Raw genomic sequence first — 72,089 nt, 5'->3', positions numbered from 1 at the left:
TATTAGGATGATGAGTTAGGATCAAGGTGCATAGTTCTTGTACCTAGATGAGCCTAATTCGAAATTGAGGATCATAGGGAAAACTTGTATACAAGTCATGTAGCCCTAAGATTGTGGTCCTAAATTGAATGGTTTAAGATCATTTCAAAATTGATTTAAAAAACCTTGATGAAGCTTTTCTAGTGATAGCATTCATCATTAAGCAAGTTGATACAAAGATGGATTAACCTTGAGCTATTTCAAAGTCTTTCGAACTTTGTATCAAGATTAAAAAATGGGAGTTATTTTCATAGAAAATTATTTTTCCATGATAATATATGTTATGAGGAATGTATCCTCAAAATTTTACAATTTTTGAAATTTTCTGTAATTTTTTAGGGGTTTCTGAATTTTTGGAGAAAAATCAGAAATTCTTATCAGAGAATTGTGGACCGATCAGAGAAGATTCTGATCGGTCCAGGGAAGTCTGGATCGGTCACTGGATCGATCAAGGGCAGTGTGGATCGGTCTGGTGACCGATCCAGTGGAGTCCTGATCGGTCTGGTGACCGATCAGAGCGTGCCAAAATGCTGATTCTCGACTATTGTCTGAAATTTCAGCTATGGAAGTTGGTGCTTTAGATTTCTAAAGAGTTGAAACTCTCCAAGACATTGTTGGTGTAATTGTCAAGGAGGAGTTGAATTTTAGGGGGAGTTTTACCTAATGGTCAAGGGGGAGTTGACTTTTAGGGGAAATTTTTGATCGTCAAGTTTTTTTTTAATAAGTGATTATCACTAAGTTGATTGTTGATTTTAGTATCAAGGGGGAAATTAAGGGTTTCAATGAAAGGTATGGGACTTTCATTAGGAAGAAACTCTTGACCTTGATTCACTCCTTTTGATGTGTGTCAAAAAGGGGGAGAATGTCCAGAGAATGTTCAAGGAAGAACATTGGAGTTTGGGGAGAATGTTCAGAGAATGTTCAAGGAAGAACATTGGAGAACTATTGGAAAACCTAAGTTAGGTTATCAGGTTAACCTAACTTGATTATGGTTTTTATCAAACATCAAAAAGGGGAAGATTGTTGGTGCAACCTTAGGTCAAGGTTAACCTGGGTGACCCGACTCGAGTTGACCTGACTCGAGGTATATTTTGATGTTTGACAAGAATGGAGAAGTTATATTTTGATGTTTGACAAGAATAGGAACTTGGGGGATTGTGGGTGCAACCTTTGGTCAAGGTTGACCTGGTTGACTTGACTTGAGTTGACCTGATTCGGGAAAAGTCCAAGTATGGAGACTTGGCACGGAAAAGTCCAAGCAGGGAGCTTGGCACAGGAAAAGTCCAAGCAGGGAGCTGGGCACGGGGAAAAGTCCAAGTATGGAAGCTTGGCATGGGAGGTCGGAGAGGGCTCGGTAGCTCGTTCTCCGGACTAGGTCAGAGAGGGCTCGGTAGCTCGTTCTCTGGACCGGATGTGGAAGTCGGAGAGGGCTCGGTAGCTCGTTCTCCAGACTAGGTCAGAGAGGGCTCGGTAGCTCGTTCTCTAGATCAGGAAGGCTTTAGGGTTTAAGGCTGGGAAATTGGATCGGTCTGCTGACCGATCCAGTGATACTATGGGTATCTGGATCGGTCTGCTGACCGATCCAGTGATACACTGATTCTCACTGTGGGTCATCTGATCGGTCTGGTGACCGATCAGTAACCAAACAGATTGGGAGAAGGAATAGGAGGGATCGGTCGGTGGACCGATCCACCTATGGCCTGATCGGTCCACAGACCGATCAGGGCTCTGCAACCAACTCTCTGTGAGAGTTGGGATCGGTCTGGGGACCGATCAGCCTAGGGCCTGATCGGTCCCCTGACCGATCAGATCCGTCCTGGATCGATCAGGGTGGAGCCTGATCGGTCCAGGTCTAGCCGTTGAGTCACAACGGCTAGATTTTTGTGTCTGTGTCTTCTTCTTCGCAGGTTCATATAAATCAAGAGGTGGAGGGCCTCTAGATAATAAGGGTGTGGTGGACTTCTTCTTGCTCCTGCGATCTGAGCTTTGTTGAGCTTTCCACTGCTGAAGCTTCGTGTGAGCTTCCCTCGGCTGGACTCCAACTGATCAGTTGCTGTTGTTGTTGGCATTCGTGAAGTGGTTGCTTCATCACCAGTCGACGAGAAGGCAAGCAAACTAGTGTTTTTACATTCATATTATTCTTGGCTTCTTGCTTTATCTTTGTACTCCGATCTTGCTGTTGCAAGAGATATTGTGGCGAGGTTTCTCCACCCAGAAGGAGTTTTTATTAGCCGGTTTTCCGGGGTCTCATCCACCGACGGATTGATAGGATTCGTCCACCTTACGGACACGCCGAGGAGTAGGAGTATCATCTCCGAACCTCGTTATATCGTCGCGTTTGAGGTTTGATATTCTCCCGTTTCATTTCTATCTTTTATTTCCGCTGCGCTAACTAAAATTATAGGAAGAAACATGAATTTGGGGTCGGCTATTCACACCCCCCCCCTCTCTAGCCGCGTCTGAAGGTCCTAACATTGTATACTCGGGGAGGAGGAACCGCCGAGCTGCGCCGGTTAGGGCACGGAGGAGAAGGCGCGGCGTGCGGGGGAAAGGGGAAACAATACAGTATCGAGGGAGAAAAAGAAATAAGAGAAAGGATTTAGGAAAAGGAAATAAACAAATAAAACTTTTCCTCATTTAATTGGGTAGCCTAAAGAGGCCTTTTCGGATCTCACTTTTATCCCCGTAAACTCGTCCATACGAGTTTCGAAAAATTCCCAAAAAATTTCCAAAAATTCCAGAAAATTCCCCTTATTATTATCCTCTATTTTCAGTATTTTACATAAATTGAGTTAATAACAAATTATTACATTTAACTTGAAACTTAAATGAACAATTATACAAAGTATATAGAGATAATTATGTGAATAATAAACTTTATAAACATAAGTATTACTAAATCCCCCAAAACACTTAGAAAAATGTGTTAAGGCTTTAAAATGTAACATACCCAAACCTTAGTGTTAACTTAAGGGAGAGAGATAAATTATGGGAAGTGGTAAATTTAGGAGGAGTATCAAATACAGGGAGAGATCAAAGTTTTTCTTACTTAAAAAATTATTTCCTTAAGATTTTTATTAAAAATTCCTTAATTTTTTTTCCCTATCTCTTTTGAAAATACTACCTCAATTTTAAAAAAAATACTTTGAAAATCTTACGTTAAATATTAATGTCAGGTTCAGGGAGAGGATTAATTGTTTTCATACTTATTATTTGAAAATATTTTTGTAAAATTACTTTACTTTTGCATATTTATTTTTGAAAATTATTTTGCAACTTGCTTTAATTTTGCAAACTTAATTTCTGAAAATAACTTTAAAAAAATTAAAAATAACTTTCAAAACCTTATTTCAAAACCTTATTTTTTTTAAAATAGATTTCAAAAACTTATTTTTGAAAAGAACTTTCATAAATTTATTTCTAAAAATTGGTTTAATTTTACAAACTTATTTTTGAAAATTGATTTTAAAACTTATTCTTGAAAATGACTTTCAAAAACTTAGTTTTGAAAATTGACTTGTCTTTGAAAATTAGTTTTAAAACTGCCTTCTACAAACTTATTTCTAAAAGTAAAATTTTACAAATTCATTTTTAAAATTGGCTTTTATAAACTTATGTTTGAAAACTATTTTTGAAAAATTACCTTAAGAAAATCACTTCAAATTTTTTCAAACTTAAAAACTACATTATTTTGGCAATTATACAATATTAGTTTTTGAATATATGGTACTTTTCAAAAACTTAGCTATTTTGAAAAAGTTAGACAATGTTGAAAATTTAAAAATCTTTTAAAAATGACTTTTTCAAAAGCTTTAACTCCTCCAAGTCAATCTGACTTTAGTTCGGATTCTCAATTTCATTTTTTTTATCTCTAACTTAACCATTCTATATTCTTTTTTGATGAATGTCAAAGGAGGAGGGTTAGGTGGGTTTAAGTTAGTTAACAAACAAAATACAAAATATCAAACCCTAAACCTTAACCTAAAAACCATCTTAAGTGATTGCTTACTTTTTGCATATGTTTTCACTAACTTAACTCAGGTTGCCATTGCATCAAAAAGGAGAAGATTGTTGGTGCGATTAGCACTAACGGTCTAACCCAGATTTTGATGAATGACAAAGCAGGTTAAGTTAGTTTCATTGTGATCTAACACTTTAACTAAGTGTGCAGGAGAAGCCCAGACTGGTCGACAGGCTGACCGGATGTCTACATGAAGTCCAGCTAGGTCAACAAGTCGACCTGATAGCTAGCACGAAGCTCAGACCGATCGACGGGATGACCAGATGTCTGGCACAAAGTCCAGCTAGGTCGACGGGCTGACCTGATAGCTGGCACGAAGTCCAGACGGGTCGACGGACTGACCGGACATCTGGCGACTAAGTTAAGGTAAGTCACTGGAGAGGAGTGACTTGGTGAGGACGCATTCTCTGTTAGGGAACTTAGGTGTCATCCAACTTAGAACTATTTAGGAACTCTAAGTTAAAATCTTGACTAGATTTCGGTATCGGTGAGACGGAATCTAATTACTATCCTTTTTCTATTGTGCTAACTTCTGTTTTGCAGGGTAGTTTAAACTATTATTTTTACCTTGGACTAACTCTTTCTTGCAGGAGAAGGACATTATGGAGAAAGGTGGTCCGGGCGCCCGGAAGGGATCCAGGCGCCCGGAATCGGTCCGGGCGCCCGGAGGTAAAAATTCTATCCTGTCGTCACGGGGAGCGCGCTGATTGGTCGGACCTACGTCACGATCCGGGCGCCCGAAAGGGATCCAGGCGCCCGGAGCCTCCTATATAAGGAGCTCTCGCCCCGAACCAAAATACAACTCACAACTTCGTCTTCCAACGCTTGCTATACAGTGATGTGCTCCTGCCACACTGTGAAGCTTCTCCGACATTGTGTTGCTTTCTTTTTCTTTAATTGTTGTCGGTATTTCATTTATTTAGCATTCTTGTACTTTAATTTTGTAATCATCTTTTCAAACTGCTAGTGGATTGTCCAATGAAAGCACTCGACGAGTGCGGGCCTTGGAGTAGGAGTCGACCAAGGCTCCGAATCAAGTAAATTGGTTCTTGTTATCATTGCTTTTATTCTTTTCCGCTGCATACTCTCTACGAACATTTTCGATCGATATTCACCCCCCCCCCCCTCTATCGACTTTCACGATCCAACAGAATCCATTTTTGCTACTTGATCCATCCACTTCGTTCCATTCTTTTTCTTCCTTTCTATTGTGTATTTTTTATCGACAGAATCCTTGTGATAGCATTAGAGTACACACTCAGTTCGTCAGGAACTACCAATGTTTGGTTGTATGCATAGTCTTAAGGAAATTACGTCAAACACATTCCATGATATCTCACTTCCAAACTTGACATCACTTTCCCAACTGGGTGTAGCGACCCACTTAGGCTTGGGAGAAACTCGACAATTAGGTACGCGACTTCCCCAACTCAGTAACGCTCTCTCGACTTGATGCACAAGTAGCGACCCACTCGAACTCGGCTGACTCGGTAGTCAGGCGATAGGTCCACTCGCAGGCATCACTTGGGACCGACTCAATAACTCAGCAAGCTCAACTCTCTATTGCTTGGCCAACTCGACTTCCTGACTTAGCAACCCACTCGGGCGTTACTTAGCAACCCAACTTGGATTCACGTCAAATCTATACGCCAAGCCTTCTTTAGTGTTCTCTCATGACTAACTCGATATTTATATATCCTATGTGTGTGGGCAAACCATATATATTAGACTAAATATAATTATTTGATATAATAATAATATAGAATAATTATATTCTTAGCAATCACCAGTGGCATTTTATTTATTTTGTTATATTACATAGAATTGAATATTGCCATAAAGTGAGTGAAGATGAAAATTATACCCCCCCCCCCCCCCCCCGGGGAGATAATGTGATGATAAAAGACAGGACAATAGACCAACACATCCAGGATTTGATTCCCAAATAGGCCAATATTACATCTATCATGCTCGAACTACTTAGATTATTAGGCTGCCACATTAGGAGTCATTGTGCTTTTGGATTTATTAGTGGGTGAATCATGGGGGAGGTCACCCACTTCCATGATTGACTAGACCAAAGTTCCGAATACTGGGTGGCAAAAGGGTGACTATGTTCGCCCCCAGCGCCCCTGTCAACCTGTCCCAGAGCCAACACAGAGGAGGTAAATCACGGGTTGCTACTAGCCTTTGGAATAGTGACTAGCTCATGAGGGAGACATTTACCTTATCTATGTCAAGATTTGAACTCCAGATCTAATGGTGGCAACACCTCATGTGCTAGCCACTAGACCGTCCCGAGGAGACCTTATCATTACTATCAAGTACCTTGCAATGTGTACAATACACATGTTCCAATATATTTTATTTTTTTATTATAATTTTGATAAAAAAAATATAAATCTTATAAGTTATCTAAATCTCACTTGAGCCAACCAACAAGAGGGATCCTCTGGTCCACACTTTGTGGACTAGAGGATGGACCACAAATGATAATTAGTCCATTTGAATGGACCTCACTTGTTAAACAAATGGAGTCCATTCAAATGGACCAATGAATGGAGTGGTCCATCCTCTGAACCACAAAATGGATCTCCAGAAGCTTCGCCAAATACAGCAAAGGTTATGTAAAATTTGAATAGTGATCATCTAATCAATTTTGATTAAAATTTTAAATAGTCTTACAATCATCTCAACATAAACAAAAGGATGAATGAATGTGCAAGGAGATTGAATATAATGGGATGATTTGAATAATTTGACAAGCTTAAATCAAATAGTTTTATTTTTTATTAGAGAAAGATCATAAATTGAAAAGTGTTGTTGTTAAGAAATGTTATATTTGAAAGGTGTTCTAAAGACAATCATCTTTAAGTATTATATTATTTATTTGATAAATAAAATTTACTATTTGAGTATGTATTTTTTTTTTATGTATATGATTTGATCTTAAACTCAATTAAAGAAATCTATAATATAAAGCATAGCATGAGACAAATTGTAATTGAATTATAATTAGTGAGTATCTCATCAAATGTAATTATGTATGTATTGGACCTTCTCTAGTCGATGAATTAATGAGATTGAACATCGTCAATTCTGTGAGACTAGCATATGTTATACTCCTTGGTTTATCCATGCAATCGATCCTCACTGGCTGGAAACATTAGGATGTTGAGAGTTAACATGTGGATGCTAGTTATAGGAAACTAGCTCATTGGATGTGATCTACTATGAGATTTTATGTAGTTCTTTATATGTCGATGAAGATCTCATTGTAGCTTAAGTGCAAGTTTCCTTGCACTTATTCAAGTCATCTTGGTCATGAAATTTTATACTTTGATATCTTAGTAAGACATCTTCTATGAGGTATAGATATAGGATGATTGGGTATAAGCTAATATGTCCGAAGATGTTTAAATATCCCATAGAGGATTCACCACTTCTTTTATAAGGAGACGTATATTCTATGGTCTCTTGTCAGGATTATTATTCATAAGCCTTTGGTCACAAAAAACATGTCAAGAGTATGATCTTCTTGGACATGTATTTTTGAGTAATTCGAATACATAGGACAAGGAACTACACTTAAGCTAGGTGTGACGTAATAAGCCTAGTAGAGATGACACATATATTATGTCTTGAATAAAGTGGGTGTAAGATGAGTAAAAAAAACAAATGCACTAATAACTGTAGCTACTGAAAGGTTCAGAAGATATTCTAAAATCAACTGTAACTTTTCAGTCAATTGGGGATCATGATGTACTATTAGGTACTACTCATGATCAATTCATAATTAATGGTTAATTATGAATGATCAACATAACTGGAAACATATTGGGTCACATGCACTATGAGTATATCTTAAAGACCTAAGAGTAAGCTAAGAATAAAATTCTTAAAGAGAGAAAGAGATTAAGTTTGGTTGGACCAAATAAAGGGAAAATGTGGAAAGTATTTATTACAATGGAAGGGCTAATGGGTCATGCCTCTTGTAGTCAAATTGGGCTTACTCATGAGACATGGTTTTGGTTTTGGATCATACCTCTTGTAGGTGGATTAAGCTAACACATATGATGTGGGTTTAGATTAAGTTTGGGCTTGGGTTATGACTTGTTCCCTAAGTCTTAATGAAGAGGTTTATAAATACCTCTTCATAGAACAAGAGAGTTAAAATTTTCTTCAGAGTTTTCCTCCTCTTGTTTTTTGATGTGTCGCCCCTTCAAGAGTCGCCCCCCCCCCCCCCTTGCCAATGCCCCTTTGCAAGACTTCGGCCAAAATTTGGTTGGACCTTCTCTTTGTCATTTTCCCTTGGTGTGTGGCTAGCCCATCCTTTCTTCATCCTGCCAAAAGGTGGCTGGAATTCTTGGAGCACCGCCAAATCTACAAGGGTGCACCGTCAAACCTTTTTTGGTGCTGCTGGGTTGAAATTACAGTTGGATGCCAAATCGAGTTGTGGGCTTTTCTGCTCTCTCACGTCGTCTCCTCATTTGACTAGTACCAAACAGAGAGAAATAACTTGTGGCTTGTGAAGTCATATTGAAGATAACTCAGCATGGCTATTGTTAAGATTAGTGGATAGGCTGGAGTGGAGGTGAATAGTCTGCAATCAAAATTTAAAACCTTTCTCTTGCTAATTTTCTAGCAGTGGCACACCAATTAAATAAATAAAAAAACATGTAAAGAGATAAGAGACTCGAGTATGTACTTGGTTATAACATGCGTGGTTATTAATCTAAGGCAATCAAAAACATTATCAATCTCCTTCTTCGATAAGGGTCGGAGGTGGAGTTGCCTCTTACAGTAGTTGATCATACAGAAAACTAAAACTAAATTTAGAAATGAATACAGAGTGTGTTACTTGACCTAGAGGAAAAGACTTTTATTTATAGTTTACTAGTTGAAATGACCATTTTGCTGATGTGGCACTTCGGAGGCATCTCAGACGATTGGAGGTGCCTCCAACTAGCTATTCTTTATCCATGCGCAACGGCAAGTCTGCTGATCTAGCAACATCGAAGGTGCCTCAGTTCATCAGAGGCACCTCAGTTAGGCTAAGCTGGGCCCTACTACTTATCCTCTCAGCAATGACTCCTTTTGGGTTTTTGAGGCACCTCAGTTCATCCAAGGCGTCTGCAATGGCTAGCTTCTGAGACACCTCAAGACAATTGAGGTGCCTCAAGTCATCAGTGTGCCTCCAGTCAATGGAGGTGCTTGGAATGGTCAACCATAGCAATTGACCATTCTTTATTCTGCTTGCCTAGGTGATGATCTGGCCATTTGGAGTTGAGCTCACTCGAACTTAACTCTGACCTTCTCCTCAAGCAAATTTCCTCCTGACTTCTCGTCCCACAGATGCACCATGTGCATCCTTCTTACTCCATCAAGTACTCTTCTATAGCTCCTCGTCCCTCAGATGCACTGAGCTCGTCGGCTCCCTTCTCGTGCCATCCCTCTTATTCGCTACATTTTTCACTTGGCTTCTTATATTTTTAGGTCCTTACACACTCAGATATAAGACATCAAACACACATAGCCTAACTTAACTCAGTTGATCAATATCAAAACTAACTTGGAGTACTTACAATCTCCCCTTTTTTTATATGCATCAACCCAAGTTAAGGTTATGGAATACCAATAATAAATTCTATAAAAAAAATAGTTATAAAATCAAATTTTGTAATTAAGTCCTCCCCTTAACTTAATACTTATTAAATTCTCCCTCTTTGATCACATCAAAAATATGGATAATGAAAGAAAAAATATTAGAGAAAAAATTCAAAAAAAATTCTAAGGGATGTACATAGACAATGCATGTTTTGTGTATTTTTATCACAATTATTTTGTAAATAAAATAATGTTTAATAATTAAAACCTCAAATTTAACAAAAATAATTTACAAATTATTTTTAATTACCTCATTTACTATTTTAGATTCATTATTTGAGACTCCCCTTTAATGATGCTTTATTCTGAAGAGTTTTCGTCGTCTTCTATTTGGTGATTTGCAGTCAACATTAATTCGGCAATCTGTTTAGACTCGGACTCTTCGGATGAATATTCACTCCATGTTGCTTTAAGATTCTTGTGTCTTGACCTTTAATCTTTTATTTTCCTTTGCTTTTCAATTTTGGATAGTTGTCTTTGAAATGCCCTTCTTCATTATAGTTGTAGCACCTTACTTTTCTTATTCTTCGTAGAAGCTTCTTAACCTTTGTCTTATCAAATTATTAGAATTAAAAAACTTTTTAAATTTTCTTACCATATATGATTTTTCATCTTCGTCGAGTGAGGTTTCTAAATCTGGCTTGTTCCTCTTGGCTTGTAATGCTATGTTTTGATTTGGCTTCTTTTCTTTTCTTAGTCATGTTCGTGTAATTCTAAAGTTGAAAACAAATTTTCTAAACTACTTACCTCAGGTCTTTGAATATGAGTATAATTGATGTCTGGCGCTAGCCTTTTTCACATGTCACTAGGCGCACCAAATTAGCAAAGATTGGATACTCAATTAAAATCAAGACAAGTGTTGTAGTAAAGAGTTCCAAGTCGTATTTTTCCAAGGATAACTAATAAATGTGTGTGAATCCTAGAATTGGTTCCAATCATTTTCTTACATCAACAAATTCTATTAAGCACTTCCATTTGACTCACATTACAAGGTAAATTCATCTAATAACATCAAGAATAGAATCGAAGGAAGGTTCTCTCATATAAACATTATTCTCTTGCATCTCATCAAGCTTACAACAATTCAATTCGGATTCTAATGCATCATTGAGTAAAATGAGTCAATTACTATCTTCTCAATTCACAATCGCAATAACTATGAAACTCAAGAACTCAAACTAATTTGTAAAACCAAAATATCCCCCAATTCACAATAACATCCAAATTCAACTATTAAGCTCACACAACAAGTATTCCATTCTCAACTTCATTCAACAATGTGAAATAGAGGTAAATAATAAAAAGCTCTAGTGATTCATTCACAACTTGACTGAATGTCAGCCATAACAATACAATTCACAGAACAAAGGTAACAAGTAACATGTGAACTTGAAATCTCAAACAACTTGTAAGAACTGAAGTATCATCCAATTCTCAATTACTCTTAATTCATCAATTGAAATCAAATGCTCCATCACAGCAACACTGAATAGAAATACACAACCAGAAACATCAAATTAAGCATTCAACAATTTAATTCAATCTTAGTAACAATTTATTCACTGAATAGACAAAGATCTACTAAATTCAAGCATTAAAACTAAACATGAAATTGTAGAAACAAAATATGAAATTCAAGGTAGAAAGTAAATTGCAATCTAACTATCAGATCTTCAGATCTGAGCAAATTCATGGATAATTCAAAAGCAAAGATAAGGAAAACAAAACCTAAATGACATTCCCCAACCAAACCTGTGACTAAACCTCTCCTCACTGCCGTGCCACTGAGTTTGCTTCTGGGAACGCCTCTCAAGCAAATAGCAGCAACCATTGAATTCCCAACACATTCAAGAGAAGTCCAAATCTACTGGGAATGCCTCTCAAGCTCGGAATCATCTGAATTCTCCAACTGACAAAGAACAGAGCAAATCTTGCGGAATCCGGAGACACGAGGTGAAAATGAAAATGGATTGCACTCTGAAGAACCGGGGAACACCCTCAGATCCTCCAGTGAGAATGACAGCAGCTCAGATTGGGGAACACCCTCAAATCTTGGCTTGGATGAAGCTCGCGGACAACAAGACAACGATCGGGGAACACCCTCAAATCACGCTCTGCCCTTTGATTGCTGGTGGTCGGATCGTAGACAGCTCGCCGATGATGAAAGAGTTTGAATCTTGGCTCTGGATATGGAATGGGAACTGCGGCGTCGCTGATGAAGAAGACGCAGGAACAGTGGCAATGTCGCGGAATGCCGAGCTCACCGAAGACAATGTAGCTTCTCAGGTTTTAAACAACTCCCTCTCTGATCGGATAGTCCAGAATGTTTCGGGCTTGATCAACGGATGTATGAACTTAGATCTGAATCAAAACCTCCGGATCTTCATCTATGGCTGAGATCTACTCCTCATTAGGTTAGATGGGCAGGATCTTCAATGGATGACTCAGATCTGCTTGATTGTGGATGAACGGCTACAATTGTTTTGGAGCTTGATCGCCTAGTTTCGCCCTAGATTTGATCACAAATGTGGTCTGATTTGATCGGGTTCATGACCCTTTTGATGCCTACAAAATAATAATCAAACATTAGCATCAAATACCATGATACTAAGCTAATTTATAATTAAGTCCAAGATCAAATGTAATTCATGAAATGTAATGTAAATGTGAATTTAAGCTATGAGTAGACCATTAAAAATATGCATTATGAATCAAAATAATGTAGCAAATCATGGTTATCAATGTCCCTTCCAGAGTTCTTGGAAATGCATTTAATGCACATTGGAGGAAATCCATATTTGACACTGTTTCTCCTAGGTTGGTGAGTCCAGTGATCAGCTTCTTGAGCTTTGTGTGTAGTTGAGCAATTGACTCACCATTCTCCAGTCGGAGGTTGCTGAGTTTGTTGCGAAGCATATCTCGTCTAGCTAACTTGGTCTCTAAGGTTTCTTTATGAAGCTCCAAGAACTTCTTCTAAAGTTCTTTGGTAGAATTATAGGTGCCTTTTTGGTTGACTTCCTGAGGCGGTAGTACACTCTGAAGACAAAATTTGGCTTTACCATTTACCATGAACTCGATCTGTTACTTTTTGTTCCAAAGGTTCTCTTCCTTTTCTTCTTTGTTCTTGTCCTTAAGCTCTTCAAAACCATATTTTATAGTTAGTAAATACTGAAGTTAGTTTTAAAAAATACCTCCATTCGAAACTTCCACAATGTGAACTCCCCCTTGAATTTTGGTAGGTGAATACTTAATCCAGTCATCTTGTTGCTTTAGTCGACGGTTAGTTCTTCTAAGGTAGTTGAGATTTGATACTACTTATTAAGATAGGTGGACCGGCTAAATGACGCTGGGCATGATAGAGATTATCCTGCAAGCTGACGAGAAGAATAAAATTAAGGAGAAAACAAGAAGAGGAACCACCAAGAAGGAAAAATTTTATTAAAACTAGAGGATTAATCCCTCAACATCTAAATATGACTCTTATAAAAACCACAACCTAAGACTCAAATAAGGAAAAAAAAAATTATAATTAATATATCTTAATTCCAATCTTGTAAAGAAAGGAAATAGATTTTTACCCAAAAAAGGAAGTAATTAACTTAATGATCTTAACTCAAATCAAGACATGGATTAAGACAAATCCTATCTAAACAATTACTAGAAATATGAAAATTATGCTAAATGTTGGGGTTGCAAGGTTACAAACATAGTCCCACATTGAAAACACATGGAAAAGATCACGGGTTTATAAGAGAAAAGATATCTCCATTGGTATGAGGCCTTTTGGGTAGAGCCCAAGAGCAAAACCATGAGGGATTAGGCCAAAAGTGGACAATATCATATCATTGTAGAGATATCTAAATTCTTTTCGATCCAACAATTGGTATCAGAGCCCAGACTGCCAAAAGGTTTAACCGTCGACTATGCACAAGAGCTATGGTCTGATTGAGCCATGTAGGTACAATATTAACCTCGAACAAAGAAAGTGGGGGCCCCTATGTTCGGATCAAGAGGAACAGACACTAGGCAGGAAATCCTAGTTGCGGCTAGGTAAGGAAATCCTAGTAGGTTAGGTGGATCGAGGGGCAGGAAGACTTGGTGGGTCGAGAATCGGGCATGGGAAGCCTGTGGTCCTTTGTTTGAGGGGGGATTGTTGGGGTTGCAAGGTTGCAAACATAGTCCCATATTGAAAACACATGGCCAAGATCATGAGTTTATAAGAGAAAAGATATCTCCATTGGTATGAGACATTTTGGGTAGAGTTCAAGAGTAAAACCATGAGGGCTTAGGCCCAAAGTGGACAATATCATATCATTATGGAGATATCTAAATTCTTTTCGATCCAACACTAAATACCCAAAAAAAAATTATTAAAAATAGAAAAAAAAAAGTCCTAAAAAGGGTTTAAACATTGGCGGTTATGGTTTCACCAGTAATAAACGTAGGTTTTCGAATTCTGCATATGTGAAGATAGACAGAATATGATTATGAGTTTTGAGTCAAAAGTTATGTTCGTTTAAAGTTTGGAGGGTTATATTGGGCTTCAACACGGGTTGGGCCTGCATCAATCTCCCTGAATTGAAAAGACCTCATCCTCGAGTTCAGATTAACTTCATTAGCAACTGTCGAATAAGGAATTAGGTGCTTCACATTGAAGATATTAGAAGTCTTTAAATGACTAGGAAGGTGCAACCTGTAGACATTGTCGTTAATCTTTTATAGTATCTTGCATTGTCCGATTTTTTATCCTTTAGCTTATTATATTCTCCGACAAGGAAACAATCATGAGTTAATATAATCTAGACAAAATCTCTAATCTCAAAAAGTATTTATTGACGATGACGATCGACCCGAGCCTTATACTTAATATTACTTTCCATAATTGCCAACTTCAACTGCTCATGAATACCTAAAAATGTTTTGTCATCTCATTTACTTTAGGACCAATTTGCCCTATACATGGAATAGGGGCTAAGTCTAGAACTCCTGATGGATTTTGACCATAGATAATCTCAATAGGACTCAATCTCATGGTCCTATTTTTTGATCTATTGTAGGTAAACTCTGCTTGAGGTAATGCCAAGTCCCACTACTTTGGTTTAGTTCCTATAAGGCATCTTAGAATATTGCCCAGACTCTGTTTCACCACATCGATTTGTCCATCTGTCTAAGGGTGGTAAACATTACTAAAGCTTAACTGTGTTCCCAATTTCCCCCACAAGGTATTTCGAAAGTGACTGATGAATTTGGTATCTTGATCTGAAGTCATGGATCAAGAAACATTATGTAAATGTACGATCTCCTTGAAGTAAAGATGGGTTATCTGATTAGCATCCATAGTCTTCCCGCAAGCTATGAAATGAGCCATCTTTGAGAATCTATCAATGACAACAATATGGATTATTCTGTTTCTAATTGTAACTCATGATAGCATCATATTATTCTAATTGATTGATTTGTGCAGAAATAGCTCCTAAAGGACATGAGTCTTGAGAATGATCTGAGCTTCCATGAGTTTCACAAACACATACTATGACATTGACCAATGCAGAATTTGTTCCCATGCCTTCTAGTTTTTTAGTAAGAGCAACTAATTTTGAAGACATCAAAGTAATTGCATCTACATCAAATTTTCCTGATGCTTTAACTGGGTTTGGATAGGAATAGCCTCCACTTCTTTCTGTTACCCATTGATGATGGTTTTGCGCTACACTCTCAATAATGTCCTCGGCCTCATCTAAACTTTTATTCATAAGTTCTCCTCCAGCTGCAGAATCTAAAGACACCTTAGTATGATAGTTGATGCCATTATAAAAAGTATGTAGAACTAGCCATTTTTCTAAACCATGATATGGGCATTGTTTGAGCGTATTGTTGTATCTATCCCATGCTTCAAATAAAGATTCTGAATCTGACTGTCTGAAGCTTGCAATTTGATTTCTCATATGAGCGGCCTTACTTGGAGGATAGAATTTATCAAGGAATTATTGCTCACATTGCTCCCAAGTGGTTATGTTGTTATTTGATAAAGAATTCAACTATTGTTTTGCTCTATCTCTTAAAGAAAAACCCAAATAATAATAATTTCACTTGTTCGGATGGAACACCGATGATCTTCATAGTGCTGCAGATTTCATAGAAAATTTCAAGATGTTGATTAGGATCTTCGTGTGGTCCGCCTCCAGATTGACTTTATTGTATTATAATGATTATTACAGGCTTGATATCAAAATTATTGGCTTTAATAGATGGTCTTGTGATACTAGAACGAAGCCCTCTAGCATAGGGTGCTGCATAATCTTTCAATGGTTTGTTTGACATATTAGAGCATTCTTGTTCTTCTTGATTTCTTTGTAAAATCTTCCTTCTATAAAAAGTTCTATCAATCCCTAGATTAAGAGTTAATAGATTTCTTGCAAAGTTAGATCTACGTATACAAGAACAAGATCTCAAGTTTTTTAGAATTTCTTTTACTTGAAAACAAACTAAACTGAAATGATGAAAATATAAAATGCAGATTTTGAATTGCAACAAGTCAAATTGGAGGAAAAGTAATCAAAAATAAAAGATAAGATTGAGAAAAATAGAATTTCCAACACTAGTTGCAACTATGCAATTGAAAAGAAAAGAAAGGTCTAGTCTAACTCAAATGATTATATCTAATGTTATAGACGCAGTCCCGGGCAATGACGCCAAAAACTTGTTAAGCTACCACATGTGTATGGTTTCTTCGTCAGTAATAAAAAGATATCGAATCCATAGGGACTGGTTATAAGCACTAGAGATGTCTCACAATGAATTGGCTAAACAATCGACATAGAAAGCGAATGTACTACGTAGCAACTAGAAATAGAAATAGAAAAGCAAATGTAAGAACTTGGGTTTTATGAGAGTTCTAGGAGTTCGATTTCATTGTGATATTTATCAATATAAGGTGATCTACCAATTCTTATCCTCAATTGCCACACATTTACAGGAAGTTGCCGGTTTTCTCCTGCAGAAGTCAACCGACAAGGAACTTTTATCTATACCTCTAGCAATTTAATAGTCATGATCCTTATAAAGTCCGTTAGTGGGGCAGCCTGTCACCAATGCCCCTCGGTCATACGACATAGAAACACATCACCATTCAATCCACATAAAGGTATAGGGGATAAATGCACTCAACTATTCCACCTCCTTATAGAGACTAGCTTCACCTTTCAAGGTGATCCCCTAGATGTCCGTTAGCAGGGCAGCCTGTCACTAGCTCCCCTCGGTCATAAGATCTAGGGGATCCCTCTACAAGATACACAAGTATCACAAACATCCAATCAAGCATGGTAATTAAACCCAAACACAACAATCCACACAAGATCAAATAGATACAAAACATAACAATATCATTGAGATAGGAAATTATCATATCCATGAGATTCTTACATCAAATCACACCACAAATACTCCCTTAGTCCTAGAACAATGAATCACTCCATAATATAAAGATAGAGATCCGAAGACAAAGAGTTCACAAACATTTCAATCTCAATCAAGAGAAGAGATTAGAAATGCTTATCTAGTGACGAGGAGTGATCTTCAAAACCAATCCCTAGCTTCTAGAGTTGAATCACAGATGGAAATGACTTTAGAACGCTGGATCAAGGCTGTAGAAGGTGAAGGTTGGCCCCAAACTTGATCTCCCCAAAAGGGAGAGCCCTCCACCTTCTTGAATGAGGAAGAAGCTCTTTATATAGGGCAGGGCACGGGCACCACACGGACCGTGCCACGACCGTGTGGCACACACAGTCTTAGCTATTTTGCTCTCGGCCAAGGTCACACAGCCGTGTGGCCTTCACACGACCGTGTACTGTTCTTTCTCTGGTTTTCTCACACAGTCGTGCCAATCTTGGCCTCTGGATCCCTTGTACGGCCGTGTGGAACACACGGCCTGGCCTTGCCTCTTCTCTAGAAATGTTGCACGGCCATGTAGAGATGTTGCTTGGGCCGTGTAGATCTACACGGCCCTGTTCTGGTCATGTTTGTTGAGGTGACACGGCCGTGTTGATCTACACGACTATGTCATCACTACAACAAAAACCCTCATAGACATCAGTGGAACAACAACGGTTTTAAGTAAAAACCGATGTCTCTGAGTATTTTACACCGGTTTTTCCAAAAACCGATATCTATGAGCGCAAATTTTAGCTCATAGACATCGATTTTTTAGGCGATGTCTATGAGCGCCTTTTTTTTTGTTAATAGACATCAATTTTAACAGCGGTTTTTAAAATCCAGTGTTAATGAACCAAAATAAAATATTTTAATTTTTCCACCAAAACTTAGCCAAAATTTACAACATTTCATTCTTCCCTCCAAACCTAAACCTATATCGCGCGTCCACAGTATACCGTCACGACTCCACCACCACCCCGTGTTGAATTTGTTTATCCTTGTTATGCAGACAAGAAGCAATTGGAGCAAAGTAGTGAAGGGGAGAAGAAAGAAAGTGTTGGCGCTCCTTCTGAGAACAGAATCTTAAAGCAGAAGAAATCCAAGAAAGAAAAATCATCAAAGGAACAGGAGGAGCATGATCAGAATCAGGAGAAAGGAGACATTGAAGCTGAAGTGGCAGATGCATCTGCAGTTGACGTAAAGGAAAGGATAAAGAAGGTGGCCTCCATGAGGTAGAAGAAATCAAGCAAAGAGATGGATGTCGAACAGTTGAATAAAAGGGTTTCTTACTTAAGTAGTAGGCTAATTAGTACCTCAACTAGTCAGTTGGTGGATACGGACTTGATGTGTATAATATTTATGTGGATACGGACTTGATGTGTATAATATTTATGTGTTGGTTACATGGATATTGACTTGTTTGTATAATATCGATTTTTCACTGTTTCGGAAATTGAATCTGTGTCGTTAAACAATACTGATATTACATCGGTTTTCCACTACTGCAAAACCGGTGTCATTAACTAATATTACATCGGTCGTATACCGCTGCCAAAACTGGTGTTATTAACATATAATATTACATCGGTTTTACACCCGGTGTCGTTAAGTGATACTACACCGGTTTTAACCCGATGTCTAAAATGGCAGACCTTTTACATCGCCTTCATAGACATCGGTCGAAAATGTAATAGACACCGGTGGAAAACCGATGTCTATGAGGGTTTTTGTTGTAGTGCATTCTCCTTCTCTGGTGAAGCTACACGGTCTGCCTGCTCTACATGGCCAAGGTCATTCTCCTCCCTGCTCCTTTAGCATGGTCGTGTGGCTCACATGGCCAGTGTCGTCTTCCTTTGCTTGTTGCCTAGATCGACCATGAACATCATTTCTTCTCCAAATTCGACTCCTGTTGATAGAAAATACACAAGAGCAGATCTCTGAATAAAGAAAAGTATTTATGCTGAAAGTAAGACAAAGAGTATGAAAGTGCATAGACAAAGCATGCATAAAATATATGAATATGCGTCAAAACATGCTAAACAGGTGTATATAATCTATGCACATCACTAAGAAGCTAGCTTATGTCCTTAATCAACCTCTTCCCACCAGTCTTGATGCTGATGCAACTGCGGACCAACGATTGGCCCTTCAGAAACATAAAGATGATTTTGTACTTGCTAGTTGCATCATGTTAGCTGCTATGACTCCTAAATTACAGAAACAACATGAGCATTTGGATGCTTATGATAATGTCTATTATCTTCGTGAGCTATTTGATGAGCAAGTTAGATCCGAAAGGTTCGAGGTCTCTAAGCTTCTCTTTTGCTTAAAGATGCAGGAGGGTTCGTCTACAATACAATACGTATTAAAGATGAATGGCTACATAGTGCGTTTAGCATCACTCGATTTTATGATGGATCATGAGCTAAGTATTGACTTAATTCTACATAGTTTACCAAAAAGTCATTCACAATTTGTGATGAACTATCGGATGAACAATTTGGAATCAAACATCCCCAAGATGATAAATATGCTCAAGACTGTGGAGCCTTCTGTTAAGGGTGAACATAAAACTGTAATGTTAGTAGACTCCTACAAGAAAGGTTCTAAGAGGAAGCCAAAACATCATGCTAAAGGGAAGAGCAAAAAAGGCCAAGATAGTAGAACGGACACAAAAGGGTCCATGTCATCATTGTGGCAAGATAAGACATTGGCGAAGAAACTGTAAGATCTATCTTGAGTCCGTGAAGAAGAATAAGGCATCCGATGCCCCATCCTCTTCAGGTATTTTTGTTATCGATTATCATGTTATTTCCTCATGCACTTAGATATTAGATACTGGGTGTGACTCACATATATGTAATGACATACATGGGCTAAGGAATAGTAGAAGACTCGTTAAGGGAGAAACAAGTCTACAAGTTGGGAATGGAGCAAAGATTACTGTAGTCATCATCGGAACATACTTGTTAAAGATTCCTAGTGGATTTGTCTTAGAACTAGATAATTTTTATTTTAATCTAGCATTAATAAAGAACATTGTTTCTATGTATTGCTTAAATAGAAAAGGTTTTCATTTAACTTTTAGTAACAATTGTTGTTATATAACCTTAAATGACGTTCTTTATGTTGGCGCTCTGAATTCCGTTCTGCATAAACCCCCTGTATAAAAATTTGTACAAGTACAGAACTATTCCTAGCAAATCATATACTTGATCAAACATGCGTTTAATCAATCAAGCAAGTTCTTGATTGATCAAAATGTACCTTGATCGAAGCACAAGATTGTAGCCTCTTGTGTTGGTATTTCAGGATCCATACAAAGAAAACAAAACTAGTTACGCTGCGGAATAAATAACTAGTTGTACCTTTCTTCGTAGACAAAGACCTCTTGATCTTCTACTATATTCCTCTTTTCTTCTTGGGCGTCGTGTGGGCGACAATCTACCAAGACAAACCACCCGAACCTTCTTTTGTTTCCAAGCCGCCTACCACCAAAAGATGCAAAGAAAAGGGACGCCTTCTTCTTCTTCTTCTCCTCCAAACCGCCGGCCACCTAGGGTGGTTCTTCTCTTCTTCTTCTTCTCCTCCAAGCTCTGGCCACCAAGGGAGATATGTGTCGGCCCTAGAGGGAGGAAAGGGAGGAAGAGATGAGAAGGTGGGGTGTTGGCCCTAGGAGGAAGAGAGGAGGTGAGCATCGACCCTAGGGGAAAAGAAAAGAGAGAAAAGAAGAGATGAGGTGTCGGCCACAAGAAAGAGAAAACAACTCAAGAGAGATTAGGTTTTGGTGGCATGACCTCTTCCCTTTTTATAACCTTTGGCACCAGATAAAAGAGGAGAAATATTAACATAATTTTTATTTTATAAAAAATCTCTAGGAAAGAATTAACATAATTCTTTTTAAAAAAAATTTTTTAGGAAAGAATTAATATAATTCTTTTTAGAAAATTTCTAAGAAAGAATCAACATAATTCTTTTTAGAAAAATCTCTAATTCTGTTGAGAAAAAAATCTCCCCTTTTTTTCTTTCTTTTCTTTTCTCTTCCTTTTCTTTTCTTTTCTTTTAGTTTGGTTGGCCCCTTGCTTGGGCACCAAACAAGGCTTGGGTCGGCCCCTTTCTTGGGTAGAAAACAAAATCAAATGAGTGAATGCGAGGCTATGTAGAGGCTACAACAGAGACCGAGATGAGGAATTGGTTTTAGCCTCCTGATGGACTTGAGCTTCTTGTGTTTGACCCGAACATCCAACTCAAGTTCATTAATAATAACTCATACCACTAAAGAGTTATTATTGAACTACCGCACTAATCCCATGTTACAATATGGGCTCCTTCTTATCATGAGTGTGTTAATCTCCCTGTGTTTAAGATATAGTATGTCTGTTAATTAAATGAGTTATTGATAACTCAATTAATTAATATATAGCTCCAATAGTAGTACCACTCAACCTTATTATCATATCGGACTAAGTCCACCTGCAGGGTTTACATGATAATCCTTATGAGCTCCTCAAGGGGACATCATCAACCTAAATAAATAGGACACAATTTTCTTTTATAATCAACAACACATCATATAAATGGTACTATCTCCCAACTCATCGGGCCTATTGATTTAACGAATAAATCTCACCCATTAATAATTCAAAGAAATAAATACTAAGTATACATGCTTGTTATTATATCGGGATTAAGAAAACGCACATCCATAATAACAGAGGTTCTGTTATTTTATGCAGTCAGTATAAATCGAACAATCTCAAATAGTCCTGCTCAATATACACATAGTGTACTAGTGTAATTTTATAGTCAAGACAGATTAATATCAAATTACACTACAACCATTCCAATGGTTTATCCCTATCCATCTCGGTCGTGAGCTACTATTTATAATTTATAAGGAACTGATAACATGATCTTCTGTGTGTCACCACACACCATGTTATCTACAATATAAATTAAATGGATAATTGCATTAACATATAAATATAAAATGCAACATTTGACTCAAGTGATTCTTATTTCAAAATATAAATATTCATACAAAAATCTAGACTTTTAATATACATCCTAACAATCTCCCACTTATACTAAAAGACTATGTTGTCATATATATTGTCATACATCTGATTCTCATCCCCTCAACATGTCCATCAAAAGCTCTCGTCGGAAGGGCCTTATTGAAAGGATTTGCCAGGTTATCTGCTGATGCAATCTTGGCGACAACAACTTCTCCTCGCTTTACGATGTCCCGTATCAAGTGGTACATGCACTCAATGTGTTTACATGCCTTATGGGCTCGTAGTTCCTTCGAGTTTGCTACTGCATCACTATTATCACAATAAATTGTAATAATTTTGGGCAAACCAGGAATCACATCTAAGTCCATCAAGAAGTTTCTGAGCCATACAGCTTCTTTGGCTGCCTCAGAGGCTTCCACATACTCAGCTTCCATGGTGGAGTCTGAAACGTATTTCTGCTTAACACTCCTCCATGCTATGGCTCCACCTCCCAAAGTAAACACATACCCCGAGGTTGACTTACTATTGTCCCTATTTGATTGGAAGTCGGAATCCGTGTAACCCACAGGGATCAAATCATCTGCCTGGTAAACCAGCATATAATCTCTAGTCCTTCTCAGGTACTTCAATATATGCTTTTCTCTTGCTGGATTACTTTGATTATATGCTAAGAAGGACTAGAGATTATATGTTGTTTTACCAGGCAGATGATTATATGCTGGATTATATAGCATATAATCTCTAATCCAGGATAGGGTTGCCTGGTAAAACAGTATATAATCTCTAGTCCTTCTTTAATCCGTGAAGAGGTCATGTCACCAAAGCATATATTGAAGTACCTGAGAAGGACTAGAGATTATATGCTGGTTTACCAGGCAGATGATTATATGCACCATATATTAAAGATGTATCCTTCTCAGCCCTATCCTGGATTACTTTGATATCTGCTAACCATGCCTACTACAAAATATCTCATACATAGTGATCCGGTGGTAAGGACGGGGCCCCACGACAACAGCGGTCAACGACACTTGGAGGTCAAAGGTCAATAGGGGCGGCCCCAAGGTCCTACCGAGCAAACAGAACATATGACCGGTTGGTTGGATGTCCTCAAGGCCGATCGGAATATAGCTCGACCACAGGTCGAGCTTCGGACGCTTAAGGTAAAGGAGCTTATGGGCCGAGCGGACAGGCCGCTCGGTTGAAGCACAGATCACGGAGGTGCGATCCCATTCGAGCACAGGACCGAGGATCTTCCCGCTCGGTCCAATATAGACATGTACCCGACAGACCGCTTGGCCCTGGAACCGACAAGAGACATAAGAAGACGAAAGGGACAACTGGTAACATCATCCTCGAGACGCCTGCCGCCGACAAACAGCATGGTCGGCGGCCGGACCGGACAAGAGTATCGTACGGTGGAAGTTTCCACCGTCACATCAGGGATATGCTCGGACGATTGCGGAATGGTGTCAGGCATGCTTTTCTGACACACTCATTTGGAGGTATGTTTGGGGAAGCGTGCATGTATCGAGAAGCGTGCCAGCGCCTCCCCGGGGTCCTATATAAGGACCCCCAAACTTCGACGGAGGTATGCAGAATTCTCATCACTGTAGTCATAGTTACTCTGCCTCTTTTCTTTCTCGTTGCCTGACTTGAGCGTCGGAGGGTCGTCGCCAGGAACCCCTTTCCGACTCGGCTTCTTTGCGGGTTCATCGGAGATCCACATCACTAGTCGGAGACAGCGGAGAGCGCCACGCCCCCAGTGTCTGTCGACTCAACGCTCGGACAGGATCAAATTGGCGCCGTCTGTGGGAACGCACTTGAATCCGAGCCGAGAAGATGGAAGAAGCTGGACGCCAACTCATGGTAACGCTCTCTCCCGAGGAGCTCGAAGCACTCATTCAAGCGCGAGCCACAAAGATGGTTGAGCAACAGCAGAAGGCCCAAGCAGAAAGGATAGCGCAACAGGCCGCCTCGGTCTCTAGAGGTCGAGCGGCCATAGAGGACCGACCAGAACAATATTCTATGTGGGCTCAGGACAAAGGGCAGACCGGCACACCGGGAGACGCACCGACCACCCCCATTCCATTTCATCGGGCACTGTTCCAGACCCTGTCGGAGCTGGCCCTAGCCAACCAGGGATCGTCCGATGAAGCGCCCGTGCGAGACGCCAGAAAGGGGAAAGCACCGCGTACAGAGTCATCTCCCGAGCGGGTCAATCGCCAGTTCTCTGAGGCGATTTTACAAGACCCGCTCCCGAAGCATTACGCTCCAATATCGATCGGGGAGTATAATGGCGTAACTGATCCGGACGACCATCTCGGTAAGTTCGATAACGCTGCCACTCGTCACCAATATATCGACGGAGTTAAATGCAGGGTTTTCCTTACTACATTGTCTGGTTCGGCGCAACGCTGGTTCCGGAGGTTGCTGGACGGATCAATTAAGAGCTTTAGAGATTTCCGAATGGCCTTCCTCCATCATTTCGCAAGAAGCAGGCGCTACCAGAAGACCAGCGTCAATCTGTTCGCCATCAAACAAGGCTCGAAGGAGCCACTCCGAGCCTACATCCAGCGCTTCAACCAAGTGGCCATGGACATCCCAACGGTCACTTCAAAAACTATGATGAACGTGTTCACACAGGGACTTGTGGACGGTGATTTCTTCCGCTCGCTCATCAGAAAGCTGCCTCGCGACTACGACCATATGCTGCACAAGGCCAATGAATACATCAACATAGAGGAAGCCCAGGCGGCCAGAAGGAAGGAAGCATCGTCTGAGCCACCAGCCTCAGCCGAGCGGAAACCTCCCACTAGCTACCATCCACCTAGAGGACCTCGGGCAAAAGCAGCCCGACCTCATCAACCCGACCTCATCAACAAGCAAGGTCGCATGTCGTTCAACAAGTAGCGGTCGATCGGCCTAAGCCAAAAGGGAAGATATGGACTCCCATATTTTGTTCGCTCCATCAGTCAGCAACCCACAACACACGCGATTGTCGGAGCCTCCCCCCAATCGCTCATCCTACGCCGAGGAATTATCGTCGCCGATCACCTTCACCGGACCAACGACACCGACACCAGAGCCCTGATCGACGTGTAGAGAGGGAATCCCCCGAGCGGCAACTTCATCAACAACCCAGGACTTAACCTCGAGCATCGCACGAGCGTCCCAGGCAATCCGCTCGGGAGGAAGAGAATAGAAGCAAAACGTCCCGAGGAGAAATCAACATCATCGCTAGTGGACCAACTGGAGGTGACTCCAACAAGGCAAGGAAGGCGCATGCCAGGCAGCTTACGATCCATACGGTTGGTTGTAGTCAGGAGCGGGCGAATGGGCCCGAGATCAGCTTTGGGCCTAGGGACCTCGAGGGAGTCGAAGTCCCGCATGATGACGCCCTCATCATCCGAGCGGTAATAGCTAACTACACTATTCATCACATCTTTATTGATACAGGCAGCTCGGTCAACATAATCTTCTGGAAGGCCTTTGACCAATTGCAAATCGACCGAGCTGAATTGCTGCCGATGACATCCCCCCTCTACGGGTTCATCGGTAATGAAGTTTTGCCGGTCGGACAGGTCCGGCTGGCTATCTCGCTGGGAGAGGAGCTGCTCAGAAGAACGCGGACTGCTAACTTCATTGTAGTCGATGCTCCCTCCGCGTACAATGTGATCTTGGGGCGACCGGCTCTCAACGAGTTCCAAGCGGTCGTCTCCACCTTTTACCAAAAGGTCAAATTCCCCGTAGAAGATCGGGTTGGAGAAGTACGCGGAGACCAATTAGCAGCCCGACGATGTTATGTGGAGATGGTCCGAGCTGAAGCAAATGCCGCTCGAAAAACGCCACGTGTTGAGGTAAACACTATAGCTAAAAAACCCCCTACTTTAATTTACGAGGAAAAAGAGGAAGTACAAATCCACCCTGCCCAACCGGAGGCCATGACTTTTATAGCGTCCAACCTGGAGGCAAGCCAGAAGGAGGAGCTGATCAAATGTCTTCAACAAAACTGCGACGTCTTTGCTTGGTCGACTCACGAGCTGCCGGGAGTCTCGCCGAGCATAGCGCAGCACGAGCTTCATGTCCGACCGGACACCTGGCCGGTGAAGCAAAGGAAGAGGGACTTCAGTGCTAAACAGAATGTCATCATCCGAGCGGAAGTAGAGAAGTTCCTGGAGGTCGGCCACATACGGGAGGTGCAGTTCCCGAGCTGGCTTGCAAATGTAGTACTAGTCTCCAAGCCGGGCAACAAATGGAGGGTCTGCATCGACTTCCGGGACCTGAACAAGGCATGCCCGAAGGATTTCTACCCTTTACCCTTGATCGACCAACTAGTAGACTCTACTGCCGGGTGCGAGCTGATATGCATGCTGGATGCTTATCAGGGCTACCACCAAGTGCCGCTCGCCCGAGAAGACCAAGAGAAGGTCAGCTTCGTCACGGCGGATGGCACTTATTGTTACAACGTGATGTCGTTTGGTCTAAAAAATGTCGGCGCAACATACCAGCGGCTGATGAATAAAGTGTTCCGGGGGCAGATTGGGCGCAACTTGGAGGTCTACGTAGACGATATACTCATCAAATCACTCCGAGCGACAGACCTTTGCAAGGATATAAAGGAAACCTTCCAGACACTGAGAAAGTATGGAGTCAAGTTGAACCCACAAAAGTGTCGATTCGGAGTGAAAGGCGGACGTTTCCTGGGATACATTGTCACCGAGCGGGGTATCGAAGCAAACCCTAGCAAGGTTAAAGCGCTGCAAGATATGTCGCCCCCCAGAAATCTGAGGGAAGTTCAACGTCTTACCGGTCGGATAACGGCTTTATCACGGTTCATCTCTAGAACGGTCGACCGGAGCCTCCCTTTCTTCAAGATACTGTGAAGAGCCACAAAGTTCCAATGGGACGAGGAGTGCGATCGGGCGTTCGAGGAGCCGAAGATATACCTGAATTCTTTACCTGTGTTGGCTAAGCCGAATGTAGGCGAGCCGCTCCGCATATACCTGTCCTCCACCGAGCATGTTGTCGGCTCGGCGTTGGTGAAAGGAAGCGAAGAGGAGCAGCCCGTGTATTTCCTGAGCCACATTTTAAAAGATGCCGAGTCTCGCTACACTGGCCTCGAGAAGCTTGTGTTCGCTTTAGTCCTCGCCGCTCGGAGACTCTGCCCTTATTTCTTGGCGCATACGATCATCGTTATGACAAATAGCCCGCTGGGAAGAGTGCTCCTGAATCCAGAGGCATCCGGGCGGCTCATCAAATGGACGATGGAGCTCAGTGAATTCGACATCTAGTATCAAGCCCGTTCGGCGATTAAGGCGCAGTCCCTGGCAGATTTTGTAACCGAAATACACAATCCTGAACCCGAAACTTCGTGGAAAGTATTTGTGGACGGGTCATCCACTCGGCTTGATAGCGGAATCGGTATCTTGCTGCTTTCTCCTCAAGAAGAGCGGATGCATCTATCCGTCCGTCTAGATTACCGGGCAACAAATAATGAGGTAGAATATGAGGCCCTCATAGCCGGCCTACAGGCCGCTCGGCATATGGGAGCCAGTCGGGTGATACTATACTCTGACTCCCAAATGGCCGCTCAGCAACTTTCGGGGTCCTTCGAGATAAACAACGCAAGGCTCCGGCTCTACGCGGAGGCCTTGAAAAAATCAGGACTAACTTCATCGAGGTTGTCATAAAGAAGATCCCTCGAGCCAAGAACCAGTTAGCAGACGAACTAGCCAAGCTCGCTAGCTGAATATCACCGATCGTCATCCAGAAGCCAATTGAGCAAGTGTCCTTGGTGGCGCATATCAACCGGATGGAAGACCTCACATTCCCAAGCGATTGGAGAACAACCATAATGGAATTTTTACGCTCGGGAGCCACGCCGTCCGATCGGGAGGAAGCCCAGCTACTGAGGAGGAGAGCCGGCCGGTTCACACTTATTGGGGACCAACTTTACAAAAAGGCATTCTCTTGCCCGTTTCTAAAGTGTGTCAGCTCGGAAGACGCAGAGTATATCCTCCAGGAAGTACATCAAGGATCTTCTGGAGGCCATCCGGGCGGGCGATCATTGGCTAGGAAGATCCTACTGGCCGGATACTTCTGGCCAACCCTACAGGAGGACGCCGTCCGGACCGTCGCTACTTGTCTTTCCTGTCAGAAGTATCACAGCTTCTCCCATAGGCCAACGGAGAGGATGAAGGCGTCTATGGTGTCCTGCCCGTTCGACCAGTGGGGTATGGATATAGTAGGACCTTTCCCCATGGCGACAGGCAGCGGAGGTTTTTATTAGTGGCAGTCGACTATTTCTCCAAGTGGGTCAAAGCCGAACCACTGGCCAAAATAACCTAGCAGATGGTCAAGAAGTTCATCTGGCAGCATATAATCTATCGGTTTGGCATTCCTCGTCGGCTCATTTCGGATAACGGATGGCAGTTCATTGGTCAGCATCTCGGAGAATGGTGCAAGGGGTACGACATTGAACAACACTCCACTTCCGTGGTGTATCCTTAGAGCAATGGTCAAGCCAAGGTAGCCAACCGGGAGATCCTGCGAATGCTTCGGGTTCGACTTGATCACATGGGAGGAAGCTGGGTGGACGAGCTGCCCGGCGTACTATGGGTCATTCGCACAACCCCAAAGGAGGGAACAGGGGTAACACCTTCCACTTCGTATACGGGGGTGAGGCGGTCGTCCCAGTCGAGGTTAGAGTCGAGTCCGATCGGATCCAGAACTACGATGGGAACAATGCTGAGCGGAGATAGCTGGAGTTGGACCTAATTGACGAGGCGCGAGCTAAAGCAGTCATTCGGCTGATGGCGTACAGGCAAAGGATGAAGCAGAATTACAACAGGCGTGTAATTCCCAGAGCATTCCAGGTCGGCGACCTAGTATGGAAGAAGGTTAAGCCGGTCGGCGATGTGAGCAAGATGGAAGCTCCCTGGGCGGGACCCTTCAGAGTCGTCGAGAGGCTCCGATCGGGTGCCTACTACCTGGAAGATGAGGACGGACGGCGGCTAGAACGACCATGGAGCGCAAACCACCTCCAGCCATACCGAGCGGGGTAAAAGGTGCGCCAGTGTAATTTATTTCATATATGCTCCGTTCGTTTGTATCCTTTGGCTGCAGGAGTAAAAATTTAAAAAGAAAAGGATATGAGCATTTGGTGCCGAACGGCAAAACTCCATGAAGACCGTCGAGCGGCGATGTTAAACTTTAGAGTCGAACCGGCGACTATAAACTTCCCAACCTGAAGACCGTCGAGCGGCGACGTTAAACTCTAGAGTCGAACCGGCGACTATAAACCTCCCGACTTGAAGACCGTCGAGCGGCGACGTTAAACTCTAGAGTCGAACCGGCGACTATAAACCTCCCGGCTTGAAGACCGTCGAGCGGTGACGTTAAACTCTAGAGTCGAACCGGCGACTATAAACCTCCCGGCTTGAAGACCGTCGAGCGGCGACGTTAAACTCTAGAGTCGAATCAGCAACTATAAACCTCTCGGCTTGAAGACCGTCGAGCGGCGACGTTAAACTCTAGAGTCGAACCGGCGACTATAAAAACCCCGGCTTGAAGACCGTCAAGCGGTGACGTTAAACTCTAGAGTCGAGCCGGCGACTATAAACCTCCCGGCTTGAAGACCGTCGAGTGGCGACGTTAAACTCTAGAGTCAAACTGGCGACTATAAACCTCCCGGCTTGAAGACCATCGAGCGGCGACGTTAAACTCTAGAGTCGAATCGGCGACTATAAAAACCCCGGCTTGAAGACCGTCGAGCGGCGACGTTAAATCCCTGAGTCAGACCGACGAATATAAAACCTCCGGGCCGAAGACTACCGAAGGCCACTTGGAAAGAGTGTGGTCGTAGAAGTAACATCAACAGAAGTGGAGTTTATATTGACCCGTCGTTCAAAAATACACAGACAAGTAGGCTAAGAGTCAAATTGAAGCCGATAATGTTAACTCACCGAACGGCGAGCATACAGACAAAACTTCGAAACATAGACAGACAAGTTAAAGACGCTCCTCACTTTAGTACATCAAAGATGGGCTCGGGAATGGTCTCTAGCAGGCCGGCCAGGTCTTGAGGAGGGATAGAGGTCGTCTCCGGGAGATGGCCCTTGGCCTTCAGATAAACAGTTGTCGCCCGGATAGCATCTTCAAAAGACAGAACTAGCCGATCACTAAACTTTTCACCAAACTCGTCCGAGCGGAGATAGTTCTGTTTCATCACCTTGAAGCGGCCTGATTCACCGTCTTGATATTCCTTCAGCGCGGCTCGGGAAGCGTCAAGAGCATCTTGGAGATCTTTCTTGTCTCCTTGAAGTTTAGCTTCAATGGCCGATCAGCCCTCTTGCTCGGCGAATAGCAGGTCGGCCAACTCCTTGATGCACTGCTCCAGCGCTCGGGCCTGCACATTCTTTGCCTCTAAATCGGAGACGGCTCTATTCTTTCTATTGGTTGCCAGCTTCATCTCCTGGTCGTGAGACTTAACTTGGGCTTCAAGCCCAGCTACCCTGGTCTCCAGGCCAGAAGACTTGTACCGCTCGGCCGCCAGCAATTTCTCCTATTTGTTCAGCTCGGCCCGAAGTGTGGCGTATGAGGGCCCCTGAGCTGGCGCCCCTCCGGAAATCTGAAGTTTCTTCAATTCTTCCTCCAGCGCGGCCAGGCGGTTGCTGACCGCGATGCTCTCTACCCAGTTCTGTGCACATATAAACTAATATCACGAACCAAGTTAGATAGTCAGGTAGGGTGTTAAGAGGCATACCCCGGTAGCTTGCTGCAAATGACTGTCTCTGAGCTGGCCAGGAGTCATCAGTGCGACGCGGGCCCTCGCATCCTCCCATATCCTGGCGAGCGGTCCGCGGATCGTGATCTGATGCTCTGGGGACTGGTCGATCAGCCGCCAGAAGAAATTCTTCTGTTGGGAGATGGAGGACGACCTTAACCACTCAACGACCGCTCGGATCAGATTGAGCTGAGGTTGCGTGCCCGGATGACTCGTCGAGCGAGGCGGAGATTATGCGAGAACGCCTAAGCCGAAGATGAGTTCGCAGCTGGGAACTGACGGGCGGCGCCCCAAGGGAAGCCACCGGCAGATCGAGCTGGGAAGGAGTTCAATCCGAAGAAATGGCCTCGACTGGAGCAGGGGCCGGGGCGATTGCTAAAGAAGAGGCGCCGGCTAGTTCAGTCACCGGTTCCACAGTTGTAGCTGTTTGGGTGTGGAGATCCGTCCGGCGCCGTTTGCGTATTATTAGTGGGGAGTCCTCCGTCGAGTGCCCCGCTTCTTCTGACGCAGGTTGTCCGGCAGACGAGATAGCATCACAGACCGACGCGGTTGCAAGGATTCGAACGGCCGACTCTCCAACCGCAGTTGAAGCTTCTTCGCTTTCATCCTCGTGTGAGCCGACCGATTTGATGCCTAGATCGGCCATCTCCTTTGCGGCCGCCGCCTCCACCTCGGCAGCTTTCAACTTCATCCAATCAGCAACCTTAGCACGCCATATGATGTCGGTTGCATAAAAGGAGAATAAATCAGTTAGACCAAAAGGAAGCGGGATGAGGAAAATGCTTACCCATGCTGCTCGGAAGCTTCGTTCTGATCGGGCTCAGTCCAAATATATATAGCACCCCCTCGTAGAGCAGCTTGTTGATGTTAAATCTTTGCCCGGCTAGCAAATTGGTTGCGTGAAGGTAATATGGCTGGCTCTTATATTTACCAAGGTCCGGCAGGCTCGGCACGGTGGTCTGCCATTTAGTGAGGAAGGACGGCCGCTCGGGAAAACGAAGATAGAAATAGTTTTCCTTCCAATGTTTGTTCGAGGTCGGCATCTTGTTGAAGAAAACAAGACCGATCCGCAATTGGAAGAGAAAAGTACCCCACTTGAACTGTTTGGGATAGTAGAAGTAGTGGAAAGTCTTAGGGATTAAGGGGATGCCGTGCAGCCTAAAGAGGACAACCACCCCGCATAGCAACCTAAAGGAGTTAGGGACGAGTTGGCCGAGCGGGAGGCGAAAATAGTTGCACACCTCAAGGATGAATGGATGAGTAGGAAAGCGCAGACCGGCCACGAACTGGTCTCGAAAAAAGCAAACAATGCCGGTCGGAGGGTCGTGTGGCCGATCGGAGGGTGTGGCTAATATTAGTTCATGGTTAGATGGAAGTTCAAAGGTTCGGGTGAGGCTCAGCGCATCCCGCTCATCGAACCGGCTCTCCGTGGTGGTATACCAGAGGCCGAGAGCGAGGTCGGATGGGCGAGAAGAACTGGCCATTATCAGGACACGGATCGACACAGAGGAAGGCTAAGTTTGACGAGCAGAATGAACGGAACAGTGTCCAAAGGAGCACGAATACAGCGAGAAGTGCAAAGAAAACACAAAGGAACTGAAAGGAAAAGGGCGAAGGGGCCTTACGAAAGATAGGATCGAAGGAGGAGGCGACAGATCACCAAAAAGCAAAGCAACGAGTTCGCCGGAACGCTGAACGAGAGTAAGCGGAAGCCTTCGGATGTGCACGCAATATCACGAAGCGGCTGAAGAGGAGATGTGCTTATAAACTCTGGGCTCGATCGATCGGAACCGTCCGATCCAGGTTACTGGATCCGAGGAAGGGATCTAACCGTCGAATTTGAAAAAGCCAAAGGTCACATCAGACCTGACGGCTCGAGTGAATGGTGACGGATGCGCGACTACGTGGCGCTCGCTCACGGGTAACATTTAATGGGCACCATCATGTGGGTATGGCCGCATGCTCAGCCTTAATGGCGGTGATTTACACAAATGCCGAGAAGTTTTCTAGGGATAATCAGCGTGACCGCTGCTGGAGCGGTGGGACAACGGCAAGCAAACAACTTTCCAAGCACCAACTGGTGACACGCCGAACGGCATTACCTACTTGCATAGTCCCCGGACGGACAGACACTAATCTCGGTGGATGAGTGGCAGACACGCCACCAAGCCAACAGTCCAGTCAGTCAGACTTGATGCCTCCTTTGACTAGACTTGAGGGGAAGGCATGTGATCCGGTGGTAAGGGCAGGGCCCCACGACGACGACGGTCAACGACACGTAGAGGTCAAAGGTCAATAGGGGCGGCCCCAAGGTCCTACCGAGCAAACAGAACATATGACCGGTCGACTGGATGTCCTCAAGGCCGATCGGAATATAGCTCGACCACAGGTCGAGCTTCCGACGCTTAAGGTAAAGGAGCTTATGGGCCGAGCGGACAAGCCGCTCGGTCAAAGTACAGATCACGGAGGTGCGATCCCGTTCGAGCATAGGACCGAGGATCTTCCCGCTCGGTCCAATACATACACGTACCCGAGTGCTGGGAGCGTCGAGCGGCCGGACTGCTTGGCCCTGGAACCGACAAGCGACGCAAGAAGACGAAAGGGGCAGCGGGTAACATCATTCTCGAGATGCCTGCCGCCGACAAACAGCATGGTCGACGGCCAGACCGGACAAGAGTATCGTACGGTGGAAGTTTCCACCGTCACGTCAGGGATATGCTCGGACGATTGCGGAATGGCGTCAGACATGCTTTTCTGACACACCCATTTGGAGGTATATTTAGGGAAGCGTGCATGCATCGAGAAGCGTGCCAGCGCCTCCCCGGGGTCCTATATAAGGACCTCCAAACTTCGACGGAGGTATGCAGAATTCTCATCACTGTAGCCATAGTTACTCTGCCTCTTTTCTTTCTTGTTGCCTGACTTGAGTGTCGGAGGGTCATCGCTGGGAACCCCTTCCCGGCTCGGCTTCTTTACAGGTTCATCGGAGATCCACATCACCAGTCGGAGACAGTGGAGAGCGCCACGCCCCCAGTGTCCATCGACTCAACGCTCAGACAGGATCACATAGCATTGCATACATTAGGCTTCTTACAGCCGAAACATAAGGAACTGCCTTCATGTCCTCTATCTCCTTTGATGTCTTAGGACACATCTTTTTAGATAAAGGTACTCCATGCCGAAAAGGTAGAAAATTTTTCTTGGAGTTTTGCATGCTAAAACGAGCTAGGATAGTATCAATATATGAAGCTTGGGATAAGCACAGCATCCTTTTCTTGCAATCCCTTATTACTTTGACCCTAAGAATATGTCTACATTCTCCTAAGTCCTTTATATCAAACTTCGTGGGCAATCATACCCTTACGTCTAACAACACTTTGACATTGTTTCCAATGAGCAAAATATGATCTACGTATAGTACAAGAAATACCACCATGTTTCCGTCACTTTTCTTGTATATACAAGACTCATCCGGACACTGAATAAATCTATAAGATTGGATTACTTCATCAAACCAGATGTTCCAAGATCTCGAAGCTTGCTTCAGTCCATAAATGGACCGAATGAGGTTACATACAAGATGCTCTTTGCCCTTTGCAATGAACCCCTCTGGTTGCTTCATATGGATGTTTTATTTAAGACTTTTATTAAGGAAAGTTGTCTTGACATCCATTTACCAAACCTCATAATCCATATGAGCAGCAATAGATAAAAGAATCTGGATAGACTTAAGCATGGCTACCGGTGAAAAGGTCTCCTCATAATCGATTCCCTCTTTCTGAGTATACCCCTTCACAACAAGCCTTACTTTAAAGGTTTTCACCTTTCCGTCTGCTCCTCTTTTCCTTTTGTAGACCCATTTACATCCAATGGCTTTTACACCATTGGGTGGTCCTACAAGCTCCCAGACTTGATTAAAAGACATGGATTCTATTTCTGAGTTCATTGCACTTTGCCAAGATGCTGCAACTTTATCTTGGAGTGCTTCATCATATGTCCAGGGATCAGGTTCATGTTCACCAGAGATCAAGTCTGAATACTCTCCCAAAAACATGAATCTATCAAGTTGCCGAACAACCCTCCCACTACGACGAGGCACTACCTGTAATTGTGCATCATTTGTGACACGTGTTGCAGTTTTTGTGATATCTCATCTTGTACCGTTGGTACTAAATTATACTTGTCCTCTCTTATTTTCCTCAAGAACAATTTTACTCATGGGCTTGTGGTTTATTACATAGTCCTCTTCTAAAAATTGGGCATTGGTGCTAACAATGACCTTCTAATCTTTAGGACTATAAAACAAACCACCTTTCGTTCCTCTAGGATAACCCACAAACAAACAAACTTCTGTACGTGTTTCCAACTTATCAACGTCTCCCTTCAGCACATGTGTTGAACTACCCAAAATCTGAATGTGTTTTAGACTAGGCTTACGCCCATTCCACAATTCTGTGGGAGTAGAGGGTATTGACTTAGAAGGTACCAAGTTCAGAATGTACGCTGCCGTTTCCAAAGCATATCCCCAAAACGAATTTGGTAATTCTGAATAACTCATCATTGATCTAACCATTTCCATAAGAGTCTTATTCCTTCATTCCGCCACACCATTCTGTTGGGGTGTACCAGGTGCAGATAGTTGAGATTGAATCCCGACCTCTAATAAGTAATTCCTAAACTCTCCTAAGATGTCCTCTCCACCACGATCAGACCGTAGTGTCTTGATACTTTTACCATGACGTTTCTCCACATCAGCCTTTTACTCTTTGAACTTATCAAAGTACTCAGACTTGCGACGCATCAAGTAAATGTACCCATATCTCGAATAATCGTCTATAAAGGAGATAAAATATTCGAAACCACCTCTCGCCTGGATAGTCATAGGTCCACACAAATCAGAATGAACCAATTCTAACACTTCTTTGGCTCTATACCCCTTGGCCTTAAAAGGTCTTTTGATCATTTTTCCTTCCAAGAAAGACTCGCAGGTTGAAAAGTTTTCCACCACCAATGAACCCAAAGGTCCATCGGCTATTAACCTTTGAATCCTACTCAAGTTAATATGACCTAGCCTTAAATGTCAAAGATATGTTTGGTTCATTTCCGAAGGTTGCTTTCTCTTATTAGAATTCAAATATGTGTTATTAATTTCTATGTGTTGCGTCGTGGGAGTTATTATATTAAGAGTATACAAATTGCCAACCAACGTATCAGAACAGATAGCCACCTTATTTTTCTTGATAACTACTTTGTCATCAAAAGAAACAGAATATCCATCCATAAATAATTTAGAAACTGAAATCAAATTCTTTCTAAAACATGGTACGTAAAGACAATTTCTCAAAATCAATGTTTTATTCCTATCAAAAGATAAATAAACATCTCCCACTGCAATAGCCGTCACTTTCGTAGTATTGCCCATGTAGATGATGATCTCCCCTTCATGTAGTCGTCGAGTTTCCTGGAACCCCTGCAATGAATTACATATATGATCAGTAGCTCCCGTATCTACATACCAGGTGCTGGTAGATAACACCGCTAAACATGTTTCAACAACCAATGAATGAGATATACCTTTATTGTTCTGCTTTCTGCGAGGGCAGTCCACCTTCCAATGTCCAGACTGCTTGCATGTGAAACACTTGCCCTTCGGCTTCTTCACACATTCTTGTGGTCTAGTCCCTCGAGATCGAATTACTTTCTTTGCCGAACTTACTTGTCTCTTTTTCTTCTTTCTGCCTTTCGTCTTAGAAGTAGAAACGTTTTTAGCAATGTGAATTTGAGAACTTTGATGAAATAGCCCTTCTGCTGCTTGAAGTTCTGTCAACGAATATGTCCTTTTGTTCATATTATAGATAAGGCAGAACTGCACAAAACTCTTGGGTAGCGTTTGGAGAATGATATCGACCTGGGTTTCCCCATCGATTTCGGCTCCAAGGATTTGTATTTCGTTCAAATGAGCCATCATCTTGAGGATATGATCCCTCATGGGTGTCCCCTCAATCATGGTTGTTGTCATCAAGTTTCTCATAGCCTCCTGCCTGGCAGCCCGATTCTGGTGTCTAAAGAGTTCTTTGAGATTGTACATCATGTCATAGGCAGTAAGCATGGCCTGATGCTGATGTTGAAGCATATTTGACATAGAAGCCAAAATGTAACACTGCGCCATCTCATCTGCCTTGACCCATTTCCTATGCTTGTCAAACTCCTCTTCACTAGAATTGCTATCAGATATGTTAGGACAGACCTCAAAAAGTACGAACTTGTACCCTTCAGTAGTTAAGACAATGTCCAAGTTTCATTTCCAATCAATATAATTGGGACCAGTAAGTTTATTTTCTTTTAAAATTACAGCAAGAGGATTGAAAGCCATTTTGAAATCCTGAGAATCACAAAATAAAATATTTGGTCAAAACTTTAGAATTTAAAATAATATTGATTTCTCAAACAATATAATTTAAATTCACCAACACCTCAAAACACCGTGAATTTTGTATGTCACGATAGTGTGGACGTATACTAATTCAAACATTTGTAAGAGGAGGTTTTACCCATTAATTTTATTCTCTTATCAACCTAATTTTATGACAAATAGAATTAATAGTTGGTTCATCTTCGATCACACAAATAATAGCAGTGACTCCGATGGGGAGGATACTATTAAATGCGCCTAAGTGTATACCATTACTTGATACTTATTCCATTAATTAGGATTGTGCCCCTTCAAATGGAGAAGATCACACAAACCTAAATAATTTTCTATAATCATCCATAGAGGAAGTTTGATCTAGTGATTGGCAAACAAACTCATCTGATGTGGAGGAAGGCACTTAAAGCTAACGCGCAAGTTTGAATGCATCACTTACAAACCAGTAATGGAGATCGTGGAATTTAAATAAATAAACCCTCTTCCACTTAGTTATTTAAACGAGGAATTTTAACATGCACACATATCACACATGCACACAAAAGCATACACATCACAGCATATAAAGGCAATAAATATGAAAAAATAATTTTCCAACTATTATGGCCTCATCCATAACTGTCTTCCGTATGCCGCTAACCCTAGCCGCCGCCCCTAGGGTTTATGTCGTTGTGTCCTTCTTGCTTCCTCTTCCGCCGTGCCTCCGACCCTCAAGGTAGCACCACGTATAACAAGGAGACGAGTCACAACAAAATAAAATTTTACATTTATCGATCCTATATTCCACGAAGGAATGTACATGTAATCTAGATCGAACAAAAATAAAAATTTACATTTATCGATCCTATATTCCACAAAGAAATGTACATGTAATCTAGATCAAAATGTAAAATAAACTAATACAGCTCTTGCTGTATTTAATAATTACAATCATGCACACACAAAATACCCTCGACATGCACGAGGGTCCAAATCACATACAAAAATAATAGGTCATAATAGCTAGAACTAGGATACCTGCAACTACAGAGTTAATGTATTTTGCATATCCTACTATTATCCTGCCTAAATTATATATGACTAGTGCATAATTTAACCGAAAACCAAACACACAGAAGCAGAAACCTAACTCTGATACCAATTGTTGGTGCTCGAAATTCTGTTCTGCATAAACCCCCTATACAAAAATTTGTATAAGGACAGAACTATTCCTAGCAAACCATATGCTTGATCAGACATGTGTTTAATCAATCAAGCAAGTTCTTGATTGATCAAAACACACCTTGATCGAAGCATAAGATCGTAGCCTCTTGTGTTGGTATTTCAGGATATATACAAAGAAAACAAAACTAGTTGCACTATGAAATAAATAACTAGTTGTACCTTTCTTCGTAGACAAAGACCTCTTGATCTTCTGTTGTATTTCTCTCCTCTTCTTGGATGTCTTGTGGGCGACAATCTACTAAGACAAACCACCCGAACCTTCTTTTGTTTCCAGACCGCCTACCACCAAAAGATGCAACGAAAAGGGGTGCCTCCTTCTTCTTCTTCTCCTCCAAATCGCTGGCCACCTAGGGTGGCTCTTCTCTTCTTCTTCTTCTCCTCCAAGCTTCGGCCACCAAGGGAGATATGCGCCAGCCCTAGAGGGAGGAAAGGGAGGAAGAGATGAGAAGGTGGGGCGTCGGCCCTAGGAGGAAGAGAGGAGGTGAGCGCCGGCCCTAGGGGAAAAGAAAAGAGAGAAAAGAAGAGATGAGGTGTCGGCCACAAGCAAGAGAAAACAACTCAAGAGAGATTAGGTTTTGGTGGCATGACCTCTTCCCTTTTAATAACCTTCGGCACCAAATAAAAGAGGAGAAATATTAACAGAATTTTTATTTTAGAAAAATCTCTAGGAAAGAATTAACATAATTCTTTTTAGAAAAATTTCTTAAGAAAGAATTAATATAATTCTTTTTAGAAATTTTCTAAGAAAGAATCAACATAATTCTTTTTAGAAAAATCTCTAATTCTGTTGAGAAAAAATCTCCCTTTTTTTTCTTTTCTTTTCTCTTCCTTTTCTTTTCTTTTTCTTTTCTTTTCTTTTGGTTTGGCTGGCCCCTTGCTTGTCACCAAGCAAGGCTTGGGCCGGTCCCTTTCTTGGGTAGGAAACAAAATCAAACGAGTGAATGCGAGGCTATGTAAAGGCTACAACAAGGACCAAGAGGAGGAATTGGTTTTGACCTCCTGATGGACTTGAGCTTCCTGTGTTCAACCCGAACACCCAACTCAAGTTCATCAATAATAACTCATACCACTAAAGAGTTATTATGGAACTACCGCATCAATCCCATATTACAATATGGGCTCCTTCTTATCATGAGTGTGTTAATCTTCCTGTGTTTAAGATATCGTATGTTCGTTAATTAAATGAGTTACTGACAACTCAATTAATTAACATCTAGCTTCAAAAGTAGTACCACTCAACCTTATTATCATGTCGGACTAAGTCCACCTGCAGGGTTTACATGATAATCCTTATGAGCTCCTCAAGGGGGCATCATCAACCTAAATAAATAGGACACAATTTCCTTTTATAATCAACAACACACCATATAAATGGTACTATCTCCCAACTCATCGGGTCTATTGATTTAACGAATAAATCTTACCCATTGATAAGTCAAAGAAATAAATACTAAGTATACGTGCTTGTTATTATATCAGGATTAAGATAACGCACATCCATAATAACAGAGGTTCTATTCTTTTATGCAATCAGTATAAATCGAACAATCTCAAATGGTTCTATTCAATGCACACATAGTGTACTAGTATAATTTTATAATCAAAATAGACTAATACCAAATTACACTACAATCGTTCCAATGGTTTGTCCCTATCCATCTCGGTCGTGAGCTACTATTTATAATTTATAAGGAACTGATAACATGATCTTCTGTGTGGCACCACACACCATGTTATCTATAATATAAATTAAATGGATAACTGCATTAACATATAAATATAAACTGCAACATTTTACCAAAGTGATTCTCATTTCAAAATATAAATGTTTATACAAAAAGCTAGGCTTTTAGTATACGACCTAACACTTTATGGCAAACTTTATACAATGGCATCTACGCATTAGATATATTTAGTGGCGTACTAAATATCGAAAAGAGCAATAAACCTGCCCGGATAGATAATCAATTAACATCTTACTCGTGGCATTGTCGCCTTGGCCATATAAACAAGAAACGCATGTCTGAATTGCAAAAGATTACAGTTCTTAAATCATTTGAATTAGATATATTTGATACATGTGATTCATGTTTAAAAGGAAAGATGACAAAGTTACCTTTTTCTCGAAAGGGTGAACGAGTTGATGAGTTACTTGGGCTCGTACATATCAATGTATGTGGACCAATGATAACTCATGCATTAGGAGGTTATAGTTACTTCATTACTTTCATTCATGATCACTCTCGTTATGGGTATGTGTATCTAATGAAACACAAGTTTGAAGCCTTTGAAAAGTTTAGAGAATTCAGAAGTGAAGTAGAGAAACAACTTGGTAAAAATATTAAGATACTTTGATCCAATTGAGGTGGTGAATATTTAAGCTAAGAATTTCTAGATTATCTAAGGGATAATGGTATATTGTCTCAATGGACTCCACCTTATACGCCACAACATAATGGTGCATCAGAAAGGTGTAATCAAATCTTGTTATACATGGTTAGATCAATGATGGATCGTGTAGATCTTCCCAAGACCTTTTGGGGTTATGCACTTATGATAGCTATTTACTTGCTAAAAGAGTCCCAACGAAGGCAATCTCAACTACTCCATATGAGGTATGGACTAGTAAGAAACTCCTCATATCTTATTTGAAGATATGGGGATGTCCTGCTTATATGAAGAGGACTATATCAGATAAATTGGGCGTCAAGTCTGATAAGTGTTTATTTATTGGATAGCCTAAAGAAACTAAGGGTTACCAATTCTATCACCTCTTGGAACAAAAAGTGTTTGTTTCAAGGCATGCTACCTTTCTAGAGAAAGAATTTCTCTTACAGGAAGCAAGTGGGAGTATGGTTGAACTTAATGAAGCTCAAGGGACTCTAATAAACACTAATGAGATGCCTAGTCAAGAACCACAACCGATTATGACACAATCTCCTCGTAGATCGCGTAGGACATGCAATATTCCTGAGAGATATGGATCTCTTGTAAGAGAATCTAAGGATGTGTTACTCATTGAGGATAAGGAACCTACTGATTATGAAGAGGCTCTGAATAGTTCAGAAAAAGACAAGTGGCTTACAACCATGAAGTCGGAAATAGATTCTATGTACAAAAACCAAGTTTGGAACTTGGTGGGCTCACCTGAAGGCATTACGCCTATAGGGTGCAAATGGATTTTTAAGAAGAAAACTAACATGGATGATAATATTATTACCTACAAGGCAAGGTTGGTCGTGAAAGCCTATAGTCAAAGACAATGCATTGACTATGATGAAACTTTCTCACCTATCGCCATGCTTAAATCCATTCGGATACTCCTAGCCATATCAGCTAATCATGATTATGAGATATGGCAGATGGATGTGAAAACAACTTTCCTTAATAGAAATTTGCTCGAGAATGTGTATATGACATAGCCTGAAGGCTTCACATCTGTCAACAAGAATAAAGTATGCAAGCTTTAGCTGTCCATTTATGGACTAAAGCAAGCATCTAGGAGTTGGAATATCCATTTTGATGAGGCGATCAAATAGTTTGATTTCTCACAAAATCCAGATGAACCTTGTGTGTATCAAAAGGTTAGTGGAAGTGTAGTCATATTCCTAATATTATATATTGATGGCATACTGCTTATAGGAAATGATATGCCAGTTCTACAGTCAATTAAAGTTTGATTGTCTAATACGTTCTCTATAAAAGACATGGGAGAAGTGACTTACATCCTTAGGATGAAAATCTAGAGAGATAGATCAAAAATATTGCTTGGTCTTTTACAGTCGACATAGATAGACAGAGTACTAAAATAGTTTAGCATGTCTGAATTCAAGAAAGGTTTCATACCTATGAGACATGAAATTCACCTTTCGAAGTCTATGTGCCCACACACAGAAGACGAGAGGATTTGCATGGATAAGATATCTTATACGTTCGCAATAGGATCTATCATGTATGCAATGTTATGTACAAGACTCGATGTATCATATGCTCTGAGTGTTACGAGCAGATACCAGTCTGATTCAGGAATGGATCATTGGGTGACTGTCAAAATGATCCTTAAGAACTTAAGGAGAACTAAGAATATATTCTTAGTTTATAGAGATGGTGATATGACCATACGTGGATATACAGATGCTAATTTCCAAACGGATAAGGATGACTTCAAGTCCCAGTCTGGATTCATATTCATATTAAATGGAGGTGCAGTTAGTTGAAAAAGTTTCAAGCAAGACACTGTTGAAGATTCTACCTATGAGGCAGAATACATTACAGCTTCGGAAGTAGCAAAGTAAGCGGTTTGGATCAAGAAGTTTGTTACTGAACTTGGAGTGGTTCCATCCATTATTGAAGCATTACATGTTTACTGTGACAACATTGGAGCCATTGCGCAAGCAAAGGAACTGATGTCTCATCAACGATCAAAACATATGCTTCGTTGTTATCATCTGATCAGGGAAATCGTTAGTAGGAAAGAAATACAACTTGAAAAAATTTTCACTACAAGGAATCTAGCGAATCCTTTGACAATGACTCTACCATAAAGCAAGTTTGAGAGTCACATCTATGCTTATGATTTAGGACACCGTGACAATTGGCTTTAGGTCAAGTGAGAGTGTTAGAATTTGAGAAATGTCCTAAGGCAATCGCCTTACAATTTTTTCTATTTATTTGATAAGTATAGATTTACTATTTGAGTACATATTATATGTTTGATTATCTTAAACTTATTTACTGAATGCCCATAATATAATTCATAGCATGAGAGAATTTGTTATTGGATCGCAACTAGTGATTATCTAAACATGTGCAATTATGAATATATTGAAATTTCCCTAGTCATCGAATTGATGCATTTGGACATCATCAATTCTATAAGACAAGCACAGGTTATACTCCTTTGTTCGGCCAAGCAGCTATTTTCTCATTGGCTAGATAAATTAGGATGTCGAGAGTTAAACGTGGATGCTGATTATGGTAACTAGTTCATTAGAGTGACTCGCTGTAAGACTTCATATAGTTCTGTACATTATATATATATATATATATATATATATATATATATATATATATATATATATATATATATATATATATATATATATATATATATATATGTCTGTGAAGTTCTTACTGTAGCACGAGTGCAAGTTTCCTTTGACTTGAGGTATACAAGTCATCTTGGTCATGGAGACTTATACTTTGACATCTTAAGCAAGCATCTCATTGAGGTGTGGATTCGAGATGATTGAGTATAAGTTGAAGTGTCCGAAGGTGTTTAGATAGTCCACATAGGATTCACCACTTCTTGCGAGGAGACGTATACCCTATGGCCACTCGTTAGGATTATTACTCAAAGTCTTTTACCAAAGCATCACATGTTAAGAGTGTGAGACTCTTGTACACATGTATGAGTAATTTGAATCCGCAGAATGAGGAAGTATTACTTGAGCTAGGTGTGACATAGTCAGCTGATGTGCGTAGATTTTATATACTTTTATGCATGTTTTGACGCACATTTACATACTTTGAGCATGCTTGATCTATGCATTTTTGTACTTCCAGTTTTCCTTTTATCATATTTACTTTTTTGTTCGGAGATCTACTTTTGTGCATTTTCTGTACACAGGAGTCGAATTCGGTGAAGATTCTACATTCTTGGACAAAACTTATGAGCTAAGCAAGCGAGAAGGCACCTAGCCGTGTACCAGACACGGCTCTGCATTGGTAGGGAGCTCTGGACGTGTAGAGTTCAGAGGTCGTGTGGCAGCAACAGCAAAGGAAGAAGGCCTGGCCGTGTGAACCTCACACGACCGTGCCAAGTCTTGAAGCAAATCAGAGTTTAATCCTTACATGGTCGTGTGGATCTACATGGTCGTGTAAGGTTTCCAGAGACCAAGAAGAACCTAGTCGTATGCACCACACGGTCGTGCAGGGTTCCTAGTGCTTAAAAGTGTTCTGGCCGTGTGCACCATGATAATTAGCATTTTTATATGTTATTTTGGCTCTTGGACTTAACATTTTTTTACCTTCTCGTATGCTTAATCCCGTATTTATATCATGTTTTACGAGTTGAGTTTTATTGGAGCGTTGATATAATTTTTCCTATATTTTCTGGCATTTTATCTAAAATTGTGCATCTTATTTGTAGGGAAGTAATCTAGAAGATCTGGACCGTCCATAGAGATTATCCTCATCCAAGTACAATTCATCTCCAATTTGAATCAAGAGAAGAGCCCAATTTGAGCCAACAATTCAACTCTTAAAGCCCACTCTTCTCAAGCCCATTCTAAGAGCTCCAATTCAAACCCAATCACAAAGGCCCAATTCATCTAATTTGAAACCCAATTTGAACCTTACCTTAATGAACCGGATTTAGCTTTAGTGGATCTACCTTCTCAACCAAAACCCAAGATCCGGAACCCGTTAAGAAACCCTCTTCTCCTCACGCACGGCTCAGTAGCTTTCGGCTCGCGATTTCTTCCTCAGCGTCGCTAGGGCACACGACCACCTCCCTCTCCTTTCTTCCTTCTCTCCGGTCGGCGGCACCACTTCTTCTCTTCACCGCCGCCGGCCGGTCCTCCACATCCTTTCCCTCTTCCTGGCGTTTGCATTGGCTAGGGCACGCGAGTCCGACACCCTTTCCTCCTTCTCCCGATCGAAGACACAAAGACGACAGCGGCGATTTTCGGCGGATCTGTAGCAGCGATGATCACAGGGCTTCACCAGAGTGGTTACTCTAGTAGGTTCTTCATCCACCTTGCATCCCAGTCAGGGTTCCTGCCGGACACGGTGAAGAAGGTGGCGAATCACCGACGGGCAGCGAGCTTGGTTCTTCTCCGGCGTTCATTCCATTCCCCTCACCACTAGCCGGAGCTCAAGGTCTCTGCCGGAAATGGTGAAGAAGGAAGCGATTTAGGGTTCCAGCAGCACCCAATTCCCCTTCGTCAGAGAGTTTCCATGTGATGATCTTCCAGGTTTCGGCATCACACAACCTTAATTTGCCCGATACGGTGAAGAGGACAGATCTAGGTTGACATTCTTGGCAGATTATCTTCGTTCCAGCAGCTTTCCAAGGAGAGGTTTCTTCAAGGACTTCGCGCTTCCACCGTCGCGAATTGTAGTTCCGACCAGTAACGTCAACTATCCACGGGATCCAGGAGTTTTCCGAGTGACAGCGGTCTTCTTCCTCGGTGATTCTGTAGTGACAGACAGAATATTTTATTGTGTTTGATTGTGGAGAAGTGGATTGGTTAATTAGGATTTATTTGTTGTTCTTGTTTCATTTTATAGTTAAGTTCTTATGCTTGTTTAATGTGTAGTTGTTAGTTTAATTTCATGTTCGATCTTCTTATGATGCATGTTAATTAGTTTTGGTACTTTGTTTAGTTCATTATGTGTGATTATTGATCTTGTATCATAGCGTGACAATATGATGCAAGTTTAGCTTTTATGCATAATTAGGTTTCGTATAAATGTCGTTAAGTTTGTTTAGTTAATTGTCTTTGAGTATTGCTTTCTTTATTAATGTTTCTTGGATCCTCATAGTGTAGAGTGCCACTGCATTATGAGTTTATATTTGCTGTTTAGTTAGGATTTCCTTATTTGCATTAGGTGTAGAAATTCCAAAACAAAACCCCATTGTTCGATTTCATCTGAGAGCAAATGTCCTATCACTGTTTCCACGTGAGAGATGACCCGGTCCTCTACTATACTACCTTAGTGTAGGTTCAGGGTTCGGTTGAGTATAAATGAATTAATTTGATTTACGAGTGTGACAAATTCGTTATCACACCACACGGTCGTGCCAGGTTTCCAGAAGCTGGGGCAGTCTAGGCCATGTGGATCTACACGGCCGTGCTTGGAGGTCTCAATGGGAGTTGTCCACGGCCGTGTACACCACACGGTCGTGTATGGATGGCAGAGAGGGGAAAGGACCTGGCTGTATGAACCTCACACGTCCATGATACGGGGTCGTGTGGCACCCGAAAGCCCCCTCTATTTAAAGCCTCTTTGAAGATTTGAAAGGGGATCTTCTCCCCTTTGGGAGAAAGCAAGATTTGGTGGATTCCTCCCATTCTTGGGAGGATCTTTGGGCGATCTAAAGGGAGATCTTGGCGAATTCGACTCGAGGAGCGAGGATTGGATCCGAAGATGGAGCTATATTATAGATAAGTTTTCTTTCTCTTATCTTCTTGGATTGGGATTGAAGAAATGCTTGTAATCTTCTTATCTTTGGTTTTCTTTCTTCGTTTTATGGAGTAGATCTTTTTTTTCTAGGATGGAGGGAGTATTTGTAAGATAAATTGATGTAAACTCTTGTGGATTTGTCATTTCTTTATTTCTATGATGTTGCCTAGTTTGTATCGATTGGATCTTGAATGATTAATTGTGATTAGGGCTTCATTCTCATTCTTGATTAATTGTTTGGATATCTTATAGACTTTGTAGAGATTAACCCTCACTCGATTTTTCGAGGGATCCACGTGACAGGTGCAAGCCCGTGTAAGGACGTTTGAGGGATAACCTTGAAGGGGAAATGAGAATATTCAAGAGGATAGGATAGATTTTATGATTCAATCCTTGTATCTTTATGGGTTAAGAAGCTATGAACTTCTATGTTGGTATTCGAGGGAAGCATAGTAATAGGTGCAATCTTGTGTAAGGACAACGTAGGTTCATATCTAATTGATCACATTTAGGTACATTTTTCAGTCCTAAGCCGGTTATCTATTGCAAGAGAGAACCGACAACCTTCTACAAATATTAGACAATTGAGAAATAAGAATTGGTAAATCATATACATTTAAGAGATCTTATAAAGAAACCAAAACTCCTAGAACCTCCCTTTATCATAACTCAAACCCCAAACTCTTGTTTGTTGATCTTTCATTTTAGATTTGTTTTTCATCCTTAGCATTTGAAACCAATTGATTAGTTGTTTAGCTAATTCGGTTTGAGATATTTCTAGTGCTTATTCCAGTCCCTGTGGATACGATAATCTTTTATATTACTTGCGATATTTCCATACACTTGCGGAGAGCGAACAAGTTTTTGGCGTCGTTGCCAGGGACTGCGCTATAACATTAGAGATTATCAACTGAAACATGATTTTTTTTCTTTTCTTTTCATTAGCATAGTTGTAACTAATCTTTAGAATTCTGTTTTTATAATTTTTTTCTTGTATAACTTTCTACTTCTTGTCAATTCTTTTTGTTGCAATTCTAATTTTGCATTCTTGATTTCTAGCACTCTAATCTAACTTTTCTCTGTTTTCTCTTTTGATCTAGTTTCTTTCTTCTTTTCTTTTGTAAACATATCTTGCAATCTTTAGCATATGAATTATTCTAGACATTTTTCTTTTTCCTTTTATCTTTTCTTTCTTGTTTTCTTTATACACTTTCTTTCTTGCAATTTTAATTCTGCATTGTTTTTCTTGCTTCTCATAGTGCATTTTATTTCTTGTCTTTAAGTCTTCAATTTTTTTTTTCTTCTAATAATTTTTTTTCCTTGAATATCCATGAGCACTAACATGTCATGCAGGCCCATGAGAAATTTTTCTATACCCTTTTATGCAAGATTTTTATCTCCCATTGTGCAATCTCAAATTGAAGCAGAAAGTTTTCAACTAGACCCAGAGATAATTTTCATGATACAAGGTCACAAATTTGGAGGAGAAGTATCAGAAAGTCCTTATCTGCATCTTGAAACATTTTTAGAGATTTGTGATTTGGTGAAATGTGAAGGAGTATCAGTAGATGCAGTTCGATTGATGGCATTTCTTTTCAGTATCAAGGATAAAGCAAGGACTTGACTATATTCTCTCTGTCCTTAAAGCATCACAAGTTGGGAACAATTGGAGAAGTAATTTTTGAATCATTTTTTCCCTCCAAGTAGAACAATGTATATGAGGAATTGCATAACAAATTTTGCTCAGGCATTTGGAGAATCAGTATTTGAAGCATGAGATAGATTTAAGAGTCTTCAAAGACAGTGCCCTCATCATGGTTTTGAAAAATGGTTGATTTTGCACATATTCTATGGGGGAATTTCTTTCTCAGACAAGAGTTTATTGGATTCATCAGCTGGAGGTTCTTTTATGGACAAAAGTGTAGATGAAGTTTATTCATTAATTGATCAAGTGACATTGAACCTCCATGAATGGTCGAACAAAAGTTGGATGGAATTTCCCTCAGATATTCAAGAAGTGCAAGCCATAAATGTAAGAGAGCCTGTCAAACAAAATGAAGTTCAACCATCTAAAAATGTTGAAATTCACAAGTCACAGAGTGAGGAGTTCAAACATTAGCTTTAGTATTGTTTTAAAATGGTTTAAAGAAGATCCCCCTCCTACACGGTCAAGATCTAATAAAAAGTGTGATGATGTTGGGTTGAGAAGTGGCAAAAATCATGAAGAACTTCTGAAGAATGACATGTTTAGAATTGAGGAGAAGAATAATAGAAGATCACAAGAACTCAGTTCCATTTCTCTAGGAAGTTCCCAAAGGCCACAAGTACCTTTCCCTCACCGATTAATCACACCAACACTAGATAAGCAAGTTGGACCTCCTCCAAAAGCTCAAAGGGAATTTGGGAAAAAGGAAGTTCAGTCTTTCCCAGGACATTCACTAAGGGTTCATTTTCCATAAAGGTTAGTGGGGGTCAATGAAACTAAAGACTTTGGCAAATCCTGTGACACTAATATGGTTGAGTGCAAATTTTTGAATGTATATGAAGATAAAGATTCTTCGGATGAGGATTGTGAAGATAATGCAGTGGTAAATAAGTTTTCAGATCTACCTCCAAATTTTATAGGGTGTTATAGTGACATTGAATTTTCAGATGATGATTGTGATGTGGTAGATCAACTTAAAACTGCAAGTGAAGTTATTAATCCTCTTGTTATTGATTCTCCTATTGAGGACATAGATGTTGGTTTATTTTTTGATGTATGTGTTGATGATGATGATATGGAAGAATGTGTAGGGAGCTGTATTGTGGAAGCAGCATCTCAAGGATCACCACCTTTGTCCACACAACCCTCAGAGGTTGTAAGAATTGATCATGTTATGGAACAATGTGTAGGGACTTATGCAGAGCTAGCAGAGTCTCAAGAATCACCATCATTGATATCATCAACACCTGAGCCAGAGAGAGAACCATCATTTGATTCAGGGGAAGTCACATCTACATGTTTAGAAATTTCAGGTATCTTTAAGCAAAGTAAGGTTAGTATTTCTTGTGATCTTTTGGAAAATTTTATAAAGGTACCTATCATTGACTTTGTTAGATGTGATTCAGTTTTTATTTCTTATTCTGCTTATCTTAATATGGTTATGGCTCTATCTTATCTAATATGTTTGTGGGAGATTTGTATTTTCTTTGCATGTGCAGATTTCACTTGGGCTAATAAATGGAAGCTCGATCTGAACCGTCTTCGACCACTTGAAAGAACTTCAAAGAAGACGAAGATGGAGAGAACAATACTTCATTTTGTAATCCCTATGTTGAAAGCTCTCTCCATAATAAGAGCCCTTGGTAGGAGGGTTCTAAAATATCTTACCCCTCCAAGAGCGAGATTTCGATGAATCTAATGAGGTGGTCGAGCTAATGACCTTAAACAAGCGCTTCTTGGGAGGCAACCCAAGTTCATTTTCCTTATTTTCTTTTATGTCTTTAGTTCTTTCTTTATAATAAACATGTTTCCTCTACTTAATTTTTCTTGTCTATCTTATTTTTATAGAATTCAAAGTTGTGGATGAATGTGAGCATTGGATAGAGGAGTATTTTTAAAACATGAATGTCAACCATTCGGAGCTCATCACTTGGTAACTTCTCTAAATTTCATAAATCTTCTCCACATTGTTTTTAGTTTTCATTGGGCAATGAAAAGTTTGAGTCTGGGGAGGGTGTCAAACCTGATTTCTTTTTGTTTCAGTTTTTTATTGTTTTCTTGTTTTCTGCATGTGTAGTTTTTGTTTTGCATTCTATTTTGATTTTCTTGCTTGAGTGTTTGTTTTGATAGTCATTTGATTATCTTTTGAAATAATTTTGGCAAACATCTTGAGAACATCAATCTTCACTTTTATGCTTTCTTGTCTTCAAGATAAAATGTTAGCACGTTCATTATCTAGATTCATGATGTTGTAAATGATGCTAGTAGTAAGCTTTATGTACTTCTTTTCTCTATCTTGGGTAGCATGAAATAAGCTAAGAATCATATAGAGATGAGCTTTAGTCTTGGCTTGACCTTAAGAATCTTACTTTCACTACACTTTGACTTGATGCTTGAATGGTTGATATCATTGAAATAGTCATGATTCATCTTGTTTGCTTAGTACTTGGTTTCCATGGTGATTTTTTAAACTTCATTTTGGTTACTGGATGAGGCTCAATTCATGAAAGCTCATTTGGAAAAATTAAAATATCCCAACATTTGTGCTAAAAGTACACTTGTGAAATAAGATTTGCAAATTGCAAATGCTTATGAAAAAAAAATTGAAAAAAAAAAGCAATGAAAAAAAAAGTGAATATGGGATATAAAAAAAATAGTTGTCGTGAGTGGAATCTAGCAAGTCACCCCTTTGAGACCGAGTTAGGTTACTGGGGAAATGACTGTTTGGCTTCTCTTGAGATTGAGCACACCTTTGAGACTTTGGGTTGGTTGAGAAATATGAACCAAGTGAGTGGCAAGTAAGTGTCTATCACTGGTTACTTGTCTTTCACCGGAAACATTAGGAATTCAAATTTGATGACGACTTGACTAGGACATAGATTGAAACTTGAAGGGTTTTTGAGTTACTTTTACACTGTGCACAGGATACTTAAGCTTGAGTCATACTTGGTTTGTTTCCATGATTATGCTTGTTAGTGGAACTCTTTGATAGAGTTAGGAAAGTGCATTAGGGTTTATGAATGCGTTGTAGAACATATGAATTTAGATTGCAGCATTTTGCTTGAGGACAAGCAAAGGTTTAAGTTTGGGGGTGTGATGTGCGTAGATTTTATATACTTTTATGCATGTTTTGACGCACATTTACATACTTTGAGCATGCTTGATTTATGCATTTTTGTACTTCCAGTTTTCCTTTTAGCATATTTACTCTTTTTGTTCGGAGATCTGCTTTTGTGCATTTTCTGTACACAGGAGTCGAATTCGGTGAAGATTCTGCATTCTTGGACAAAACTTATGAGCTAAGCAAGCGAGAAGGCACCTGGCCGTGTACCAGACACGACCCTGCATTAGTAGGGAGCTCTGGCCGTGTGGAGTTCAAAGGCCGTGTGGCAGCAACAACAAAGGAAGAAGGCCTGGCCGTGTGAACCTCACACGGTCGTGCCAAGTCTTGAAGCAAATCAGAGTTTAATCCTTACATGGTCGTATGGATCTACATGGCCGTGTAAGATTTCCAGAGACCAAGAAGGACCTGGTCATGTGCACCACACGGCCGTGCAGGGTTCCCAGTGCTTAAGAGTGTTCTGGCCGTGTGCAACACACGGCCATGCCAGGTTTCCAGAAGCTGGGGCAGTCCAGGCTGTGTGGATCTACACGGTCGTGCTTGGAGGTATTGATGGGAGTTGTCCACGGCCGTGTACACCACACGGCCGTGTATGGATGGTAGAGAGAGGAAAGGACCTGGCCGTGTGAACCTCACACGGCCATGATACAGGGCCGTGTGGCGCCCGAAAGCCCCCTCTATTTAAAGCCTCTTTGAAGATTTGAAAGGGGATCTTCTCCCCTTTGGGAGAAAGCAAGATTTGGTAGATTCCTCCCATTCTTGGGAGGATCTTGTAGGACCCTTTGGAGGCCGGCAAGAGGGGAGGGGTGAATTGCCCTATAAAATTGAAACAAAAAACCCTTCTCGGATATTCAACTAACTTAAAAGAACTTGTAATTAAAACGACAGAGACTAATTAAGACAGAAAGTAGACACAGAGGAATTACTTGGTTTGCAATCAGAGGATTGCTAATCCAAGGCAAAGAAGGCGCACTAATTGATTCTCCTCTGGGCGGAGTAGCCTCTTACAGCGTTGAAAGCACAGAAAGAAATAACACAAATAAAAGCACTGGATTACAAGTAGTTGTTCTGATCTGTGCAAACCAGTGCTATATTTATAGCACTGGTCGGGACCCCCCAAAGGGGTTCCGGGCGCCCTGGGGGGATAAAACTTTATCCCCCAACGTTCAGATCGAGTTTGACTCGATCTGGTCAAAAACCTCGTTCCGGGCGCCCCGGAGGGGTCCGGGCGCCCCGGACCCCAAAAGTCAACTCTGGTTGACTTTTTCCGTCCGGTCGCTCCGCTTTCGGTTCAGCTCGTCTCGGTCCGGGTCTTCTGTTCCGGCTCCACTAGCTTGGGTGATCTCGGCCAGCCGGAATAGGGCTCACCCGAACCCATGTTCCGGCCTTCTCCTCGAGCAGCCTTCCTTCCCGGTTTCTCATCCCTCGAACGTCGCGCACATTCTTCTCGTCCACCGGTGTACTCTTCCGCGGTCACCTCGTCCCTCGAACGCACCGAGCCCGTCGGCTCTCTCCCGTGCCGTCCTTCTCGCTAGCCGCGTCTTCCGCTCGACTTCCTGTGTTCCTAAGCTCCTGCACACTTAGACACAAGGGTTAAACAAACGCAGGACCTAACTTAGCTTGTTTGATCACATCAAAACACCTTGGGGTTCCAACAATCTTCCCCTTTTTGATGTGAGCAACCCAAGTTAAGTTAGGGTAACCATATGCAATAAAAATGATTTATATTTCAATAAGGCCAAATATTTTTCAATTGAAAAATTATAGTACCTCCCCCTAGACTTAACATACTTCTCCCCCTTTGATCACATAAAAATTGGGGTTATAAATAAGTCTAAGGTAAATTCAAACAAAAGCTTTAAGTGTAAAATATTTACTAATGTCTAAGTAAAATTCAATTTAAAGACACTCTTCAGAATTTTTCTTTCGAAAAAAATATTTAAGTAAAACATTTTTCAGATAAAACAGTCATAAAAAAATTTTAAGTTTGAAACTTATCTCAGCATCCCCAAAAAAAATTTTCTAATTAATTGAAAAAATTCTAAGTTAATATTCATAAGAAACAATTCTAAGTCAATTTTTTAAAAAATTATAAGGCAATATTATCATAAAAAAATTCTAAGATAACTTAAAAAAATTTTCTAAGTCAATTTTCATAAAAATTTCTAAGATAATAAAAAAATTAAGAAAATAAAATATTTTCTAACACAAATTTAATAACTCTTTTAAAGCATCAAGTAATTTAAATTAATACTTTTTCAGTTAGTCAATTAAACTTTTCATTTCGATACTTGGCTTCCAAGTCGTGGCGAGGCACTAGGCCTTCTTGGTTATTGGAGCAACAACCACTTCCTTAGACAAAGCCTCATAAAGAAATTAGTTGTTTAATTTCCTTGCTGAAAATGCTAAGTCTAATTTTTAATTTTAAATTAAATAGGTTTTTGGAACCCAATAGAGGTTCCTACCTACAGGATTAACCAAGTATTTCCTAGGTATATAGATTTTTGATATATTTCTAATTTGATTTTGATGAAATTTATAATACCAATTTAAACCTCCATAATTTCTAAAAGTAGAAATATTTGAACCATTAGATTTTTTCAATCTTTCTATTTCTTCTTTTAGTTTTTCATTTTCAATTTTCAATTTTTCAAAATCCTCTATAAGACATGATTTTGCCAAAATTCTCTTTGTTTCTAAAATTTCATTTTCTAATTTGGCATTTTTATTTTCTGATTTATACATGGATTTAGTCATAGCTTTGATACCAAAGTAAAGTTCATCAGGGGGTAAGAGGCATACCTCACTTACCATATCAGACTTGAAGCCTGAATCTCCCCCTGCTTCGCTACTTCCATCTGACGTCGCTCCCCCTTCATCGATGCTAGGTTCTGATGTGCTTTGTCCTTCGTGGCTTGCCATCAGTGCAATCCCCGCATATTCTTGAGCTTCTGATTCAGATGAAGAAGTGTCATCCCAAGTTGCTTTTAGGTTGTGTTTCTTGGGTGTCTTCATTTTGACCTTCTTGAGTTCTGGGCAGTCTTCCCTTAGGTGTCCCTCCTTCTGACACTGGTAGCACCGTACCTTTCTTCTACCTTGATTCTTTTTATTCTGCATTTTAAATTTATTAGATCTAAAAAACTTTTTAAAGTTTCTTACCATGTACGCTTCTTGATCGTCTTCGGAGTCTGACTCGGGTTCATCCTTATTGGTTGCGTTCAGCACCATATCCTGGGTTGTGTCCTTTGATATTTCTGCACATCTAGCTTCGTGTAATTCAAGGGTAGAAAACAACTCTTCTAGAGTACTTACCTTCAGGTCTTTTGAAATGTAGTAAGCATCGACGATTGATATCCACTCCGGAGTTCTTGGAAACGCGTTGAGCGCGTAGCGTATAGTGTCCCGGTTTGTTACCATTTCACCAAGGTTTTCGAGACCAGTAACTAGTTCTTTTACCTTTGCATATAGACCGGCTACTTTCTCACCTTTCTCCAGACGGATGTTCATCAGTTTGTTGCGGAGGATGTCCCTTCTAGCGAGCTTTGCTTCAGACGTTCCTTCGTGGAGTTCCAAGAACTTCTCCCAAAGTTCTTTAGCAGATACATAGTTTCCGATGCGGTTGACCTCTTGAGGCGGTAACACGCTCAGCAGGTGATGTTTGCTACCGACTCATTCTGCTCCTTCTTTGTCCAATCGCTCTCTTCTTTTTCTTTTCCATCTTTATTATTGGAGCTACAAAACCATATTTCATAATAAACCGAATTTCAAAATCTGTTTTTAGGAATACCTCCATACGTCGCTTCCAGTCTGCGAAGTTCCCCTCGAATTTTGGTGGGATGATGCTTGGTCCGGCCATCTTGTTGCTTCGATCGGCGGTTAGTCCTCCTGAAGCGCCTTGCTCTGATACCACTTGTAGGACCCTTTGGAGGCCGGCAAGAGGGGAGGGGGTGAATTGCCCTATAAAATTGAAACCAAAAACCCTTCTCGGATATTCAACTAACTTAAAAGAACTTGTAATTAAAACGACAGAGACTAATTAAGACAGAAAGTAGACACAGAGGAATTACTTGGTTTGCAATCAGAGGATTGCTAATCCAAGGCAAAGAAGGCGCACTAATTGATTCTCCTCTGGGCGGAGTAGCCTCTTACAGCGTTGAAAGCACAGAAAGAAATAACACAAATGAAAGCACTGGATTACAAGTAGTTGTTCTGATCTGTGCAAACCAGTGCTATATTTGGTCGGGGCACCCCGAAGGGGTTCCGGGCGCCCTGGGGGGATAAAACTTTATCCCCCAACGTTCAAATCGAGTTTGACTCGATCTGGTCAAAAACCTCGTTCCGGGCGCCCCGGATGGTTCCGGGCGCCCCGGACCCCAAAAGTCAACTCTGGTTGACTTTTTCCGTCCGGTCGCTCCGCTTTCGGTTCAGCTCGTCTCGGTCCGGGTCTTCTATTCCGGCTCCACTAGATTGGGTGATCTCGGCCATCCGGAATAGGGCTCACCCGAACCCATGTTCCGGCCTTCTCCTCGAGCAGCCTTCCTTCCCGGTTTCTCGTCCCTCGAACGCCGCGCACGTTCTTGTCGTCCACCGGTGTACTCTTCCGCGGTCACCTCGTCCCTCGGACGCACCGAGCCCGTCAGCTCTCTCCCATGCCGTCCTTCTCGCTAGCCGCGTCTTCCGCTCGACTTCCTGTGTTCCTAAGCTCCTGCACACTTAGACACAAGGGTTAAACAAACGCAGGACCTAACTTAGCTTGTTTGATCACATCAAAACACCTTGGGGTTCCAACATATCTTTGGGCGATCTAAAGGGAGATCTTGGCGAATTCGACTCCGGGAGCGAGGATTGGATCCGAAGATGGAGCTATATTGTAGATAAGTTTTCTTTCTCTCCTCTTCTTGGATTGGGATTGAAGAAATGCTTGTAATCTTCTTATCTTTGGTTTTCTTTCTTCGTTTTATGGAGTAGATCTTTTTTTTCTAGGATGGAGGGAGTATTTGTAAGATAAATTGATGTAAACTCTTGTGGATTTGCCATTTCTTTGTTTCTATGATGTTGCCTAGTTTGTATCGATTGGATCTTGAATGATTAATTGTGATTAGGGATTAATTCTCATTCTTGATTAATTATTTGAATATCTTATAGACTTTGTAGAGATTAACCCTCACTCGATTTTCCGAGGGATCCACGTGACAGGTGCAAGCCCGTGTAAGGATGTTTGAGGGATAACCTTGAAGGGGAAATGAGAATATTCAAGAGGGTAGGATAGATTTTATGATTCAATCCTTGTATCTTTATAGGTTAAGAAGCTATGAACTTCTATGTTGGTATCCGAGGGAAGCATAGTAATAGGTGCAATCCTGTGTAAGGACAACGTAGGTTCATATCTAATTGATCACATTTAGGTACATTTTTCAGTCCTAAGCCGATTATCTATTGCAAGAGAGAACCGACAACCTTCTACAAATATTAGACAATTGAGAAATAAGAATTGGTAAACCATATACATTTAAGAGATCTTACAAAGAAACCAAAACTCCTAGAATCTCCCTTTATCATAACTCAAACCCCAAACTCTTGTTTGTTGATCTTTCATTTTAGATTTGTTTTTCATCCTTAGCATTTGAAACCAATTGATTAGTTGTTTAGCTAATTCGCTTTGAGATATTTCTAGTGCTTATTCCAGTCCCTGTGGATACGATAATCTTTTATATTACTTGCGACATTTCCGTACACTTGCGGAGAGCGAACATCAGCCTAGTGGGGGCAAGACACATAGACCATGTTCTAAACCAAGTGGGTAAAAATGAGTGAAAGAAACGAGACACGACTCACTGTAGCTGCAGAAGGGTTTAGAATTAATTCTAAGATCAACTATGATTTTTTGACTAATTGGGGATCATGATATACTACTAGGTGTCACTCATGATCATTCTATAATTAAGTAGATAATTATGGACGGCTAAGATAAACTAGGAACCTATTGGGACACTCGTACTAACGAGTCTCTAAAAGACGTAAAACAAGTTAAAAATATGATTCTTAGATCAAGAGATAAACATTTGGTTGGACCATATATAAGACAAATATGGAAATATTTGTCACAATGGAAACGCGGATGAGCCACATCTCTTATGGAAGAGTTGGATCATATTTAGTTTAATCATGAATTAGTTATGAACCAACTTAGTTTAGTTGTGAACCAAACTAAGGGGTTAATAAGCTAATTTTTTATTAAGGGATAATGGATTGGATTTGAGCTTTCTAATCCAACTTATTAATGAAGATTATATATAGATGTAATTGGGAGAGAATTGGACACAATTTTCATTAGTTGGCTTCATAGGGTTTTGGAAACCTTAACCCAACTTTTCTCTTCTCTCCCTTCTCTCTTCCCGCCGCCAACAACAAAAGGAAACCCCTCTTGTTGTTGTGACCACCACAGGGGAGAAAACTCTCCCTTGTGTGCTTCTCTTCTTCCTCTTGATCCCTCTTCTTCGCTTATGGCTAGTGACTTCCGAAGGAGAGACTTGTACTCAAGGAGTTGTCTTGAGGAGCTTGGCGTGGATACAAATAGAGGCAAGATTCGACAACGTCACTATGATTGATAACCTTCTCATTACAGGTCATATGTAAGGTACACCTATCGTAAATTTACTTTCATAAAAATTTAATTATGCGATCATATTTGGATGTTGTATCCTCGTATGTGTGTGGTGCATGTGAAGTAATAATTTAGGAATTATTATTATTTTATTTCCTGCTGTACTTGTTTACAAAATGTATTTTAACACACACCGCATCGGGCATATCCCAACACGTAAGCCATTGGCGCAAGGTAGTTGGTGTGCTTCGGTTCTTTGTCGTCTGATTCATCCCACGTTGCTTTGAGGGCTTTCATTTTCTTCAGATTTGGGCAGTCATTCTTGTAGTGTCCCTTCCTGTTGCATCCAAAGCATGTGGCGTTCGTCTTGTTGTTGTTGGAGTTTGAGGTTGAGTTGATCTTCTGTAGGTCCTATTTAGTGAAGTTCTTCTTTCTCCCAGTGAACATCTTCTTTACCGGGTTCACCAGGTATTCTTCATCATCTGAGTCTTGATCAGACTCAACTTCAGGTTCTAGTTTAGTTCTAGACTTTTCTTTTGATGTTCTTGCAATAAAGGCAACACCTTTCTCGGGTTTGGCGTTAGTCTGTTCGTGTAGCTCCAATTCACAAAAAAGTTCATCTAACTTTAACTTGAATAAGTTCCTCAAAATCTTATAGGCATCCACGATGGATGCCCACAGTGCATGTTGAGGAAATGCGTTTAGAACGTACCTTATAAGATCCCGGTTCTCCATCTAGTGGTTGATTGTGTGAAGTCCATTGAGGATATCTTTTATCCTCGCATGTAGTTGATTTGTAGTCTCACCTTATTATATTTTTATATTAAATAATTTATTTAAATATAGATCTCTCTTTGTTACTTTTTGCGTCATTGGTTCTCTCATGTAGTTCTATGAGTTTGTCCCATAACTCTTTGGCGTTTTCGTGTTGGCTGATGTGGTTCAGCTCCTCCTTTGTTAACCCATACTGGATTGTGTTCAGAGCCTTGAAATCAATTTGATCTTTCTTCTTCATTTCCAGATTCCAATTTTCTGGGTTCATTGAAATTTCGGCGTTGTTAATTGGCGCCTTGTACCCGCTGGTAACGTTGAACCATTGGTCGAAATCAATTTTCAAGTACACCTTCACTCGCTTTTTCCAGTATGGGAAATCGTTCCCATTGAAGAGTGGGGGACGAACAATACTATACCTTCATTTTGGATCATTTAGAACTGTAGATGGAAAACTAAAGAAAGGTACCAAAACTTAGATCTTGGATTAGCAGAGTTTGAGAAGAAGAATAAGAAATTTCAAAGGACTCGAGTGGTGTTGCACCAACTTCAAGTTAAAAACCGAACGAGAAATCATTATTTGAAAAGGTAAGTTCTACCAATTCAAATTGAATACGAAAAACTAAAATTCGAAAAGAAAATAAAAGAATTCCCCTTGACTTGATTGGTGGTTGCACCAATTCAGAACAAAACCTTACTCTGATACCATTTGTTCGATTGAGTCACGCGTGAGAGTGGGGGTGAATCATGTGATTTTGAAAATCTCATTTTTTCAATTTTTAAATCAAAGTACGAATGCAGCGGAAAAAGAATTTAAAAAGCGAAATAGAAAAATAGGCAAGAAAGCACGCATTCGATTTACTTGGTTCGGAGCCTTCGACGACTCCTACTCCAAGACCCAGGTCCCATAGACCTATCGATGGGTAATCCACTAAAATACCTCTTCCGGTACCTCTGGAAGATGGAATCAAGTACAAAGAATTTAGGCGAAGTGTAACACGCTACACTTCCCTTTTTCAGTAATTAAGTACAAAACATTTTATTACCAACACTTAGGGATCGATGTGAGAGCGCTCTTGTGTCGGTGTTGGTCTGCTGGCCGCGATCAGAAGTCCTTGGAGCAGTTGTCAGGCGTAGCAGCTTCGTAAGAGAGTTGTAGCAGGAAGTCAGAGTAATCGGAACCTCGAATTGACATGTAGTAACTAGTATAGTAGTTGTTGTGAGAAGCTTAGTCGAGACTAGCTTATAAAGACCATGATAGGCATTGAAGGCGTCTCCAATGGGTAAAATTTGATCCCGAAGTCATCGTGCCTTATCTGCGACGATGTCCAAATTTTATCTCTTGCCATTGAAGGCGCCTTCCATGAATAGTGCGAAGGTGTCTTCCACTGCTTGAAGGTGCCTTCGGGTACTATTCATCCAAAGACTTTTTGCTCCTTTTGTCCTCAAGTTGTATTAGTCCAAAACTAAAACATCTAATCCGCAAAACAAGATTAGCACAGTGAAAATAAGTAGTAATTAGCTCTTCTCCTCCCAGGACCAAAACTAGTCAAGGTCTCAGATTATGGATCTGAAATGGACCTAACCTGAACCGGCGTCTACTGTCCCTAAACTAGGACGCGTCCTCACAAAGTCACTCTCCTCTAGTGACTTATCTTTACTTACCATCTTGCAGTTGGTTGACTATTCTTCTGACCCACCAGGCCTTCGTGTCAATTGTCTAGTCCACATACTCAACTGGACTTTTGTCGATTTTCCGATCCTACGGACCCAACCGGATTTCCTGCTAGATATCCGGTCGGCCCGTTGATCTATCTGGACTTCGCACCAGCTATTCGGTCTTGCAAACCTAGTTGGATTTTATCCTGGTGTCCGGTCCCTTGAACTTGTCAATTCCTGTACACTTGGTAATGTAATTAGATCACAAAATACCTAACTTAACTCACTTGTCATTTATCAAAATCTGAATTGGATCGTTAGTTTAAATTATACCAATAATTAGTTTATCCCCTTATCTCAATCAGATCAGGGCCTAATTGGTTAACTAAGTATTTGATATATTTTTAAATGATTTGCTCTTTGGTTGACCATGACTATAAGTAGACTTTTGCTTTTGAAGTAGACTTTGCTTTTGCTTTTGAATTATAGACCAAAGTGGCTATTTATTATGGATAAGGGTTTGAATTTTAGTAAAGTTGAGGAAAAAAATATATTTTTTATTAGTCAACTATAGTTTTTTGATTTATCTCCTTATAAATGATCGTGGGACTGACCGTGTGAAATCACTGGGATGATAAATTCTATCTTTTTTTTTACTACCATTGAGGCTTATCTTTAACTTTGACGCTTGTTATCACTTCTTCAACTCAACGATGATATTGAGATTAGTGTTGGTAATAGTTATAATCCCCGACAAGTCTCATTAAGTCCACTTAATTTTACCTTTAGAGAGGCCCTAACTCTTGTCGCATGGAGTATGCTAAATCTTATATGAACACAAATAGGACATAAATTGAAATTTATACTCACAAATCTAAGAAAATTTAAACATTTCTAGTTCAAGAGTTAAAACAATCTTAGGGGTAGTTTGGTTGGTGGGTTTAGGAATGAAGGAATGGAATGATAATAAAAGATAGTGTTTGGATTGTGGATTTGGGAATGATAATTTAGAAATGATTTTTAAATTTATGGGAATCAACAAAACTCATATAACTAGATGAGTTTCATTCTCATTCCCATTTTCATTCCACCTTTCTATCAAACTCAATACCCATAATCATTCCTATTATTTAACTAAACACCACCTAAATCTTCCATCACTATGATTTTTCATTTTATTTTAATATAAATTTTTGAAAATTATTATTTATTTGTATGATTAAAAAAAAATAGGATAGACTAGGCCTGACCCGGCATGGCCGATATCATGATTGGTCGGGCTATGTAGTGGGCAATCCGACCCACCTCTTGGTTTACAAGGATATTTGGGCCGGGCCGTGTTGTGGGTAATCCGACCCACCTTAGATCACGTGATCCTCTCTCTCTATAAGTAAAGTGCCAAAGGCGTCTTTCTTACGGCATTTTTGAAGGTCTAGGGCTGTCTTCACCGCCGCACTTGTACTAGTTATTTCCGTCTCCCTCCTCTATGTTCTTCTTCCATTTGATCTTTTTTGTTTCATAATCTTTGCCTATTGGTTTTGTGAGCTTTGCCATGATGAAATCCTCAGAGGATTGTCGAGTGATTGGGGGCATTGAGCCTCCAATGTGATACTCTCAAAACTGCAAAAGATTTCTGAGCGAAGATTTGATTTTTAGAGCTAAAGTAGATCGGTTGTTAGGAAGAATTCGATTTATGGGTTATCAAGATTGATGTTTGAATCGCTGCCAAGGATTCTGATCGCGGATTTAACTCTTCTCCTATGATTTTGCATTATTTTACTTTGTTTGCAGTTGTTGATCGAAATAAATTGATTTTTTTTTAGCAGTAATGAAACCTATCGTGTCCTGCGCCGCCCGTCTGGTAGCAGCCGCGTGTTCGCCGAGGCGAGCACGATCGCGGGTGGTGCCGCTTGCTGCGGTGGCGCTTCCTAGCGGGCTCGTCGATGATGTACTGATGCTGGCGGAAGCCGCATCCTCTTTGCGCTCGGAGGGAAGCGGAGGATTACGCGACGAGCACCTCTGCTTCGTTTCTTCGGGATCTTCACTGCCGCTTGGCCATTCAGACGTTTCCTCCTCCGTCTTCTTCCATACTCAACCTTCCCGTCCTGTTCAGTGAGGTACTTTTATCCGATTGCTGTTCTCCGTGCAAGTGATAACTTTCTACGTACTGTTTCGATCAAACGATTGCGAATGATTATGCTTTTGTGTTTTATAGATTTATGTGCTCTTGCGAAATTATTCATTTTACTACAGAAACAGATACGATTTTAATGAGGTCAATATGTGTTTTGGCCTTCATCCATGCTTTTCTTCACTCTTTTCAATAGTGAAATTGTACTGATTGAACTGATACAGTTTCATTGGAACTCATTTAACAAGAAAGGTGATGGTTTTTGGTTTAGTTATCATGATTTGTTACTAATGTGTTTGAACTATGTGATCATGGAACATCATCTTGCATTATAGTTATAATCTATGTCTGAGGTGAATGCCATGTGAAGTTCCCAGGCACAAAATGCAAAGTTTCAAGTAGATGAATGACTATTATTTATTTATTTACTTTTGATAAGATAGATGTCATAGCCCTCAAGCACTCATACCAAACACTTTTACCCATGGTATGATCTTAAAGTTTGCTTTAGCAATCCAAGCTAATCTTCTCTGTTGATCCTCAGTTCCATTTCTTCTCGTTTAGGAAGGCTGATCTCTGCAGGATAAATAAATACATTGATTTATAATTTTTTGGTAATAGACAACAAACTACTACTATAAATCCATTTATCAAGAGCAAATAACTAGCTAGCTAGTTCTGATTCGAATTGTCAATGACAATGAGTGTGAAACTCTCAACACAACACCAAACATCCATGTTAGTAAAAGTTGGTCATCAATTCAAAGGTATAGTATCAGTCCAAAGATCATCTCATTCACTATTGCCAATCAACTTTATCAAGCTAACCTTCAAATCAAGCATGGATTTCTGAATGCATCTATAGAGCCAGGAGATAGCACTGCCTAGTACCATAATTTTTAGGCTGTGGCACAAGATATTAACTCAGCGGGAGAGAATGCTGTTGGCATTCAAGTAAGACTTCAAAACATAACATCTAAAGTCATACCTTTCAGCAACCTTTCTTGGAGTAACCATTTTCCACTTAAGGAAGTTCAACAACACCTTGAAAGAATTTTGTACGAAGCTTAGAAACATTCTCATAACTGAATCATTCAACCAACCAGTTGCGAAGGTATGAACAGGTAGGGAAGTTAACACTGTTAACCAGAACTGTTGTGCTAGTTTGTGCTATATGTTGAATGGCCCGCTCTTAATTCTTTCACCAACCTTGTCAACATCTTCATTCTGGATACTCAGAAATCCTATTAGGAGAAATGTAGGCATTTTAACGGCTTGATTCATTTTAGGTTCGGCTCGGCTTAGTTACTTTATTAAATAAGTTTAAATACTATAAAGTTGAATACGGTTTGACTTGTTTACGAACAACCTTCAACAATTAATCTAAAGAGACTTTTAAATATTTAGCTTGCCAAGCATGAAGAAGACCCTCAGGATTGATTGCAATTGTCACTCAAGTTGTCGCCATTTAAAACAAATGTTTAATATGACAACTACAAATAGTTTTGAATCCTATTAGGATTTTATACACCCATTACAAGATCAAATTGTCACCATAAATTGCAGCATATTTACATCTTTGATATTTTTAAATATTTTGCATGAAATTTTAGGTTCATGATTTTGTTCTTCAAAATTACATTGCCAACCTTGAACCTATATTTGCTTCATTTCTCTTTTAAAAGATCATCTTATTACAAAGAATTCATAATTCACCTAAAATACAAGTTCACATTAAGTTGCAAGCAGTGTTTGAAAAGTCTTGGAACATTAACAAGAGCATCCTATCTTGTGAATATATTTGATGAATGAGATTTAGTGTCAACTCCAACTAACATGACAAGTTGCCACCACAAACAATAGAAGTAATGTTAAACTAAGGAGGAGAATTAGCAAGAGATGAGCACATACAAGAGAATACTTCAGATCTTCAAGTAACAGTTTCGAGGCACACAGATCCTGTCATGACCAAAACAAGGTTTGTGAGTGATATGATATTGTTTTTCATCAATCACAAATTTTCTTGTGCATGGGTTGGTTCTACTGTAAGTGCTCCATAGATAGGGTTGATGAAGCCTCATAGCTGTGAATTGGAACACTTCAATGCAAGGAAGAATGGATTGAAAGGACAGGAAGCAACATACATCTTTTCTAGTGAAAGCTACGAAGATATTTTTAAATTTGCCAATCTTTCAAAAATTACTGAAGCAATTTTTCTAGGATTTAGATTCTCAAGTGATACATTGTAATTTTTGAACCAACGATCACGATTATGAATATTACCCAAACATTTTGATGGCCTTCATTAAAAAAAAGGCTTGGGATATTTATCTCAAGGCTAGGACTTCTATAGATTTCATTCTCATCTAACTAGATATGCAAATAATCAAGGTTCTTTATTATTAGATGGTCGTCCTTGGGGTTATGATATTGTGATAGGACATCCAAATTGCTAATTTAGTATCTGTGGTTTGATCTCCAGCTATGGTGTATTATAGGAATTTTTTCTTTAAATGGAGGTGCAATCAAAGGATTCTGGGTTGGTGCTACGTGCATTTTTCGTTTATCTTGATGACTTATGAGAAATTTTTATAGGCCGGACTAATCACTCTTTGAGATAATCAATGAATTTAATTGAGATTATTAATTTATTATTAGATGGCCATTTTCAACTAATAAAGCCTAGAATATTGATCAGAGTACTGCTATAAGCTCTATTTTGATCTTGGACACTTTGATGATTTCCATTGTATTTCTTCCCAATTAAAGCTAGCAATGCTTTGGGCTACTTAGTTTTTGAGCGTGTTATGTGGCTTGCTCTTTTGCCATAATAGATTTCTCTTCACAAGAATTTGCCGTGAGAATTTGATGAAGGATTAAGTCACATTAGTAGGCGCTTACATCTAGATCATGTGAGATTACACTTAATTTATATATATATATATATATATATAAAAGGAAACTAAACTTTTACTCAAGTGTCTAGTGATTTATGCATGAAGGGGAGTTTAAAATATTATATGGGGATTTAATGTATAGATTTGTTAATATGGTTCATTAATATTAATGATTTGTTAATAATTAGAGCAAAAGATGATATCATCCACTCCAAACAATTTAGTATTGCCAGATCCACGATAAGATACAGACAGATAAATTATGTTGTGGGGTATTTTGCTTTAGTGCAGACAGATAAATTATGTTATGGGGTATTTTGTTTTAGTGCAGTGATCCTTGCTTGAGAAGGTTAAATATTTAATGAGACATTTTGCATCCTTTAGGAATTGATTCTAAGATCTATTGAAATAGACATTCATATAGATACCAACTATATCAACATGTGGAGGTAAATAATGATGTTAATGTAAATGATTTTAAGGTGTATGATCCCTATACAATGGATTTGGTATATAAGAAAGAAACTTTCTTTGATTTAGGTATCATCTTGAATCTTGAATCAAGAATGTTTTGGTTGCATCTTTTTTCTTAGACTCTACCCTGTTGAGACCAAGATCCTTGTGCCACCCACCCTTGTAAAAGATTATTTTGTACATGCAGGAACTTCGGTGACAAGGTTCAGGGGCTATTACGATGGATTCATGTTAGCCTATTCGCATGCCATTGCATTTGATTTTCAATTTTAGCCTTAAAGTAGATGATAGTTAGATCTTGTGATTGATGCAATATATACATTGATTTTGTATTTGATTTGAGCGAAATTAATGTATATTCAACAAATAAGCATAGATAGGTTAGGATTTAATCGTTTTTGCATTATTTATGAAGAATGTGATTGATAACGTAATTTTAGGATTTTTTTAGTTGAAAAAATCATGAGAGAAATAGGATTTCTGATATCAATTGATTGGTGAAGGTTGTCAATCAATTAGTATAGAAAGTTCTCAAATCGATTGGGTTGATTGATTGATGTTTACTAATTAATTAGTGCTTCCAATGAGTCAAAAAATAAGTAGATTGTCATTCAGCTAATATATTATCTTTAAAACCAAATGTCTATTTTATGACGACAATGGTTGACATTAGACAAACTACTATGACCACTATTATAGAATATCAAAATTTTACTTATTATATATTTTATTAAATTGAAATAATTGTAAAATAATTCTAAGTTTTTATTTGAAACTTGAGGATTCTTATGTAAGTTTTGTCTATTTTTTAATTGAAGTTATACTTTTATAAATTTTAAATTATTATTGGTACGGATACATTTGTTTTTAATCTATATTTTACGTTATAATCTTTATAAATTTTATATAAATGATTTGTAGTCACATGGATTTTTAAATGAAATCAAAGTATCATAATAGAAAATTAATATTTTCCATAAAATTTCTAATTTGAATTTAGCATATAAAGTAAATTCAACTAAATAAATTTTAAAACTATAAATTTATTTGTAGTATGTTCATTTAAAACTAAAATTATAGTATAAAAATTTACCATAACTAAATGAGAATAGGATAGTAAAATATTGAAAAGTTATTCAATTGTATTATTAAATATTTTTAAAATTTTATTAATACCATTGTGTATATTTTATTGGTATGAAAATAAATATATATTTTTCTTATTGGTATTTTGCGTAAAAAATAAACATAATAATTCTATGTATTAAAATAAATTTTATAATTAATATATTTAATTTTAACATATTTGAACATTACATGGAAGATACCATCATAAATAAGAAATTTTAATTTTAATTAATTTAATTTAATTTTTTTTTATTTTTAATGCACTTACATAAATTTAAAACATCACATAAATTTTAATTTTTTTAATTTAATAATATTAGAATTAACATTAAGAGTTACCAATACAATAACAGGACATGTATTTATCAATGATCACTCTAAATATCGAAATATAAAGAAATTTTATTATTTAATTAATTTTTTTCATTGCTTTACTAATCTTTTAATTGTACAGTAGCTATTATTTGAGGAACACATTTAGCAGATGGATTAAATAATTCTCGACAAAAATATTCAAATGCGTATTTAAACTCAACTAAAAGGAAGGCGTTTTAAAAAACATAATTAACGTTTTTTTAATTTATCATCAGAATATATAAATAAATTTGAATCTGTACCTCCACTAATCGAGAAAATTTGGGCAATTATGTTTGACAATGTTCAATTCCTAATTTCATTGGGTGCTATGTTTCGACATATGGATGATAATTCCCTTTGATTTAGATGGGCAATATGATATTTGATCCAAATGAAGGAGGGTATGGAGGAAATTTTTAGACTCGATTAAATAATTAGGTATTCAGGTATAAGTATTTTTAAATTTAGGTATGGAGACGGATGTGGTAAAATCTTATTCATATCCTATATATATATATATATTTTAGCTCGCTTCTCGCCTCGGAAAAAAAAATTATTTTGTCGTTTTATCCGGTCATTAACACATATCTCATCTTCTTAAAAAAAAAAAAAAAAAAAGATAATTGTAGGTAGTAATAGGATGATGGGTAGAGTATGATACTTAATCCTCCTACAGGTATATGAATGAGAATGAAAGTTAAATATCTGATGGGTATGAAGATGAATATAATAGATGGAGATGAGTATGAAAGATATGAAATCTGATTCAAATCCTACTCATTATCATCTTTATTTTGATGTGTTATTTCAATGACTAAGTTGCCGCTCGATTAGAATTAATAGGAGGCTTTGCAATGCTTATACGTTGCACACATTTCTTTGGACGGAAGAGTGATTTTCTTAAAATGTCTAGTAAAAATAAACAATTTTAAAATAGCATTCTGAACCTTAGAAGAATCATTATTGATATTTCCTTGTGTCTCAGGTGTTGAACCAATTTTGGCTCATTATCAGTAAATTGAATATTGTCATGATGCATATTTGAATAGTTGGATTGGTTATTTTCTTATTCCTCATATCAAGATGATGAAACTGGTTCATTTTAATTAGAGAATTAGAATTGAGAAATGAGAGTAGAAAATATGATGTGGAAATAATAAAATGAGTTGTTTATTTATAAAGTTAGGAGAAAACGAATATTAAATGATAGTCATTGATAAAAATCGATTAAATAATTTCAACCATTTTAAAAGAAATAAAAACCCCTATCTCAAATGGACCCCTTGAACTGTAATCACTCTAACTAGGCTAAGTCCAATTTAGACTCGATTATGAGTCTGAGTCAGGTTTGAACCGGACTTAGCCTGGGGGTTGGGTCTAGGTTTAACTCTTTACAAGCTCATTGATCCAAGGGCTAGAAGCAAGCAACAATTGTGGCCAGATAAACACAAAAGTGTTTTTTTTTCTCTTGCATCGAGTGGCAAGCTTCATCTTTTAAAGGGGATTTCATAGATAAGGGTTGAGGCATGCCTTTCCTTAGTTTCTTCTTAATTGTTTTCTTATCTAACTGTTTTGGACTATCTTTGGGGCGAGTTCATTTGTTCCTTTCATTTTGTTGGCTAATCTATAACTTGGTAGGTTGACAAGACCAAAATTTGGTATATTCTCCATTCATTTATCAATTTTCCCCCTAAGATTTGTCCCATTTTGTTCAAGAGTAGTTTAAAGGTAGATAATTGTCATCTTTGAATTGATCTTTCATCCCACAAGCCTTCTTTTGAGGTAGGATCCACACTCTTTTGTTTAATAAGGAAAGGCCATTGAATTTGAGGATCACCAGGAAGTAATGAATCTCGGAAAAGAGATAGAAACCCCTTTGGATTGACATGGACGTTTCATCCCTTGTTTTGATGATGATGAGTTGCTTGCTTTGTTCTCTATATTACTATTTGTCGAGCTTATTGCACTTCATCTCTCTTCATTAGACCATAAGACTAATTGGATGATGTTCCAAACAAGAGTGTCCACTTGATGTCAAGATTCATTGTCTTGTGCAAATGCTCGAACCAAAAGATTCAAAGATCAACATGGCAGTCGAGAAGTTCAGGTAATTATTATAGTAAAGACTTTCGACACAAGCCAAAGTCCACAAAAGATACATAACAGAAGAAACCATCACTAGAGATCCAACTGGAGACTACTTAAAGACTTTCGACAGAAGCCAGAGTCCACAAAAGATGCATAACAGAAGAAACCATCACTAGAAATCTAACTTGAGACTACTTATTTAAAGCATACTATCAGTCCTTGCTGGCAACCTCCTGAAGAAATTTATTGGTGCAGAAGGCATCCTGTATCGGAATCTTGGGTGCCGCATCACATAGAAACCAGCTAGGGCAGCCAACACCTGCAATGGGGTCACATAAAACACGAGCGCAGCCATCAAACAGAAAACCACAAATATTGCAGTGGCCCGAGGATCTCTCCAGCTAAGCAATGACTGGATCCTCTCCCCTTGAGTAGCTAAGTCCCCGACCACAGTTTGTATCCTTCCAGCAATGCTCCTTAGCCGATCGTACCTCATTTGAACAAGCTCTGCACTCTTGCTGGTAGGGAAGGTATCAAACTCCTCGTCGAGCTCGTCTGGATTCACAGCTTCTGCATGTGAAATTTTGGTGTTCATGTGTGGAGGATAACGAGGTCGATAGCGGTAGTTCCAAATGCCGATCAGGAACATGTAGAGAAATATTGTAGGAAGTATCAGTTCTGGGAAGCAGACTAGCATTAAGAACAGAATGTGCACCAGTACAGTGGTGATGGGGTTCCTCCACATACAAACATCTCCAAACCATTTGCTCACTGCAAAAACGCCTGAGAAAACTGACATAAGCCTGAAGAAATTAGCTTTGCTTCGACGCATGCTCCATAGATGGGAGTTGACATCAGACATGTACTCAACAACTTCCTTTCTGAGGGGAGGCTCCATTCGGTTAAGTCGTGCAGCTACTATCTGAACAGCTTGGAGCCGCAGCATATCTTGTTGCATCATGGTTAGAGGCCGTATGTAATGCATCTTGGGCAGCAAAGGTTTTGAGTACATGTACATCATGTTAATCAATGAAGTAGACGAGAACCGTAAAGCAAGGTGGAGCTCGCCCATCTTCTTGACACCAGAAGGATGTAAAACAAGAAGAGGGTATGCATGTGTGTACACACGGCCTGCTTCAAGGGTTGAAAGTCGTATGCGAACCTTGCCAATTGTCGCATCTTTGTTACCATTAGGACTCTTCTCTCCTAATTGGCGATTGTCAAAGACACCAACTGTAAGAACTGTATCTGGATCAAAAACTTCCCATGTATACTGCTCATTGTATCTTGGGGATAGGCCATTTATGATGGTGCGGGTCCGGACCCATTTCTGGCTATACTTGGCTACACAATAGGTATCTGATGTCCCTTTTCCTTCTCGGGTCTTCATAGGCTGAAGCCCTTCTGCTTTAAGTATGCCAAGCTCAAGCAACCCAATCGATGGTTTCCAAAGCTGCTTTGCTGTTGGTCTAAGGTCGCTACTGTAGTGGGTGGACTCATCAAGCACATGATATCCTCCATCCAAACAAACACGGAGGTGAATCCTGCTAGAAAATTTATCCTTCTTGATCTGATCCACATCAATTGCAACAGGCCTCTCAAGATTGAACCACCGACCATGGACAATGCGATCATCAGCTCGCTTCTCAATTAATGCCAAAGGAATAACAACACGACCAATCACCTCGTCTTTATTTGGCCCCACACGATCTTCCACAGAAAGAATGAGGTGATCCTCAAATGGTTCCGCAGCCACAAACATGTGGTCTTCATTCCAGAAAGCATTAAATGTTCGTGCCGGAACTGTTCTTGTCCTCAATATCTGATTTCCTAGCTGTGTCTTAACATAGATATCAGGAAAGCGGGTCTTATCAGCAATGATAACATCCTGTGCCTCGACGATGTTGACACGAACATACCACAGCCTAGGTGCATGATACACTTTTGACCTGATGTGAGAGCCAACAGCAGAGGCATCAACATGTGCCGCTGCATCGGAGTGCCATGCCTCAGGAAATGCTTCATCCGCTTGGGTTCCTATCCAAACTGCGAGCATGAGTTCACCTTTTGTTTTTTCACTTTTCTTGTCCTCGAGCCGATACCACTCTGGAGCTAATGGGCTATCTGGTGGAACACGTATGGGAACATCATTTAAATCAAGACGTACCAATCCAACAAAGTCATCCTTGAGCAGATCTTTGTCTTTGACCACAACTTCAAGAATTGATGCCTGCATCCTTTCCTTAGCAAATGCAAATACTTCATTCCATTCTGGGTTCTGATTCTTCTCAAAATGTTTCGTGATGCCCTTGTAATTACCTACTCTCACTTCAACATAAGGATCAAGGC

At 40.0% G+C, this 72,089-nt stretch overlaps 1 protein-coding gene, 1 long non-coding RNA gene and 2 other non-coding genes across 4 annotated transcripts in view; 2 read left to right on the top strand and 2 right to left on the bottom strand.

Annotated features, from left to right (window-relative positions):
- Window positions 1–15,568: 15,568 nt before the first annotated feature.
- On the top strand, window positions 15,569–15,674 carry LOC122033109. Its single transcript, XR_006126370.1, has one exon. It is a non-coding gene; the product is annotated as a small nucleolar RNA R71 (small nucleolar RNA).
- A 32,846-nt stretch (window positions 15,675–48,520) lies between these two features.
- LOC122033106 lies at window positions 48,521–48,626 on the bottom strand. Its single transcript, XR_006126367.1, has one exon. It is a non-coding gene; the product is annotated as a small nucleolar RNA R71 (small nucleolar RNA).
- A 13,454-nt stretch (window positions 48,627–62,080) lies between these two features.
- Window positions 62,081–62,967, top strand: LOC122030909. The gene is made up of 2 exons (XR_006125654.1): window positions 62,081–62,129; window positions 62,492–62,967. It is a non-coding gene; the product is annotated as an uncharacterized LOC122030909 (long non-coding RNA).
- A 6,759-nt stretch (window positions 62,968–69,726) lies between these two features.
- LOC122031124 (FT-interacting protein 3-like) overlaps window positions 69,727–72,089 on the bottom strand; it is a 5,134-nt gene continuing 2,771 nt past the window's right edge. The window contains exon 3 of the mRNA XM_042590205.1: window positions 69,727–72,089. This exon is cut by the window's right edge and continues 891 nt beyond it. Coding sequence (XP_042446139.1) covers window positions 69,940–72,089 — 2,150 coding nt within the window. The 3' untranslated portion in view covers window positions 69,727–69,939.

The sequence above is a fragment of the Zingiber officinale genome, chromosome 11A (genome assembly GCF_018446385.1).
Source record: "Zingiber officinale cultivar Zhangliang chromosome 11A, Zo_v1.1, whole genome shotgun sequence".
NCBI lineage: Eukaryota > Viridiplantae > Streptophyta > Magnoliopsida > Zingiberales > Zingiberaceae > Zingiber > Zingiber officinale.
The sequence above is the reverse complement of the archived record's forward strand: the minus strand, read 5'-3'. Positions and strand labels throughout refer to the sequence as shown.